Source organism: Ipomoea nil, unplaced genomic scaffold, assembly GCF_001879475.1.
Source record: "Ipomoea nil cultivar Tokyo-kokei standard unplaced genomic scaffold, Asagao_1.1 scaffold0298, whole genome shotgun sequence".
Taxonomy (NCBI): domain Eukaryota; kingdom Viridiplantae; phylum Streptophyta; class Magnoliopsida; order Solanales; family Convolvulaceae; genus Ipomoea; species Ipomoea nil.
In genome coordinates this window covers 930,004-1,002,092 of record NW_017616726.1, presented here as the reverse complement: position 1 = coordinate 1,002,092, position 72,089 = coordinate 930,004, and the positions used below count along the sequence as shown (strand labels likewise).

Genomic DNA, 72,089 nt, shown 5'->3' with positions numbered 1-72,089 from the left:
AGGATTCAGGCTTGGCCAGACTAATTGTAGGCTCAGGCTTGAGCCTAACAAAAACCTACATACAGGCTCAGACCCAGGCACATGCCTTAGATTTTCGTAACAGATCCAGGCCTAATTTTCTAAAACTCGGCTCGCCTTGACCTATTTTCACCCCTACTTGTGGCAGCAATTAAAATGTTAACTACACTGGGTAATGTTAAAACCTTTTCAAGGGATCAATTTAAGCTTTAGCAAAGGGAGGCTTCAAACTTGCTTGAAGAGTCTTATTGTTGACGCTAATTGCCCAACTCTAAAAGAGTTGCTTAGTCTAAATTTATATAATTTTATCTTATTCATATGCTTTTCATTTTAGTCATATAAGCGGACAACAAAAATTGAACATTTACTTCTGTGCATGCGTAATAAATAAATTGGAAAAATGTCAAATAGCCCCCAATTATGTTCCTAAACGTTTAAAAGGTGCAATTAAGTTCATCAACATGTTATTTTAAAATATCAAAGTCCAAAAACTGGTTAGTATTACAGGTCACTATGATTCTAGCGACACTTTGGCCAACTTCAATAATCCTCCAAGGACTAACATTGACGACCGACGACTATCGAGTGGTTGCATTTGAAGAAGGTGGCCTGTAAAAGGCGACCCATGCTAGATGGTTTTCTTCTAATGGAGAAGGCGACCGACGACCTTTCCATAGCCTTCGGTCGCCGGTGTTAGTCTTTAGAGCATCGTCGGAGTTGGCTGGAGTGTCGCCGGAATCCTAGTGACCTACTATTAAAAGTCACTAACCGTTTCTTGAGTTCCGATGCACCTGATGTAGTAAATAAATGGTTTCTACTACTCTATACAGTACTAGGGTCGGTTCCGGTTACAGTCCCTATACCTAGTCTGCTTATTGGTTTAAGTCTTTGAGCTCGGATGACTTGATAGTGGATCAGAGGTTCCCGGGCTAAAGGTTAGTGTGTAGAGATTGCCAAAAGTCCCCCTTCCTCGCATTTAATGCGGTACTTATAGGAAGTGTCAGGGAACAAGTACCGGTCTCTTAGCATGCACAGCACATGAAACGCATGCAAAGGTCAAGGCCGACGGTCTAGGCTGATCCGCCCACGTGCTCGCAGACTCTTGTCATTGTAGGATTCACTATCGTGGTGTTTAGCTGATGTTCTAAGTATCGAAGCAATGCCATAAGTGCTGCTCTCCAGTTCATTAGCAAGGCCCTCTCAGTTTAGGATCCGAGTCGGGAAGGCACGAAATCAGGTCGGCGTCGATCGGACCCGGCTATACAAACATAATGGGTTCAATACCAGTCTAATGTTGTATATGGTATGGTCAAGGAATAATCCCTATCAAATAGCCCCCTTAGCCTGTGGCCTGACGATGGTTCACGTCAGAAGGGTTCGGGCTAAAAATCTGAGCACAAACCCTCAATGTGTAAATCATTTTGTAAGTGCACATCTTTGACCTCCAATTCAGGGCTCAGCTATATTAATACAAAATGCAAAATACTTCCCCACATAATGCATATCTTTTCTACTAGCAATGCACAACTTTTACGCTGGGAATGCACAAAGTTGTACAACATTTTTTAAGTGCACATCTTTGACCTCCTATTCAAGGCCTATGATGCACAAATCAATGGCCTATGATGCACCCCCTTCTTAAAATCACAAATTCATAAACAAATCTAATCAAAAGCATACTAAAAAAAAAAAAAAAAAAAAAAAAAAAAAAAAAAACATGAAACCATACCGAGTAGACACGCTATCTCATTTGATCCATTTCCAAAAACACACACAAAAATATAAAATTTGAATCAAATGATAGCAAGACTTCTTGTGAAAATTGTGGACTATTATGAACTATTCATCGTGGATTATCATTGGCCAGAAAATAATGGGAAACAATGACGAGTTCAATTTTATAAATATTACAAATTTTGAAAGATTGTAATATTTTTTTAATTTCCTCGTCTTTTTTCCTTTTATTCTTTATTTTTGTTTATTTTTTAAATATTAAATTTACTAGATCAATGGTTCGTATTTCTCTCAACTTCTTACATGAAGACTTGTTCTCATGCGAGCTAGACCCCGCTAGGGAGAGAGAGAAAAGGGTTCAAGTGAAAACAAGTTCCTATGTATAGTAAGAAGTGAGTACTAATATAATCTATTCATTTAGGTAAATCAATGGTTAAGCATTGTTGAAAAATAAGTGAAACAATGGATAAGGTCAATTTTATAAATATTGTAAACTTTAAAGTTTTCAATAATTATAAAATTGACCTCATAATTTATTTATTTTTTAGTAAAACCTTCAAAACCATTAATGAAATTAAATCTGATAGGTAGCTGTAATCAAGTCTTCTTTTTTGTTTTAGATTTTGGGGTTTATTTAGAAATGCATTAGATATTGTTATAAATTGCACTCTATACTATTAAAATTGCAATTTTGAAATTATTGGAGAAAACTAACTAGAATGCCACAGCAATATTTTCTTTTTTTAAATTGCATTAGATCCATTTGATTTTTTTAGATAGAGGGATGAGATTGACCAAATGAGAACATGATACTCTTGTAAAAAGTGAAGATTGTTCTTAGCTGTTTATTAGGGTTAATTAATTGTTGAAAGTTTTAGTAAAAAGAAAAATATTGGATCAATTTTATAATTATTAAAAATTTTAAGGGCGATATTCATTTTATAATTACTACAAACTTAAAAGTTAATAATCTATACTATCTATACTGTATATAAAAACAAAATCCTAAAATTTTAACTTCCCGCACAATTCCTAAAAGATCTCACATCCTAATAAAAGATATTGATTTCTACTTTTCTATTCGTACAATAATTCTGGGTTAAAATTCTATTCTAATATTATAAAATAGTGTAATCCAATTCCTATTGTAATCTATACTATATATAAAAACAAAATCCTGAAATTTTAACTTCCTGCTCAATTCCTAGAAAATCTATCTTCTTAATAAAATATATTGATTTCTACTTTTCCATTCGTACAATAATTCTGGGTTAAAATTCTATTCTAATATTATAAAATAGTGTAATACAATTCCTATTGTAATCTACACTATATATAAAAATAAAATCCTGAAATTTTAACTTCCCGTCCAATTCCTAAAAATCTCTCTTCCTAATAAAATATATTGATTTCTACTTTTCCATTCGTATAATAATTCTGTGTTAAAATTCTATTCTAATATTATAAAATAGTGTAATACAATTTCTATTGTAATCTATACTATATATGAAAACAAAATCCTGAACTTTTAACTTCCCGCCCAATTCCTAAAAAATCTCTCTTCCTAATAAAATATATTGATTTCTACAATAATTCTGGGTTAAAATTCTATTATAATATTATAAAATTGTGTAATACTATTCCTATTCTATCTATACTATATATAAGTGTTGCTAAAATCGCGCCGTTGGCCGCGGCGAGGAAGGCCGGAATCGGCCTCCTCCGCGGCCGCCTCGCCGGCTGAACCAGCTATTAATTTTTTTTTTTTAAGTTGTAAAGTGTCAAAAGTTCGGCAAGGCATAAATTTTGACTCGGTTGTCCGTTTTGGACAAATGTTTTTTTTGAAATCGCGTATTTTTTTGAGATCTATCCACCGCAAACTGCTGTAGGCGGTTTGGCCCACCAATTTCTAAAAAAAATGCTTTATTAAATAGTTTCTAAGATAAAACTATGAGAACCTTATGTTTTATTAATGAATTTTTAAATTTTTTAATTAAAAAATTGTCCCTGCATTATTTAATAATCTCTTTTATAATTGGTCAAATTATTTAATTATGGTAAATTAGGGAATAATTAATGATGGTAATAGAAATCCTAGAAGAATATAGAATTGAAGAATATTTAATTATTGTTATATTATTATTGTGACTCACGGAATACAATACAAGAATATTTAATTATGGTTATATTATTATTGTGCCTCACGGCTATTATATACTAACAGAACTTGAAAAGGAACTAATAATAATAATAATAATAATAATAATAATAATAATAATAATAATAATAATATAAATGGTAAAAATAATACTAAAAGTAATTAAGTGTTAATAATAATAGTAAGAATATTAACGTAAGAATTAGAACATAGAATAAATCGTAATAATTAATAACTATAATCTATGATTAAATTTGGAATTGTCAGGAAAGATAAACGACCTCTGGTAAAATTAATTCTTAAATAATTATATATTGATTTAAATATTCTTAATATATTACAACAATTTCATTTTGTGCATCGCACGGGTGAAAATACTAGTGATAATAATATCATAACCTTTAATTTCTTAAGATGGAAGCCTCCCCCATATGTGTGTGTATGTATATATATATATATATATATATATATATATATATATATATATATATATATATATATATATATATATATATATATATATATAGGGTCCGGATCAAGTGAGGACCTAATCTTAGGTGAGGACGTGAGGACTAATCTAGACCATTAAATCAGAATGATGTATGATTGAGATTAAAAGAAACAAATCACATGGATGAAGAAAACAAATCCCTTTAAAATATTAAAATATATAAATTTATGGTAAATCAGTCTTATTAAAAGATGTGCATTCCTATACAAAATATTGTGCATTCCTATACTGAGTGTTGTGCATTAATAACTTCATTGTTGTGCATTCAAACCCCGCCAAAAAATCATACAGTGAACATCCAATGTTCTACGATGCATTGAACTATGTGCTATAATGCACAACTCCCTAGCCTATAGTGCAGAGCTTACAACACTAGGTTGCACAATCAGCACACACGAATGCACAATCGTACTACCCAGGCATTTATACATATACACGACAATCCAAATATAGACAATATTATACTCAAAAGAACAAGCGAAAAAAAATAAAAAATACTGATTAGTTTGCATGGGCGAATACTCAATCAATGATGAAGAAATCGCGGCTCCAAATTGCAACGGTGATGATCCAAGAAAATAGGAAACAATTTGGCCAAGGATTATACATGCGCTCACACTTAAAAAATAGAAAAAGACACTATTATCCCACTTTAACAAAAAAGATCAATCCATGTCATCTCAAGAACTCAAATCTGGACCATCCAAATAAAAAAACAAACGCACAAGATTAGTCCTCACGTCCTCACCTAAGATTAGGTCCTCACCTGATCCGGACCATATATATATATATATATATATATATATATATATATATATATATATATATATATATATATATATATATATATATATATATATATAACGGATCAGATGTGATGGGGTCTCCAGGTAATAAATAGTGTAAAATCTCATTCATTGATTAAATTCAGATCAACTACTCAGAATGAAGGAAAATTTTAAAAATACATGGTGGCAATTTGGTAATTTATGTAAGTGCATAATTTTGGTCTTTGGATGCATTGTTGTGCCTTGTAGTGTACATTCTTCCAAACTTTCACCTCTATGACCAGTTGAGCTACCCATGTGGGTGCCTTGTATTGTACATTGTTGTACCTTCTAGTGCACATTTTTAACAAGCTGATTCAACAGACCCGTTGCTAAGTGCATATTTTTTTTTATCTTTGGGTGTATTATTTTTGCCTTCAAGTGCACAGTATTGTGACTTGGAGTGCACATTGTTGTGTCATCCAGTGCACATTATTAACATGCCCAACACACCCGTTGGCCGTTGCTAAGTCCCATGAAAGAGGGAAGGAAACGGGTTCAAGAAACGGCTTCAATAATCCCGTGAAGACTAATAAACATTTTGTGCCTTACAGTGCACAATTTTATGCTTTCCAGAGCTCATTGTTGAACCTTCCTTGGCATATTGTTGTATCATCGAAGTGCATATTGTTTTGCCTTGGAGCGCACATTGTTGAGCTTTGCAGAGCATAGTGGTGTGCTTTCCAGTTACACTATTGTGCCTTCCAAGAGATAATTTTGTGTCTTCCATGATTTGAACAGAATACAAAGACAGTAAATCAGATATGGTTTATTGGAGTAGATGACATCGTGTAGATTAGAAGCACTATTTTTTTTATTTTAAAAGTAGTTGATCTAGACGGATCAAAGGCTCAGATTTCTTCTCACTTTCGCACTCCATCTTCACACCAGTTGATTTTCAACAATTCAATCAATTGGAGTGTTGTTCATTCAAACACACCATGACTGGTAGACTTCTCATAATTTAGAACCAAGCTGGTTCTTCTCCAACCAATTCACAATCCAAGTCTAGCTACCCTACTTGCCTACACAACTCTGCGTATCTTTAGGCTCTGTTCAAAGTACTCCATGATCTTAGAAAGCTGGATAATATTCCAAAGAATGCTAAAGTCTCTGCATCACATATTCATTCATAATCATAAAAGTATTAAAATAAAAGGCTTATGATGTTACGGATGAGCCAGATGACTCGAAGTATCCACTTTTCCGTTGGGTAATACCTGAATGGCTGAATCATTCTATATTTACTCTTTAATATCATATATATATATATATATATATATATATATATATATATATATATATATATATATATATATATATATATATATATATATAATTTAATTATGACCAAATGAGAACTAGACTTGTTGAGAGAAGTGATGACAAATTTAGTCGTCAATTTAGAATGATAATGATTAGAAAATAAAAGATAGAACCAATCAGATTACATAAATATTACAAACATTCAAAGTTTGTATTATGTATGAAATTGACTCAATTTTTTCTTATATTTTCTTTATTTTTCAACCGTTAGATCTATTATATCAATGGCTAGCATTTGTCCACGTTCTAAAAGGAAGTCTTTTTCTCATTTTGAGTGGAAAATTAGAAAAACTTAGTGAAAATGGCATATATGTTGTTGGAAAACTAGCTCATTGTACTGTTCTCATATGTTGTTGGAAATTTAGTAAAAAATTGACATGTAAAGTGATTATTTTGAGACAAAATTTTGAGTAGGATCGACTTCCGAAAATAAGCTCCAAAAAGTTGGATTTATTTACACCCATGACCCAATCGCTCCAAAAATCGGCAGCCTAGACAAGCTAAAATTTTGAATTTCTTTTTTCTCAACAAAGAGTTTGAATTGTGTACCTTTTCGAGAGTGGGGATGCAAATCACGATCTCAAAATGAACTCCACCCACAATTTGGATGCGCCAAACATTCATCCAAAAATTGACTGTCCAAACAAGCTAAGATTTGGAATCTAAACTAAGATCTGTTAGTGGGATCAAGATCTGCCAGCATACTAGGAATCCAATGAATTGCCTAAACATCTACCGACTAACCAAGGGATCTAGTTTGACCAAAGACCGTTCAGTTGGCCAACGATCTTCTGTTTGACCAAGGATCTTCCCGTTAAGACTTGCTTTCGTTCTAAAGTTGCGATCTTTCAGAATAGTAGTCTTTAACCTCTTTCTTCGTTTATGATATGTTGAAATTAAGTGAGGATATATGGTTGTCTAATGTAATGTCCCACCTAAGCTACCAGATTGTGATAAGCTAGCTATGACTATCTCCAATATAATTCAACTCAGGGTTTTCTTCTCTCTTCAATAACAACACCAACTTCCCCCTAGACAGTTGGTACACCAGGCCAACTGATGAGCAGAAGAGCTTACAATGTCTTTTTGGTATAGTAGCTGCAGCTTCATTAATTACAACATAACTCTTCCTGTTCTATGTTTGGTAGGGTAGGGGTCTTCTTCTTCCTGTTCCTCTCAGGACTTGGGCCAATATAATGGCACCTAGGAAGTAGGAACCACAATATACTTAGGAGTTGTCATTTCATTAAGTCCAATACTCACTGACTCACTACTGTTGTATGCCTATTTTAGGGTTTTGATGAAGTTTCATTTTTGAGGTTTCAGTACCACTCTTGTTTCTCCTTTCGGAATATTACTGTATCCTAATTCAAGGATGCAATATTGACACGATGCTCTTGCTCTACCATGTTTCTTTTTTTCATTTTTTTTTTTAAATATATCTAGGGTTTCCACTGTTGGACACAGTAACTAATCCCCTCAGCTGGATTGTAGGCACCTCGAGATAGCTGGTCTGGAGATTTAAGCCTGCTTCATATCCAAAACCAAAGATCAAATTAAACCCTTGACATTTGGTTAGGAACACCCCATGGATTTACATGCATCAAGACTTTTCAAGATAACGTATTTGCTAACATCATCTTACATCAAGAGTTGAAAGGAATTAATACCGGTTACTCAATGTAGTAGAACTTCAAAGATAATGCATTTAATTGCTTACGTCAACAGCATACACTATAGGTTGAGTAGCAATGCAACTTGCACACAGTAGCAAAGCTTTAAACACCAAGACTCTTTGTAGCACTAAAACTCTGGAGTAGCAAAGTATACTACTAGGCAGTATAGTTTTTTTTTTTTTTTCTTTTTTTTTTAAATTAACACAAAGTGTTTCAAAACAGCATGACTGGACCAATTGTAGAGGTTCTTACTAGCAATAGAATTTTTTTTGACAGGGACAATCAATATATTCTTTGTTTAAGCAACATATGAGGTATCAGGCCGGGATTATCCCAGCCAATATTGGCTTTGCAAGCTGATGTGGCAAAGCCACATATACATTTTTTATTTTTTTTTAATGAAATAGGTTTGCAAATTTGCACTACAAGCAAATTTGTAAACCCTGAAAAAGCTGCCGCGGTTGTACTGCCGCGGCAGCTTTTGTATATATTTTTTTTAAATTTTATTTGATTTTTGTACTTTTTAGTATTTTAATATTATTAATAATGTTATTTTAATATGTTGGGCCCACTTTTGAAGGTTGATTGGATTTGCAGGGTTGTAGTGTGAATAGTAGATGATTTGCAAATGGGATGATGTGGAAGTGGGACCCATTTTTGAGAGTGGGAGATGTTTGCAGGGATAAGGACAGCCTCATTACTGCTAAAAGTACATGTTGGCACCGTACCGATGAAAGAGGAGGCCATATACTTTCATGATAAGTAAAGTTTCTTAGGGAAGATTAAAAATCAGATCTTATGGACAAATTACACACAACAATTAAATAAAAGTTCACACTTGTCAAATACAAACAGATTAATTTATTACAAGTTAATTTGTAATGGTTTTGGTGATTATAAAAATGCTAATTACTCATAATTTTACCACTCACAAATTAATCACTCCATGATGTGGCAAAAATCCTAGGCATCAGTTTTCCTTTTAAATTTAAATTTTAATTTTACTAATAATGTCTAGGATTTTGTCACATCATGGAGGGGTTGGTTTGTGAGTGCTAAAATTAAAAGTTTGTAACACGATTGTTGTGATCAAAACATGCATAAGTTTTTTTCACTTGTAACTTGTTGGGTGAACAAAGTTACTAGTAAAATCCCAAGAAAAATAGTGGAGTAGAGGAATTATTGCATCCTCAGACCACTATAAAAACTCTCTATCTCATTTACTTTAAGAATTTCAATTTCTTATATATTATACTTATTTATTTAACATTTTCAAACTTATTTAAGTGCTAAGTGTGCTAACAATGCATTAACTTTGACCAAAGTTTTTCTTGGTTAATTAGTTAATATTTCAACATAGCTTTCCACATAGTGTTGAGAAATTAACGATGAAGTCAACCTATGAAGGTTTGATTAACTTTATTTCAAAAAAAAATTAAAATTAAAATCTCAATAAGTCTATTCAACCCCTTCCCACACCTTTCTAGACTTACTCAATTCAGTTGAGACCATCAAAAATGATAAAACCATTTTTGTTAGTCTATTTGAACTCAAGAACTGCCCCTTTAAGTATCAAAAGCCAAAAAAATTATGGCAACATATATCTAATAAATAGTAATATATATATATATATATATATATATATATATATATATATATATATATATATATATAAGTAATAAATCTTGGGCACTCACCAATTTGTGGTGAAAATTAATCCATGAGCAATTACTTAAAAAATAATAATAATAATAATAATAATAATAATAATAATAATAATAATAATAATAATAATAATAATAATAATAATAATCAATGAGTCAATATTTGTTTGTTTTAATTGATTATTAGCATTTTTATTTTTTTTGTAACACATGTTGTGTTTGCTATAGCTGCTTGTGACATTTTTTAATATGTTGCGATGAATTAATTAACCTCAATTGCAAGGTGATGAAACAGAGAAATATGATGATAATTGCATCTAATTAAGACCATAACATACAGAAACATGAAATGAGAAGAGACACTATAGAAATTGAGGATAATGACAACCGTATAAGCTGCCGTGAGCGGTGAGCGAGCCAACATCTATGATCTAACAAACACAAAAGCGAAATGTGTTTGGCGTATATTTCTACAAACGCATTTCCCTTTTGCGTTTAACTTTTAAAAAATAAAAAAAATAATAATCATAATTGACAACACAAGTAAAAATGTGGATGGCTTATTAGGCCGTCTCCAACGAAGACGGCAAAGATTTGGCACAAATTTTTTTCCAACGAGACGTTAAATCTTACGTCATTTTAGTGTTTGTCTATAATATGGCACTGCACTGTAGATGAACATTATTTTAGTGTAGAAGACTTAATTCCTTTTGGGTCCTTGGTCTTTTTTGTCAATTCTGATGGTATCGCTATTTTATTTTAATGTATTTACATATATTGTTAAATACTTTAACATAAAAATAATTAAAAATAAATTATACTACCTCCGTCCCATTTTATGTGTCTGGTTCGATTAATGAGGCTTGACTGGAGTTATTTTTAATTAATTTTTCATAATATTAAGTTTATTATTAGTATACAAAATTTATATATTTAGAAACTATACTGAAAGTACTATTAAACACAAAAATCAAATTCAAAAATAAGTTAAAAATACTAAAGAAAATAAACAAAGAAGAAATAATTAGTTTGACCAATGAATAGTAAATAGGACAGATAAAATGGGACAGAGAGTGTACCATTTAAAAGATCTCATCAAGACGATGAAAACAAGACTAATATTATATATAGATTAATTAAAAACTAAAGTACATAAAATATAATTTTCACTTCGTAAAAGATAAAGAAGCGCATTATGCGCTTCGTAATGTGATTGAGCATTTGTGGGAACGATATGTTAATTTTGAAAATTAAATGTAATAGTTGTTATATCTTATATTATTGTGGAATAAAAATATTATTTGCATTACAATTAAATTTTATATTAAAAAAATTAAAGTTTTAATTTATTAGAAATAAATTATTTTAATGTAGAAATAAAATTTGGTTTAATGGGTTGGAGATGAATAAAATTTGGTGTAAAAATATGATGAGAATATTCTTTGGCAATTTATATCCTGCACCACGGCGCGCGTTGCATTGTGCGCCAAGATGCAAAACTACGTCGTTTCAATTTTTTTTTTTTTTTTAATTTCGCTACACAGTCTTTGGCAGTTAATTTTCCTTATAAAAAAAATCTCATGTTCAAAAATGTACATAATGTTATACTAGAATACACATAATTGTATAAATGAATGTACATAATTATATAACAAAATGCACATACTCGTTTTTAAAAGATAACACACATAATCTAACATAATACATAATAAACATAAACTTTTAACATAATACACATAAACTCTTAACATAATACACAAAAATTTCCTAATTCGGATGTATATAATTATATAAAAAAATGTACATAATAAAAAATATACATAATCATGTCAACTTCCTACTGCGCCTCCCAAAACGACGTCGTTTTGGGAGGCGCGGGGCGCACAGTGCGCCGTAGTGCAGGGTACAACAATTGATATTCTTTTTGGTGTAAAATTTAGTGTTTGTTTTGGGAGGCGCGGGGCGCACAGTGACCGTAGTGCAGGGTACAACAATTGATATTCTTTTTGGTGTAAAATTTAGTGTTTTGGATTGGAGATGGCCTAAATACGTCACATGCACTTCTGACTTTTAAAAAAATAGTTTGGGTTATAAGGTTTTTTTTTTTTTTTTTTTTAATTACACTAATATAAAAATAGAAAAGCTTTTTAGAAATATGTGTTTAGTTCGGTCAGTATAAAAACGCATTTCCAAAAAACTTACTCCTAATTTCCTAAGGTCCCCCAAAAATCAAAAGTTCGCTATTTTTGTCCACAAAGTTTCAAATTCATCCTACTTCAGTCATTAAACCCCCTCTTTTGAAAAGGTTTCAACAAATTTCCATCCAGATTTTCACATTTTTTGCAATTTGCATTTAAGACATTAAGACATGAAGACTGCTTTGCTCACAAACCTGACTAAATGGAATTTCAACAAAATTTTGTTTTCTTCAAGTTAAAAATAATAATTAATACATTTATAGTAGTATGTGTTTTTCAAGCAAGAACAGTTGTAACATCTGCTGCTGCTGCCGCATCATCAGATTCATCAACCATGAGCTCATCACGAATAGCAGTTGTAACATTTGCATCAAAGGATTCGTCAACCGCGAGGTCATCACGAAATAGGAGCTTAAGGTATGGAAGGACTCTTGGAAGCATAGGCAGATCTGCTGCATTTATACTCATCATATCAAAAGCAATGCAGGTTTTGTGCATGTGGGATTCATCAAAAACTGGGATTTTAGGGTATCTTTGGCTGAAGTGAGTAAGGATGATACGATATGCTCCAGCGCTATCCCCCACTTCAATAGCTTCCTTTGTTGTGCTGTGATTTCTTGCTATTGCCTCGTCCACCATGCCATCTTCAAATGTAGCCTGCAGTGAAAGCAAATTCAATACAAGCTAGCTGAGGAGAAAAGCATCGAAATTTACATTGAATATCTCCATTAAGGCGTAAGTGGCCGTGCCCTCTCATCCGAGAGCTCGGGAGTTCAAATGCCCTCCCATATAGAAAAATCAATCTGGCTAGCACTTTGCCCCTTAATTGGTGCGGGCCGGGCCGGTGCGAATGAGGATTAGTCTGAGTATGGTACATTGGTGCGGGCTTAAAGGTGCCTCCTACAATTAGGGTCTGCTCAGGAGCCTCATGGTATAACCGAAAAAGAAAAAGAAAAAAAAAAAACAAAAAACAAAAAAAAACTGATAAAAGCATGATAAGAAAATGGCTTGCCTCGTGTATGAGAACTGTTGCTCCACGAGAAGCTTCAACCAGATCTGGACAGGGCCTAGTATCACCAGAGTAAACAATCTTCCATCCCGGTATCCTTTTCCCAGCACTATTAGTTCTATCAGCAGCTTTTAGTGCTACTCCATAAGCTTGTGGACAATGAATAACAGGGAAACTTATCAATGCTTCTAATCCTGCTTCGTTTAATACACCCTTCAGGTTCTTCAAAATTGGGAAGAACACAGATGAGTCAACTGGACTGCCTGGCCTCTTCCAATAGCTCTGCATGCGATCCCCTTTCACAAATAGACTAGAATCAGTCTGTTGGTCCTTTAGCCCAGGTGCTTTCCCTCTTTCCACATCGTTGTCTTCATGTGACTCAAAAGCCTTCAATGAAGATTCTGTGGTATTCCTACAATCAAGGAATTGCATATCTAGATCCTCAAGTCGTTGATACGCATCAAGATATCTCTTAAGCTGTCTAGGGCCAACAACAATCAAAGGCTCATGAGCCACATCTTTGAGTAATTCACGTCTAAGCGCAAGTATTCTTGCAAGACCAGTATGATGATCAGCATGTATATGAGAAATCCAGATACACCTCAAACCTCTAACAGCTTCGTCAGCACCTTCAATGCCAAACCTGTTCCAAATAAATTGCGGAGTCAATGTGTTGAGATGAAAAATAAATTCGTTAAAGAGAAAATTTACAAGTTTCTGAAGTACCTTCTTTTAAGCTGTCCCAGTGTCCCTTCACCACAATCTAAGAGAATACTTCCCTTTGAGAATAGATTAATGAAGATAGAACTAACATTCCGATATTTTGAAGGCTGGGATGACCCAGTCCCAAGAAGAACAATCTCCATATCATCTCTTGTTATGCCTTCCAAACAACTAGGTAGTCCATTTTCATGCAACCATGGCTCTTCATACATAAGTTCTGTATCTCGCACATATGTCCCATTGGTTTCTCCATTCCCGTGCCACAACTGGGTAATGCGTTGAGAAGCATCTTCAATCTCTGGAATTCCTGAGATTAAATCACTGATTATTTCTGGGGAAGACATCATATTTGGAGTACAAGATTTGTCTAGTCCAAGCTGTGCGTATGGTCGAAGATGGAACTGTTCCACAAGAAATAGTAAATCAGCCTCAAGTCTTAATAAATTTTTAGGATTTCGATTATGTTGGGGAAAGTGGATCTATTGATCTCATTAAATTAATACGGAGTAATTGCTTTAAAATATTAATTTTTGAAACTTTATATTATAAGAAAAAAACATTTTTCAAAATAGTTTTTGTGTGCATTTGTCAGTCTTGGTACTACACAGCCATTATCAGATTGTGAAAAATGGAATGTAGTGAAACAACTTAACTCATTCCATAGCAGCCAATTCATACCTTGAGGAGATTCTCAGCAGAAATGCCTCCAAAAATCTGTGGCAGAGATCCCTGTAAAGAGTAGAAACAAACAAGTTCTGAATCCACCAAAAGTACCCAAAAATTCAGGCATTTCAGTCGCTCTGATCATTAGCATTTTAATTACTACACCCTAGATGCAATTTCAACTTACTGTACCTCGCTTGCAAACTCTGAGGCTGATGGCAACTTTTTCATCTGTTGAAGAGACCAAAAACCAGGGGCAGGAAATAACTGTGGACACAAGTAATTGAGTCGAGTTGCAGCTCTTGCACTAGATCTTAGAATTGGAATCTCAATATTCTTCCTGCAGAGTGTACAAGAATGAACTCCAATAAAACTTAAGCAGGAATCACCACTCAAAAGGTATCTGGATTTGAAAGAAAAATATACAAAGTAACTCACAGCTCATGCCCAGCCATGATATGCTGAGCCCCACCAAATCTTGACATCCACTGCTGATACATGGCTGTATTTGTTACTGTTGAAGGACTAAGGTGAATTACACAATTTACAAGTTTACAGTTTTCAGAAGCATTTGATGATATATTTGAATAATATGGGGCAAGAGATTCCAAAGCAAACAACTCCTCTAAATGAGACATGGTTGGGCAGTCAACAAGGAACACAATAGGACCAGGAATAGAAGGGCCCAGAACATCACTTGGGTGAATCTGCATTATAGAATCAATGCATGTTGAAAATGATGACAAAAAAAATTAAAATTCAATAAAAGATTTTTAAAAATACAAATAAAAATTTTACCATTTTGTCTTGTGTATCTGACAACACTGATTTTCCATGTTGCAATTCACGATATTTTGGTCCAGGACTCAATCCAAGATCAGCAGCCTTTTTGGGGTCAAATTTCCCCTTAATTTCTGGCAATTCACATACATAAACAACAGAAAGATCACCAGGCTTCAAAGAAAGCTCAGTTCTTGAACTAATACTGGGTTCTGAAAAAACCTTTGTTCTCTCCTCAACACTAGCTGTTAAAGCATTAACCTCCAAGGACCCTTTTGAGTGTCTGGGTCGCAACAGAACAGATGATATTTTAACAACTTCGTTGTCAATATGAACGATGGGATTGTCAAACTTCTCTGGTGCAGGTATAGTGGCATTATCACCAGGTAGCGGCCCAAAGCTTTTTGTATGGACCATTGCAGCATTTGGGATAAATGATTTCATGGCCTCAACAAGATATTTAAGATCTGAAGGACCCCAAACATTGACCTTTAAAGAAAACACTAAAAATCAGTATCTTTGTGACAAATAGTGTAGAGCAGGTCAGACAAGCTGCAGAGCACTTACAGACAAACCTTCTTCTCCTATGCCTGCTAGAGTTAATAAAAGGCCTGCAATTGAAATACATAGTTAACTGTTCTGGAAGTTCTTTTACAATGCCTCAATGATGAAACCCTTAAATCCATCAGTGGAAGCAAGAAATCTGCACACAAAAAGTTATAGCCAACCTGGAAGTCCACCAGCAGTTTCTGAGCATACACGCGAGAGAAATATGTGATCAATCTACAAAGAAAAGGGCTATAAGTATCACCCCTACACAAAAAGTAAGATAATAGAAAGTGAAAATCCAATATATATATATATATATATATATATATATATATATATATATATATATATATATATATATAATAGACTATAAGAGACTAGCTAACCTTGGACAACTTAATTTTATGCTCTGTACAAAATCGTTGCAATCCCTGGATGTAGTATTAACCACCAAGAGGTCAGTCTAGAAGCTTAGAGTTTATTCAATATATGAAAGCTAACAATTACAGCATACTATTTAAATGCATGAGAATAGGAAGTAGTTAGGTTAACAAATTTCACACACCTCGTAAGTGTCATGCAATGAAATTAAAGTTACTTCTATACTCCTGGTAAGGTGGAGAACATAATAAAGTCCCATATATAGAAATTAAATTAGTTTCCTTGAATCTCCTTTTATAAACACAAAAGTGACAATCAACTTTGTATGTAGCTTTTTTTGGTTAATCACTAAACCACTATCGCATTACACATCACTACATCAGTGGTTAGTTTGTTCCATTATCCCATTTCTACAACTTTCTATGTTAGTGGTTAGATTAAATCCTTAAATCACACTCTGTAAATAGTAAGAGTTGTTAGCCTTGAAAGGGCGTGACAGTGAGAAACTTTGCATTATTGGTGTATCAGGGCTTTTTGAGGATTGAGTGACTTTATTGCCCATTTTGTAGCCCTCAATCTAGTGAAATATAGCATCACTGATCACCATATTTGCCTGTGGAGCATGCATGTAACATCCAAAGAACCAAAACACAGTAAATTCTTGATCTCCAATTTTTAGTTTTATTATTTTGTAACTCCAGTTTTTGTTCATCTATGCTGGGTGTTTTTTTCACAGCAGATGACTTAGTTATGCACACTGTTACCACTAAACCAGTTCAAGGTATAACCACTACATTGATTTTGCTCAGTTGTGAATACTTACTTCTCCAGCATTAAATATAAATCTCTGCTTATCAAAGAATAGGAGGACCGATGGTGATGTATCTTGCGTGTCCATACCAGTCCCAAGAATCTGCAATATAGAGTTACAGAGAAAACAGAGCTTAAGTCAAATTTCAAATTCATGAAGTCATAACTACTCTAAATTAGGTCAACAGATTAAAACAACCAAAAAAAAAAAAAAAAAAAAAAAAAAAAAAAAAAAAAAGAAGAAGCAAACAAGCACACGCAACTTCGGATTAAGCATGAATTATCTAGAATAAGACATTGCTATTTATCACATCTCAATCACACTACTACGAAGACAACCATAAAACGCAGAAGCTCAATCCAGTTTCGTGCAGAAGCACCAATTCAATTACATTAGAACAAACTCATAGCAAGAATTATATTACCCAAAATGCATGAAAATATTTATTTAATAAATAAAAGCCAGGATTCAAAATTGATAGACACAAAAGGAGTGATGGATATTTACCTGAACATAAGAAATTGTATTTGCAGGATCAAGTTTGCGGACTTTGCGCTGAAGATTCTTTTTTGGCTTATCACTACCATCTTTACCTTCCGCCCTTCGTTTATTGAACCCAATATGCTCCGACCCACTGTTACTGCCGCCTTCCATTTTTTCAACCTTGGAACTGCTATGCCTACGGCCACTGCTCAATGAATTGGGATTGTTCTTGCTGTTGCCGTACCTTTGTTTAAGTGAATATGAAGAGAATGAAGCGAAGAGAGGAGGGGGTTTAAGGGAGGTTTTTGGAGGTCTGAGCCTGAAGAGACGAGAGAGCGAGGGCGAAGCGGAGAGAAGGTGATGGTTGGCGGTAGAGAAGAAGAGGCGAAGACTAGTGATTTCGTGCATTTTGCGCCTTTTTGTAATTTGAGCCCCCACTCCTCTCGCCTTCGAGCGAGGGTTTTAGCTTGACTTCATCGGCCCATGTCAGGGTTAGGGGCATTGCAATTCTGTAATTTTGTCTCTGCCGCATTCGGGTCGGGTTCCTATACAGATTTCAGTAGTTTATAGTTTATACCCCTTTATTTTTATTTTGAAAAAATTACACTTTTCATCTATAAATTATAGGGTAATGGTAGAATTCATCCTTGAATGTTAGTCATGCTCACTTTTCATCCCTAAGTTATTATTAGCGTTGCACTTTTCGTCCTTGAATTATAGAGTAATTGTAGAATTCGTCCCTGAGTGTTGGTCATGCTCACTTTTCGTCCCTAAGTTATCATTGACGTTGCACTTTTCGTCTCTAAGTTATACTAAAATTGTAAATTTCGTCTCTAATCACTACTACATAAATGGTATACTACGTCACTTAATAGACGGAGGTTTTTTAAATAACCACCGTCTAATATATTTTGTTATACTACGTCACTTAATAGACAATGATTTTTTAAATAACCGTCGTATATATCTTAATTAATTCTTTTTACGTCATACACTTTAAATAACCACCGGCAGTTTTTTTACACATACACGGCGGTTTTTGAAGTGTCGCGCGTGTAAGTGACTATTATTAATTGTTTGACTTGGTTAAAAACTCAATATAAGTGTTTGGTTAATTAGCTCTTTGTAACTCCAAAATACTAAAATTTAAAAAGCAACTCAAAGTAACATTTTCAATTAGTTTTTTTAGAAAAGAAATTATACCAAACAGATATCAGCTAACAGCTAATTTATCAAATACATTTTTACAATCAGCTAATATTATCAACTAGTTATACCGCTAACAGCTATCAGCTAACAACCATTTACTAAATAGAGTCATATATTTTTTATTAACGAAAAAACTTGTGTTGCTGGACTACCTGGACATGTGCTTTGGCATCCTAGCTTGCAAAGGAACTAAATTAGCTTAAGTTAACTATAATTGACCGGCTAAAAGGCCAATAGACAGCTTTTTGTACGTGTGTGTCAAACTTAAAACTTTGTGATTACTAAATCCGTATCTAGTCAACTTGGATGGTTTCGTTGCGAACAACTATATACCAACAATATGTGTAAGTTTGGTAAATGTAAATAATACGGAGTAATATATATACCTGAATCCAAGTACAGATGCAGGGCATATCCTAAGAAAACAGATGTCAAACCAAAAGAAGGCAATTTAGCCTTTGAATTCATAAGTTTGTAAGTCAAACAAGAGAATGTAAACTAAACAAAACTAGCACCGGTATAGAATCACTAACTATGATAAAGACCATTTCCAACAAGCTGGTGAGAAATGCTTGTTCATCTTTGGGGCAGCAAAAGGGAGAAAGATGGGGAACATGATCTCCAAACCTAAATCGCCAAAAGGAAAGAAAGAACTGCACGAACGAGGAAAAGAAAGATGCTCATCCTACTAAACGGAAAGACAGCTGGGCACATATGAATGGGAGCCCAAAAAGTAGTTAAAAACAACTATACGGGGCATATTCCGGAATAGATAAGAGCAAAAAGAGGGAACCAAATGCAAGGGATAGGTAGGGGGTACGGAAGGACCCAAAAACGAACAACTACACGGGGTAAGGGGGCATACCCCGGGAGAAAAAGAAATAGATAAAATATAAAAATAAAAATAAAAGAAAGGAAGGAAATCTTTCAAAGGGGGAACAAATACAGGGGCATACCCCGAATCAAAAAGATCAACCCAAGGAACAAAAAGAGGGTAGGTCATCTCCTGCATGCTCTCTTTTCTTCTCCAGCTATTAAGTCTTCCACTAATCATGGCTTCACAGATCATAACCCTACCATTATGGTGCGAAGCTTTCGTGCATTTTGCGCCTTTTTGTAGTTCGAGCCGCCACTCCACTTCTTCAGGCCCTTTCACCTGCGAGCGAGGGTTTTAGACTTGTAGTTTTACTTCATCGGCCCATGTCAGGGTTAGGCAATCGTTATGCCATGCATGGAACCGTGTTCACCATTCATGGTGAACACGGTCCCAACGGTAACAACACCGTTATCTTTTTTTTTCTCTCTCTTTTAATTAACCGTGCGACTTTTCTTCTTCATTTTCACATTTCGCGGTTTGCAAGCTTCTTCAACACTCATAAATTATGAATATGCAGGCATGGATTTATAAATGTGCAGTTATGAAATTATGAATATTCTTTTATGAGATTATAAATTTGCTGTTATGAAATTATGAATTTTCTGTTATGAGATTATGAATTTACAGAAAATTCATAATTACATACTGTAAATTAATAATCTCATAATAGAAAATTCGTAATTTAATAAATGTAAATTCATAATCTGAACATAAAATGCAAAACGCCGTTAACAGCACATTAACTAATTTTTTTTTCTTTTTCCGTAAAAACGACGCCGTTTGGGTCCGTGTTCACCATTCATGATGAACACATTTCCATGGCATAATTTGCGAGGGTCAGGGGCATAGCAATTATGTACTTTTGTCTCTGCTGCATCCGGGTCGGACTCCTTCCTATACAAATTTCAATTTCGAAAATGTTGTAGTTTATGCATTTACAAATATGTCAATTATTAATATCACCTTTGAATTATTAGTGATATATAAATATTTCTTCTCAATTTTTAAAATTTGACATATATTGCGCCTCCTCTAATAGAAAGGAGGAGAAACATTGTTATCGGCGGAAGGAGAACAAACGAAGAAAGAGAAATGGAAGAAAAAAATGTGGTCTTTAAATCAAGAAAACAGCGGATAACTACATTTATACCGCTAATAATTTATGAAAAAAGACAATATATGTCACGTTTTGAAAATTGAGGACAATACACCACTAATAATTTAAAATTAACATTGATAATTGACATATTTGTGAAGAACATATATTACAACTTTTCATTTTAGTATTTTATAGTTTATACCCCTTTATTTTTTTTTTGTTTTTCTTTTTCCTAGTAATTTTCTTCTTCTTTTTTCTTCTAATTTCCATTCTCATCCATATTTATAATTTGTTTTCTTTTGCCAAAAGTGATAGAAGTATTTATTATCTAAAAACATAATAAGTTTCAATCTAGGTTATACCCTTAATTTATATCTTTTTTTTTTTAAAAAAAATGTACCTTATGCTATAAAAGTTATATTACATAATTTTTTGGACAAAAATATCCCTACAATTATAACTTCTGTTATCTTCCCACATTATTATTATCATGTACATGCATACATATTATTTTTTCTTACATCCTTCAATGGTAAGTTTGAATTCATTTAGATTTTAATTAAATTTTACCATAGTTATATTTAGTAATTTATCATTTCTATAATTCTTACCTCAATAATATTAATATGAATTATGCAATTATACAATATATATACACACACACACACACACACACACTATTATTTAAAAAAAAATTAATATAACTAAAATTTTAATATTTAATATTAATATTGGACATATATTTTTTGTGCACCGCGCATATAAAATACTAGTTGTGGTAATATGTATCATCAAAATTATTACCCAGATAGGACCATGGGACAAGAGAAAGAAGAAATGTTTGTGGACTCGAAAGTAGGAAGGCGCAAAAAATGGAGCTGCAACCAAAAAATGTTTGAACTTGTGACTTGTTGAATAATTACACAGCCTAATTAAGCCACTTCACATCTTATATATCAAAGGGAATTAGGTCATACTTATTAGTAATGAGAAAGGGCAATGTGGTAAATAGTGGGGATGAAGATGGGAAACGTGCATGGCCAATAAGAGAGAGCAAATGAGAGCAAGGCCGTGCACTTGGCAGCAAAAGAGGGGGGTCTTGGCACTACAAAAGGGACCTCATGTCTCCCTTCTAAATTAAACATCATCCCTTAATTAACTACATCATAGCTAGATTGGTAGTGTTTGGCCCCAAGTTCAATTCCTTATGAGTCCACATTATTTCGAGCGGCAAAGTATGCTGTGGAAACGTGTCCATCGTACATGGTGGACACGTTCCCAAAACGAAAACGACGTTGTTCTAATTTTTTTTTTTTTAAAAAAAAATTTGAAGAGTCGTTAACGACATTATTTATTCGTTACATGAGGATATGTTCATAATTTTATAACTATACAGTTTAGAAATTATGAATCTACAGTATAGAAATTATGAATCTACTGTATTTAAATTATGAATCTACAGTTTAGAAATTATGAATCTACAATATTTAAAGAGCTTTTTCTCAAAATGGTCCCTCGACTATTGCTCATTCTCAATTTTACATTTCGACTTTCAATTGCACCAAATCTGGTTCCTCGACTTTCAAAAACTCACCCAATTTAGTCCTCCGTTAAGTTTTCCGCCAACTCAGTGTTAAATGGAGGGCATTTTCATCCGTGTACCTATTGCACACCTAATATACACTAAGAAATAGTGGAGGGACCATTTTGGGAATAGTCGAGAGACTATTTTGAGAAAAACTTGTTTTATCTTTTTTATTTCATTGTGTTTATTTTTATTTTTAGACTCTATCAAATTAGAATTTTTGTATATTTTTCACAAATATAAATAGTTAAAATCCCACAATCCAACATCAAAAATTTTAACTTTCTCTATAGACTTTTTTTTTTTTTTTTTTAATGTCTAAACATACACATTTTTCCACTATTCTTATCAAGTTTTACAATAAGTTTCATAAATTTCATAAATACTCATATATGTTTTATTTTTATCTTTTTAATTATGTGTTATATATATATATATATATATATATATATATATATATATATATATATATATATATATATATATATATATATATATATATATATATATATATATATATATATAATCATACACTCATACTAAAAGTTCAATAGACAATCAATCATTATGTATCACATTAAATATTACTTTTATCATTGAAAATAACATTTTTATTTTTTGTACATACCTTGGTAATAAAGTTTCGCTTTCAAATTTAAGTTTATTAATATTCATATATAAAATACAAACAAACTTCAAAATGACAATAATTTGTAATTTTGGTAAAGGATGAAGCTTTACAGGGACGGACTCAGAAATTTTTTCCAGTGAAGACGAAACATTAAAACAAAAGAAATAATTTGAAAAAAAAAATTACTTAAGAAATATAGGTATAAATATTATTGGATATGAGCAAAAAATCAAACACATCGAAAATTTATAAAAAAAATGTGTGTGCGCGCGTATTAAATATAAAAAAAAATATATTAAAAACGTGACTTGTTAAAGTCATAGGGAAGGAGGCCAATAAAAGATTCAAACCCCTGACCTTCATTATAACAAAACACATGCTTTGCCAACTAATCTAACTCACTTTTCATTAACATTCATCTGTTTTTTATACTAATACTAAAACTTGTACTATATATACATATATACATACAAAGGTTATATACTGAGTGGGGGTAGGGGAAGGGGGGCAGCTCCCCCCCCCCCCCCCCCCTTTAGCTCCGTCTATGAGGCTTTAGGTTTAGGATTGTCTGTTTTGTGCTAATTATTTTTACATTTGATTTGTTGTACTTGTCTTTTAACACATATAAAGTTGGTAGCCGTAGTGGTAAACTCGCTTTTGCATGATGTACTGCTTGGTAGTTAGGAATTTGGAAATGATAGTTATGGTTTGTACTAATTATGGTATGGAGCTAATATAATGGTCTTGCGGCAAAATTAAGCCAACTTTTCAAAAAATATTTTTCAATATTTTGTCATTGACAATGACCGAGAAGTGAAGCGTACTTCTTAGCTCTGTGAAGTGTCAAAAGCATCTCTCTAACTGAAGAGTGCGCCATCGGCCTTGTGACCAAAAAGTACACTTACCTTCAGGTCACAAACAATAAATACTTACTTTCCGGTCCAACATTTTTCCTACATTTTACACTCTTTAGGTCTCTAATAATAATGTTATGTTCAATAATACAAATAATATTTAATATGATACATAATGATTTTATATATATATATATATATATATATATATATATATATATATATATATATATATATATATATATGAACATAAAAAGATAAAAATAAAACGTATATGAGTATTTATGAAATTTACGGAACGTATTGTAAAATTTGATAAGAATAGAGGAAAAGTTTGTATGTTTAGATAGAAGAAAGAAGTCTATAGAGAAAGTTAAAAAATTTGAGGTTGGATTGTGGGATTTTAACTATTTATATTTGTGAAAAAAATCTACAAAAATTATAATTTGATAGAGTCTAAAAAATGAAAATAAACACAATGAATTTTTTTTTTAAAAAAAAAAGAGTTTTTCCCAAAATGGTCCCTCGACCATTTCTCAGTGTATATTAAGTGTACAATAGGTAAACGGACGAAAATGCCCTCCATTTTAACACTGAGTTGATGGAAAACTTAACAAAGGACTAAATTGTGTGAGTTTTTGAAAGTCGAGGGACCAAATTTGGTGCAATTAAAAGTCAAAATGCAAAATTGAGAATGAACAATAGTCGATGGACATTTTGGGATAAAACTCATATTTAAATTATAAATCTACAGTATAGAAATTATAAATCTACAGTCAGGAGTGTAGCTACAATGGGGGCAGCTGCCCCCCCCCCCTCCCCCTCCCCCTCCCCCCACCCACATCCTATATATAAACCTTGTATGTATATATGTATATATAGTACAAGTTTTAATATAAGTATAACAAAATAGATAAAAGTTAACAAGATATATTATTAGATTAGGTGGCAAAGCACTCTTCTTATCTTTGTAGAGGGTAGGGTTTAAATCCTTAATAAATGATTTTGGCACATCTCTTTTTAAGAGGGTGCTGACACAATTTATTTATGACTTTTAAATATTAATTAATGGTGAGATTTACACACACACATATATAACCTTTTTTTTTTTTTTTTGAAAATTATATAACCTTCTTTTTATATTAATAATGAGATGTGTTTTTTGTCAGAATTATTTTATCGAAATAATTATATTATATTTTGTTATGAATTTTTTTATAAAGTTTTGATGTGATTTATTTTTCGTCCACATCTAACAATATTTAAGGCTATACTTTTAAAGTTTTAAGTGTTTTTTTATATCAAACTATCTATTTTGTTTTAATGCGTTTCGCCCCCACTGAAAAAGTTTTCTGGATCCGCCACTATCTATAGTATTAGACTATTAAGGTTTGTGAACATGTGATAGAGATATATGTTCATAATTTTATAAATATATGTTCATAATTATAGAAATATATGTTCATAAATTTCGATGTTCATATTCCCAATTGTTGAACTCTGTATTCACAAATCACAGAACTATATGTTCATTATTTGATAACTATACAATTTAGAAATTATGAATCTACAGTACAAATATTATGAATCTGCAGTATAAAAATTATGAATCTACTGTATATAAATTATGAATCTAGTGTATTTAAATTATGAATCTATAGTTTAGAAATTATGAATCTACAATATAGTCTTATGAATCTATAGTATAGAAATTATGAATCTACAGTATAGAAATTACGGAAGATAACGGTGCCACTAACGGCACCGTTACTCAACCACATGAAAACGACGTCGTTTGGAACCGTGCCCACCTTGCATGGTGCGCATAGTTCCACAGCATAACGCCCCATTCCGAGCTTAATAATTGGGCTCCTTTGTTATTTCTTTCTTTCTTTCTTTCTTTTTTTTTGGGTATAATATTTTTCGCAAATTATATCGTGCACCGCGGTGCATGATCGATCATGCACCGTGCATCAAAACGACGTCGTTTTGTTTAATAAAAAGAAACAACATCCGTTTCCCGCCATTCCGCACCCTTCCGCAAAAAATAACTCTGTTATTCAGTTTCATTTTGTACACACTGCAGTGTTAGTTCAACACAACTACAATTTCACTTCGATATAACTACAGTTTCATTCGATATTTATAGACTCAAATATGTGAAAATGTTATTTAACTTTATTTTATATATACTATAGTTTTATTAAAACACAACTACATGATCATTTTGATATAATTACAGCTTCATTGTACAATATACACTCAATATGTGAAATGTTATTCAGTTTCATTTTATATACACTGCAAATTCACTTCACCCCAACTACAGTATCATTTTGATATAACTGCAGTTTCATTTGTCGTGAGGCAGTGTCGGTTTAAATATACTTGAGTGGATAATAGGGCTGGCACCCGACCCGGATTACAAATTGGCATTGACTCAGCATCACATGGGAACCCAACGGGCAGAACTCCAATGGTCAGGAATTCCAACAGGTGCCACTTTACTACCATTGAAGCCAGCATTGAAGTCCCCATTGATGAGAGAGAGTTAAATGCTAGGCTCCCCATTTATATCCCATGTTGTTACCGTTAGGACTCTAAGTATAAATAGAACTCCCCTCAGTTAGCAAGGGAGAGGACACTGTACTTTCCATACTGAAACTGAGGCAATACAACTATTGTCACTTTCTTATTCGTTACTTTATAATATATTTCCGGTAACATATTTACCGTCATTGGTGCTTTCATTGAGAGCCTGAGTCCAATACTCAAGCAGGCTACGACACACACAACTCATTCCTTCTTCAACAACAAGCTTGAAAGACTGGTGTCCCGCAGCTCCCACGGTTCCCGCAACGTGAACAATGGCAATGCCTCAGGTGACCTCCGGGACCAACTCACCAACAATCGCGGAGGGGACCTCCGAGAACAGCTCAACAACGGGAGGCCCGGGGACCTTCGAGACCAACTCAACAATGGAGGAAACCTTCAAGACCAACTCAACAATGGAGGGGACCTCCGAGACCAGCTCCACAATGGAGGGGCGCACCAAGTCGTGAACCTCCAGGCGACCATCCAGCAAGCGATGGCAGCGGCACTAAACCAAGTGGCGGTGGGACTACAAGGCCAAGTGCCCCCGCCGCGGCCTTAGGAAATAGAAGTAGAATCTCCACGAAGGGTGGATGCCCAGGACGCAACTCGTGCCGCGAGGGTCGCAGGGCGACGCACTAGGACCGGGGGTCCAGGAGAGGGCACCCAGAGAAGCGGACCGGCCGGACGACAACCTAGGCCCTCCCGCTCTGCCTTAGAATGGATGGGACAAGGGGCGCCCGCTCGGCAGGGGCCGGAGTCGTGTGCCGAGGGGTCCTCCGCTAGAGGCCCTCGCCGACACGAGGAAAGAGAAGCGGAGAGATCGCCCATAGAAAGGATGGGCGAGTCTCGTGGGCCGGCTCCGCGCCGCTACGGTGATGAGTCGGCCCCGCGTCGACACTCGGAAGAGCGACACTTCGATGAACCGGCCCCGCGTCGGCACTCGGCGGAGCGACGCGTCGATGAGCCGGCTCCGCGTTGGCACTCAGCGGGCGAACGACGCGTTGTTGAGCGGGTTCCACATCGACACTTGGATGGACGAAACGTCGAGGAACCAGCTCCGTGTCGACACTCAGATGGACGACACGAACTAGCCCCACACATGGAAGAGCGGCAGCCGGCCCCGCTCTGGCACTCTGACGAATCAGCCCTGGTCGAAAGGCTACAGAGAAAGATCGAGGAGTTAGCAAGAAGGGTCGAGGCTAGGGGTGTAAACAAATCAAATAAAAAAAATTCGATTCGTGATTCGAATTCGAATACGTTGATTCGAATTCGAATATTTCGAATACGAATCCGAATTCGAATATTTCGAATACGAATCCGAATTCGAATACTTTTTTCGATTCGAATATTTTTCGAATACGAATACGAATTAAAGTGTATTCGATTCGAATAGTATTCGAATATTTTATGCTATTTAAATATAAATTTTTATTACATTTTAACTTAATTTATTGAAAAATTTTGTAAAAAAATAAGTTAGGCATTTTGAATTCGAATATTCGAGTTGAATCGAATATATTCGAATAAACTGATCGAATCGAATACGAATCAAATTTGAGATTCGAAAATTAAACGAATACGAATACGAATATTCGAATATATAGTCGAATTCGAATCGAATACTGAGATATTTGGCTCGATTCGATTCGTTTACACCCCTAGTCGAGGCACGGGAGCAGTCGCCGGAACCCGAGGTACGAATGGCAGCACCGTTCTCCCCAAGCATCATGGACGTACCTCTGCCGAGGGACTTCAGGTTACCCGCCATCAAGGCATACCCAGAGCCACTGACCCATGTGTCCACATGACTAGGTACAAGGCTGCTATGGTGATGACTGGGGCAGGGGACGCCATCATGTGCCGAGCGTTCTTGTCCACCCTGGATGGAACGGCTCAAGATTGGTTCAACACCATCCCGGACGGGTCGATCCAAAATTTTGGAGAGTTGTCCAAAAGCTTCCTGACATACTTCTCCGGTAACATACAGCGTAAGAAACCGTTCTCTCACCTCTGTGTAGTAAAGCAAGATAGAGGCGAGAGCCTCAAGGACTTCCTGATCAAGTGGAAAAAGGAAGTCAATAATGTCTACGACTTCGACTCCAAGGCGGCGATCCCGATATTCATCCACGCCTTGAGATCGGGGTATTTTCACAAGCAGCTGAACGCCCACCACCCCCGTTCTTACGAAGATTTAATGAGGACGGCTAGCCGCTATGCCGAAGCAGAGGACGTCGACAGGAAAAAGAAAGATGAGGAGGACGGCAGAAAAAACGGGAAACCTAGGAAAGCTGGTCAGTCCAGCCAGGCACCACGTTCGAACCACCCGGCCGCAGGGAAGGGCCGGGACCATGAACGGCCTCGCCTGGTTCCCCTGCGTAACCTAACTCCTCTTACCCATCCCGTCAGCGTCATCCTAAAACAGGCTGAGGAGATAGGAATAGTGGAGTTCCCACCAGAGTGCATGAAGGTCTCCCCAAAAGGAGACCAAGCAAAGTACTGCAGGTTCCATAGGCAACCCGGACACGACACGGATGAATGTAACGTACTGAAGAGACAAATAGAAGAACTCATCCAGCAGGGCTACTTCCGGCATTTTGTCAAGCGATCCAAGCAGCAACAGCCGCAGCGCGATCCATCAAAAAATCCACCAAAAAATGTCTGGAGGAAGGAGGATGGCGCCGACTCGTCCACCTCGAACGCCAAGAAAAGAGAACATGACCAGATATCTGAGCAGGATGACAGCGAGAAGGAAACTGAGGTGGCGCCCAGACGACAAAAGAAACACACCATACACTTTATCTATGGTGGACCTGCGGGGGGCGACACACCCACAGAGAGGAAAAAGTGGAGCAGACAGCTGTACGTGGGAGAAGTGGTAAGCCTTCCCAAAGGAAAGAAGCAGAGGCGGGAGGCCATCACTTTCTCTGACGAGGACCTCCCTGAGGGCCCCTTACCCCATCGTGACGCACTTGTGATCAAGATGGATATCAATGATACGGTCGTACATCGCATCTTGGTCGACACGGGAAGCTCGGTTAATGTGATGTACTACGACGCTTTCACCAAGTTAGGGCTACCTAGAGGCCAGCTCAAAGAGGTACGAACTCCACTCTCTGGGTTTACTGGGGATTCGGTGGAAACAGAAGGGTCGGTGACCCTGCCCGTGGAAATAGGCACGAGCCCCAACATTCGCAAGCTGGACATGGAATTCATCGTGGTAAGATTCACCTGTGCGCACAACATCATACTCGGGAGGCTGGCACTAGAGGACCTCAAGGCCATAGTGTCGGTGGAACACTTGTGTATGAAGTTCCATACTCCGAATGGGATAGGGGTCGTCAGAGGAGACCAGCGAGCAGCCCGCAGTTGTTACGTAAAAGCATGCAAAAGGATATGCAGAAAGGATCTACAAGTCCACACCATCTGTAAGGACGATCGGTCGGGTATGGAGCTCAGAACGTTTAGTTAGATATTATTAGTAATACTTTGTAGTCGTGGTCCGCCCAGACCTGTAAACAATATTTTGTAATCATGGTCTGCCCAGGTTACTTTGCTCAAATAAAAGGTTCTCAACACCACCTTCGATCAACCAAAAGCTGGCCGACGCCGCATTGAAAAAAAAAATAAAATAAAAAATAGAGAACCGAGTCCCCGGCCACAGGTTGGCCGAGGCATGCGCCTCGGCCAAAACAAAAAAAAAAAAAAAAAAAAAAAAAACAAAAAAAAACAAAAGAAAAGGGGTCGGGCAGCGCCTCAGCCACAGGGCGAGGCGCACGTCTCGGCCTCCTGGTCGAGGCGACGCCTCGGCCACAAGCCGAGGCACCGCGCCTCGATCCAAAAAAAAAAAAACAAAAAGGGCCTGACAGCGCCTCAGCCACAGGCCGAGGCGCACGTCTCGGCCTTCTGGTCGAGGCGACGCCTCGGCCACAAGCCGTGGCGCCGCGCCTCGATCCAAAAAAAAAAAAAAAAACCGCCAGGCGCACGACTCGGCCAGGCCGAGGCACGCCGCAGCACCTCAGCCTAGGGCCTAAGGCACACGCCTCGGCCACCAGCTGAGGCAGCGCCTCGCCCACCGACTGAGGCAGTACCTTGGCCGGGGGCCTGAGGCGGACGCCTCGGCCAGGCCGAGGCCCGCGTCTCGGCCACTGGCCGGGGTGGCGCCTCATCCTGGCCGTAAAAAAAAAAAAAAAAAAAAAAATCCAGAGCTCGCCTCGGCCACGATCAGTCGAGGCGACGCTTCGACCAAGATCGGCCAAGGCGCATGCCTCGGCCACGGTCGGTCGAGGCGACGCCTCAACCACGATCGGCCAAGGCGATGCCTCGGCCACAGTCGACCGAGCCGCACGCCTCGGCCACGGTCGACCGAGCCGCACGCCTCGGCCACGAGCGGTCGAGGCGACGCCTCGACCACGAACGATCGGCCGGGGTGCATGCCTCGGCCACGATCGGTCGAGGCGACGCCTCGGCCGTGATCGACCGGAGGCACGCACCTCGGCCAGCCTAAGCCGCAGCTCGTCTCAGCCAGCATAAAAAAAAAATTTCATGTGTGATTTGGAAAATAAAATCACATACTCGGGATCAACCGGGATTCTGCACGATATCTAGCAAATTCAGTCTTACTCCCAAGTCAACTCAAACACATCCGTAGACTCAGGAGTAGGGGGGACTGGTGATAGGATAATGGTGCTGGCACCCGACCCGGATCATAAGCAGCACCTGACCCGACACCATATTTAACCTGACATCGTGTGAAATTCCAACAGGCAGAACTCCAACGGGTGGAAACATTATGGCCATTCATTGCATTGAAGGGAGAGAATTAAAGTTGAGCGCCTCATTCATGATTCTTCATGCTATTGCCGTTAGCCTCAGCTCCCCAATTATGACTCTTCATGTTGTTACCGTTAGGACTTAGCATAAATAGAACTCCCCTCAGCTAGCAAGGGAGAGGACACTGTACTTTCCATACTGAAACTGAGGCAATACAACTATTGTCACTTTCTTATTCGTTACTTTATAATATATTTCCGGTAACATATTTACCGTCATTGGTGCTTTCATTGAGAGTCTGAGTCCAATACTCAAGCAGGCTACGACACACACAACTCATTCCTTCTTCAACAGCAAGCTTGAAAGAATGGTGTCCCGCAGCTCCCACGGTTCCCGCAACGTGAACAATGGCAATGCCTCAGGTGACCTCCGGGACCAACTCACCAACAATCGCGGAGGGGACCTCCGAGAACAGCTCAACAACGGGAGGCCCGGGGACCTTCGAGACCAACTCAACAATGGAGGAAACCTCCGAGACCAACTCAACAATGGAGGGGACCTCCGAGACCAGCTCCACAATGGAGGGGCGAACCAAGTCGTGAACCTCCACGCGACCATCCAGCAAGCGGTGGCAGCGGCACTAAACCAAGTGGCGGTGGGACTACAAGGCCAAGTGCCCCCGCTGCGGCCTCAGGAAATAGAAATAGAATCTCCACGAAGGGTGGATGCCCAGGACGCAACTCGTGCCCCGAGGGTCGCAGGGCGACGCACTAGGACCGGGGGTCCGGGAGAGGGCACCCAGAGAAGCGGACCGGCCGGACGACAACCTAGGCCCTCCCGCCCTGCCTTAGAACGGTTGGGACACGGGGCGCCCGCTCGGCAGGGGCCGGAGTCGCGTGCCGAGGGGTCCTCCGCTAGAGGCCCTCGCCGACACGAGGAAAGAGAAGCGGAGAGAGATCGCCCATAGAAAGGATGGGCGAGTCTCGTGGGCCGGCCCCGCGCCGCCACGGTGATGAGTCTGCCCCGCGTCGACACTCGGAAGAGCGACGCTTCGATGAACCGGCCCCGCGTCGGCACTCGGCGGAGCGACGTGTCGATGAGCCGGCTCCGCGTCGGCACTTAGCGGGCGAACGGCGCGTTGGTGAGCGGGTTCCACATCGACACTTGGATGGACGAAACGTCGAGGAACCAGCTCCACGTCGACACTCAGATGGACGACACGAACTAGCCCCACACATGGAGGAGCGGCAGTCGGCCCCGCTCCGGCACCCTGACGAATTAGCCCTGGTCGAAAGGCTGCAGAGAAAGATCGAGGAGTTAGCAAGAAGGGTCGAGGCACGGGAGCAGTCGCCGGAACCCGAGGTACGAATGGCAGCACCGTTCTCCCCAAGCATCATGGACGTACCTCGGCCCCGATCAAAAAAAAAAAAAAAAAAGTGGGGGGAGCAAGTATATTCATACATACTTAAATACGTTGTAAAATAAATTGCAAAATAATAATGACAGCGGAGACTTACAGAACTGTGGCAGAAAGTTGTTGAAGAAGTGCTCTCAAATTGCTCAGAGAGACAGGGGTTTATATTGGAGAGGAGCTTGAGATAAAAAAGTTAAGTGAAGCAGGAAAGGATTGGGAAAACACAAATCAGGGATTTGGAAGGCAAGTTAGGGATTTGTAAAACAAAACCAAATATCCTAAATTAAGCAGAATTCTACACAGGATCAAATAAAATATCCTAAATCAAGAGAATTATACACAAGATCAAAATAGATTTAGCTTTACTCCCAAGTCAACTCAAACACATCCGTTGACTCATGAGTAGGGGGGACTGGTGACAGGATAATAGGGCTGGCACCCGACCCGGATCACAAATGGGCATTGACTCAGCATCACATGGGAACCCAACGGGCAGAACTCCAACGGTCAGGAATTCCAACAGGTGCCACTTTACTACCATTGAAGCCATCATTGAAGTCCCCATTGATGAGAGAGAGTTAAAGGTTAGGCTCCCCATTTATATCCCATGTTGTTACCGTTAGGACTCTAAGTATAAATGGGGCTCCCCTCAGATAGCAATGGACACACTGTACTTTCTATACTGAGACAAAAGGCAATACAACTATTGTTACTCTCTTATAGTATTATTATATTATTACCGGTAACGTTATTACCGTCAATACTGTAGTGTCAGTTGGTGTTTAATACACCAAATATACAGACTCCATTAACTGTAACGGCGGACCATTTCTTTACTTAAAGAAACGGCACCGTTTTTTACTGCGGTGCATGTGCACTGCGATCTACGATATAACAACTGAATATTTTTCTAGCCCATTTCGTATATTTATGTACATAGTTTATGATGGACCAGAATCTCATAAAATTATAATATCCAATGAATTATGTTACACGATGAATAACTCAAGAATTATAAACTTGCAGATAGAGTAATGGAATAAATCAAAATTTGCTAACAGAGTAATAGGATAAATTAAGACATTCGAGGGAACACATTAAAAAGTGTGAACCAAAATTGCTAGCGAATCTTTACCAAATGCCCATGAGATAAGTTAAGACGTTAAGTACGTGCTCGTGAATCAACATTTAATTTCATTTTTTATCTTTTAAAATATAGTGATTTTTCTATTTTCAATTTTCAATTTTAAAACCAATCATTTTGCTAAGGATGGTCTAGTGGCACCAAGTTGTTCTCCCATATAGGAGGTTGTGAGTTCGAGTTTCAGTGGAAGTGGTATTGACTCTTTATGCAGTAAAGAAAAAAAAATGGACTCTTTATGCTTCAGTAAAGAAAGAGGAGTCGACCGCAGAAGGTTCTCAACATTGTACAAGTACGCATGACCGCTGAAAGTTCTCAACATTTCTCAATATTGTACAAGTACGGATAAGACTATTTTAATGTCTTGTAGTAACATATTGGGTCTCTGCATCAGAGACTTATTGTGAAAAATGTTCTCCAATTCAATGACAGAGTTACATTTGATGCAAAAATATTGATATGATCTTGATCAACTTAAAAATCAATATAGTCATGACTACATGACATTTAATACATTTTTTAGGTAAGCAAAGATACAATAAATTTTATAAGTTTTTAATTAGAGATTACACTTTGAAGAATTGCAATTCATGCATATTTGCAATCTCACGTGATAAGTTTAGTGATTTTTTAAATAATTCAAACTATATGATCATTGAAGACTATGATATCCCTAACCAAATTTGAGAACATTAAAAAGTTTCTCTTAACGCAAGATGAGCGACCAATTAGGTGGACTAGTCATGCAGGCTAAGTGACCAGTTAGGTGGACTGGTCATGCAGGATGGGTGACTGGTCAGATGAATTGGTCAAGTAGATTAGGTGACCGATCACTTGGACTGGTCATGTAGGTTGGGCAATCAACCAGGTGAACTGATCAGGTAGGAGAAATGAACTGGGCAATAGGAATACATGGAGGAAAAAGGGGCCGATGCGAAAACATTAAAGCAATAATAAACAAAAAAAAAAGAATTAAAAAAAAGAAAAAAAAAAAGAGAAAAGAATTAAAAAAAAAAAAGAAGAAAATAAACGAGGGAGTCAAACTGGTTGGTCAGTCAACCAATCAGTCAATCAACCAACCAGTCAACTTGGCAAGCCAACTGGGCAGTCGAGTGACCAGCTGGCCAGATAGTCTAGTCGGTCGGTCCGGCTGACCGGTTAGCCAATCGGCTTGCCAAAAATAAAAAAATCCTTGAGTCCTCCAATTAACTTTTCCTCATGAATTTACACACCATGACTATGATGTTTACAAAATATAATCTCATATATTTTTCTGTCTTTAATGAATCTACGGACTAATCTACTTTCATAAGACATTGACTTCGCGAAATCTCAAGAAAGTGGGGGACTGGATGATGGATGGTATACTAGGCCGACTAAATGGACCAACCAAAAAAAGTAACTAGATCAAGAAGGCCCAAAAAGAATACCGAGTATGGAGCAACTTAAGAGTTTAATAAGGATTGAACTTATTATTCCTCATGTAACAAGGACTCTTAATATTAGACCGTCTAGAATTTCTATTCATAAATGTGTATAAATAGACACTTGTACATATGAAAAATGAAAAATCAATATTCAACAATACAATACTTATTCTCTCAAAATCCCTTTTTGTTCTTTCTAAAATATCATACACGCGTTATTTAAATAAATCATTAACGTGCCATCAATTTATTTATAAACATATAATTTATTAACTAAATACATAATTTTTAGACTAGAGTTGACCAGATAAACCTTGGTGTATGCTATAGGAATCACAAATTATTTACCTATAAAGTGAAACCTAGGCAAAAAGTGATAGCCTTTGGTTTGATGGGGAAAATGAGGCTAAAATACTACCAAAGCCCTGGGCAGCTTTCCTTTGCATGCTAAAGCAAGCACTGATATCCATACATTTTGCGTTCTGTTTTCCTTCGGCTTCCACTTCCAGGCTCCAGCCCTAATAAAACACGCCTCCGCCTTCTCCTCCTCCCTCTTTCATCCATCACCGCCGCCCCAATCCTCCACTACATAATGCCAAACAAAATCAAACCTTGAAATACACAATTGTCTTGAACAATATTATTTCTTTTTCTTTTTTCTTTCTGACCCACCCTCCCTCTGCTCGCCTTATCTCAAGTCTCAACCACAAAAATCGAAGATACGCATAACCCCAAATATCCTTGCTCACTTTCCCTCCCTTGTGTTTCTTATTGTTCTTCAATTTCCCCATTTCATTTCCTATTTATACCCCTTTCTTCATATCTGGGTTCATCTCGCTTTTCATCTCCATACCCTATAATACTATAATCTTTCCTTTCTAGCCCTAGCCCCTTGCAATAAAACAAACTTTATCCTGAAAACCCCATTCTTTTCTTTCGTTTAAAGCTATTCTTTTTTTAATTTTTTATTTAGAAATGGCAATCGCGTACCGGCAGGTTTTGGGTTCGGAAAAGCTGGAGAACAAGGAGCCTCTCCCGTCTTCTTCTTCTTGCTCTCCTGTTATTCTCACTCAAGATGAGCTGAAGAAACTTGCCGCTTACAAGGCCGTGGAGTATGTGGAGTCCGGCATGGTGGTGGGTCTGGGCACCGGCTCCACCGCCAAGCACGCGGTGGACCGCATTGGGGAGCTGCTGCGGCAAGGGAAGCTGAAGAATATTGTGGGGATACCAACTTCCAAGATGACCCACGAGCAAGCCGTTTCCTTGGGGATTCCCTTGTCGGATTTGAATGCCCACCCGATTGTGGATCTGGCGATTGACGGGGCGGATGAAGTGGACCCGTACATGAACCTGGTTAAGGGCCGTGGCGGGTCTTTGCTCCGGGAGAAGATGGTGGAGGCCGCGTCCAAGAAGTTTATCGTGATTGTGGACGAGTCAAAGCTGGTGGGGCATTTGGGAGGGAGTGGCCTGGCCATGCCTGTTGAAATAGTCCCATTCTGCTGGGAATTCACCTTGAAGAGGCTTGAGATGTTGTTTATGGAAGCCGGGTGTGTGGGGAAGCTCAGGACAGGCCCCAGGGATACCACTCACCCCTTTGTTACTGACAATGGGAATTACATTATTGATTTGTATTTCAAGAAAGATATGGGTGACCTTAAGGCTGCAAGTGATGCAATTTTGAGGCTTGCAGGTGTGGTTGAGCATGGGATGTTTCTTGATATGGCCACCACTTTGATTGTGGCTGGGAAGCTGGGGATCACTGTTGCCAATAAGTAGTAGTCATTAGTCAAGGATTCAAATTGTCTTTCTTTCTTTATTAGGAGCCTTTGTGTCAACTCACATTTCTGATTACTTGAGGAATTTGCCTCAAATTTTTCTATCAGAATCAAAATTAACATTACAGTTTCAAAACTCTTTAAAGTTTCAATTCCTTCTTTTGCCTTACTCCTTCCAGGTTTCCTTGCATGCATACAAAGATGTTATCTTTTTCTTCAACATTTGGTGCAGTATGTTCTCTTCTTGGATAGTTAACACATTACAGTGCTTTATTATGACAATTCCAAGAAAGAATTATTTTAATGTGTGATGAACAAAAGTTCCATCTTGTTGAATGGTAAGAGTACTTTCTTCTTGCAATTTGTTGAATTTAGCATTTTCCTGCTATATGCTGTGTATATCAATGTGTAGTCTGTACTATAAAAAGAATTGGTTAGTATACCTACTAGCTTCTGTTTTCCTGTAATGAATTGCTTCATTCTGGACAAAATCTCATTTTGGGTGATTATATAATCACCCAAAATGAGAAACTTCCAGTTTCATGACAGAAACACAGTGATGCTTCTATGCATAAGAAAGCTAACTCTTTAGTCTATTGTCTTGAAAGTCCTCTGCAAATATACTAAATGGACCAATGAGCCTTGTTGAAGCACTAGATATTGGAAGATCAGTGATCTTTTGTATTGGTTTACTGCTCTTCTAATGTTTGTGCTTCCAGCTACATGCTGATGATCTGAAATCGAGTACTGTACTGTTATCTGTGCACCAGCTTCCGAGATAGGTTTGTTCGAGGTATGCTGTTCTTTTGTTGCTTGCAAGTTGCAACCAGTGTTGCAGATTTGATGATTAGTTGACCTCTACTGTAATAGATATGGAGATTTTAATAAGTTAGCATCTGAAGAAATGTTAGCTAAGAAGATCATTCATTTTGGTTTGCAGAGACGAGATGATGAGCTTCCAAATTTAGCAGGCATCTTGGTACAATGATATAATCCTTGTTTGTTCTTGCTTAGTTCCCTAGATTTGATGGTTTGTATACAATTTGGAAAAGTTGCATCTGGGAATTGGTATGCAATTTGGATATCTGTTGTGTCATCTGTGTGTAGAATCTAGACATTGTGTGTCTCAATTTCTTGTTGGATATTCTTGATGGATGAAAGGAAAATGCTTTAATGTGTGTCTGATGTCTTGAAATCTGGGTGTAATATTTGTTCATTTCTTGAAATTGTCTTCTCTATGTTTCGGATCATTCTGTTCTTAGAACAAAGGGAATTTGATGAATACAACGTTTTTCCATAAAATGGCTGCTTCTCCTCGGATTGGATTGGATTGGATATTACATTTTTGAATAGGACTCGGTCCCACTTATTGGGTGGTTTTGTTACTTTGAGTTGTTGACTATAAAAATGTAGTTTTGTCACTTTTAGTTCTTGACTAAAAAATTGTAATTTTGTCACTTTTTCGTTCTTGACTATAAAAATGAACACTTGTAGTTTCACGTTATTCAATTTTAAACAATTATGATCCTCTGTGCAAAACTTTGACATTTCTCTGATTTGAGTGAGGAATTTCACATTTGCCTTCTCACATATATTCAAAAATAGTGTGTTCAAGATTAAATAATGTCATAATACAACGGTCTATTTTTAGATTTAGGACTAAAAGTGACAAATCGTCAAAAATAGGTTGAGGACTAGAAGTGACAAGATTACCGAAAAGACAAACCAAACGTGAAATTAATCTTTCTCTCATATATTCAAAAATAAAGTGTCTAAGACTAAATAATGTTAGGCTATAACTCTCTATTTTTAAGGTTAAGGACTAGATGTAACAAAATTACGAAAATATAGAACCAAATATGAAATTAATCCTTTTTGTATTACATGGATGGTGAAAAGGTACTAGGCTCATAGGCAAAAAGTGACAATTAATATGATTAATACACAGTTGAGGTTGCTAAAAAAAAAAAGCAAAAAGTGACAATTAATATGATTAATACACAGTTGAGGTTGCTAAAAAAAATAAGGAAAAACGGGTGGTAGGTCAATTTTATAAATATTATATATTTGAAAGTTTTTAGTAATTATAAAATTGATCTTATTTTTTTATTTTACTAAAATATTTAACTATTGATGAACACCGATGCTTATTTCCTAGCAGACCACCCATCATGTGACTGTTATAAGTCAAACACGTTTAACTATATAGTTCTTTGACTATTCGGTTGTCATATCGTACTTAAAATCAATTGATGATAAGTAGGTGAACATTAATCATTTAACCATATCCCTCCACGGTAAGCCATAGTGTTACGTCTCTAATCGAGCAAGGGCTGAACTCAGCCAACACCCAAGAATCCACCTCCTAGCACTTGCCTCAACCTTTGATCACAAAGCCCAACAACATGCGTGACTCGATCCATAACCTCCGAGCCCACTAATCCTCCTCCCGGGACTAGACTTGGCCCGACCTGCACCCACATCCCATACATGACTAAACTCAGCTACCGCCTTGCCACCAATTCGAACCCATGACCTTGTCTTTAATACTGCTTTCCTTGCGATCGTACGATTTTGCACCACTATGTATGCACAAATGCACCATCACGTGCTTAGAAATGCACCAGGGTGTGGTGTGTTTTATAAACTGAGTGGTGCTGAGAAATGCAACACACCCTAGTGCATGACTTCAACTTCAGTCGACATTGTTGGATGCGAAATTTCTCCTAAGAACATACATAAGGAATACAATAAAGGTTAGAGTGGTGCGCACTTGTGAGATTCCATAGAGAAGAGGTGCTGAAACAGTGAAGTCTATAGATTGTGTATTCCATAATGAATAGGTATTGTATTTGTACTATCGTTTGAATATTTTTTAATTCAAAAGGATTTGTTTATGCATATTATTTTTTACTATATTTTTTTCGTAACACTTCAATTTCAAGGAACTTTTCTTCATGCACATATTCCTAAAGATTATGTTCAGAAGTATTCGAAGAGATTTAAAGAAGACCGAGTTTTTTGTATAAAGAATTTTTTGGTAATTACTAATTTGTATAGATACAAAACAACGAGTCACAAGTATATGTTTGAAGTTCTATTCTAACACAGTTGTGAGAGAATTCAAAGATGCAGTTCCCTACACGCATATTTATCACAAAGAAGATGATACTTTCTTTGATTTTGAGGTGCAGTATTGTTTACATTTGTGGTTACTTATTTGTCACTAACATTAGTTCTCGTATCTCTATATCGTTGATTGTCCGAGAGAAATTTATTTATGAAGAAAATAGAAAATTTATTAATGATGAATGTATGCATTGAAGATGACGTTAAGGGAGAGAATAAAATTTTAACGGTGGAGAATAATTGAAAAATATAAGGCTTATTAATAAAATTTACAATTATATAACTTCAAGGACTAAATGTGACATAATAAACAATTGAAGGACTAAGTTTATTCAAATCAATTGATATGGACCAAATTTACAAAAGCAAAATAAATTTAGGGACAAAAAGTATTGTTTTTCCTATATATATATATACTAGTATTTGTCCCGTGCGATGCACGATATAAAATTAAGTATTTTTATTGTTGATAAAATTCAACATCAATCATTAAAATTAATTATGAAATGTTACTCTTTATATATATATATATATATATATATATATATATATATATATATATATATATATATATATATATATAATACTAAATTTTATTTAAATGTAAAATTTTAAAATATCATGTGATATCTAATAACACAATGCTTTATAATATATACTAATAGTATGTTGTGATGTTTTAATATAACAACCAATTTAGTATTATATATATATATATATATATATATATATATATATATATATATAAACATAATTTAAAATTAATAAATTAAACTATATACAATAAATAAATGATTCTTTATTTTTTCTTAAGACATTTAAAACTCATTGTGATTGATAATTCAACCATCCACAATTAATCTACAATTAATCTAGCAATTAAGGTTGTACCATGGAATGATGCCATTTCATTTAGGCGGGAAAATGACATGGCAAAAACATTTTGCTATTATATAGAGTAAGATGCCTTTTAGGGACAAAAAGTATTGTTTTTCCTATATATATATACTAGTTTTTTTACGCGCTTTGCGTGAATGGGATAATGCCCAATAATTATTTTTAAATAAGTATTTCAAATTATATCAATGCAATATTATATAGGAGATGTTCATGCATAGGTAAATAAATGTTGAATTTGTTTATTCAAATCGGTAAATTAAAGTATATAAATGCAAGATAATATATGAGAGATTGATTATAATTGTCACTAAAATAAATATTTGCACTTTGTAATAACATTAGTCTAAATACTTAGTCTTAAAGCGATAGTCTAAATAAATACTAATTTTGGTTTAAATTTCTCTAATTCTTCTTAATTCTCTTTTGGGTAGCATTGTTATTGTTTTCATCTTCATCAGTACATGTCCTTTTTATTTTATTGGTAATGTGTCATGTGCAATTAGGTTACTGGTAGCAGCATAAAGGGATTCATCATGCAATGAGATTATGGTGTAGGAAGTTTTAGATTTGCCTTGCTGTGTATATGACTGAGATTTTAGTTGTAATATGAACTTTTTAGCGTACAAACACCTATTGATATTTAGTAGTGGTAGTTTTTTTCCTACATGTTTCATGTGTTGTGAGATGTGTGTCGTAGGTTATCATGTGAAAGTATTGAACAAAATATTAATATTTATTATATTTGTATAAAATACTTGGTAAATATATATATATATATATATATATATATATATATATATATATATATATATATATAACATGTTTTGTATTATAACTTTAATATTTAATTACAAGATAATGTAAAAAAAGAAGACAATGCACAATGTAGTGAATATAATAAATTAATAAATTTGAAGGTAAGGAATCTTTGAATTGTAGAAAATAAAGATAACATAACTAATGACATTATATTTCTTTTAATTTTTTTTTATAATGAATAATTTTTTTTTAGATTTAATCAACGATTTGGTCCCTCAATTATTAGCGAACTGTCAATGTAGTCCCTTAATCGTTTATTATCAATTTAGTTCCTGAAAACAATTGTTTTTAGTCGATTTAGTCCCTCCGGCCATCAATTTGGTCCCCGAAAATAATTATTTTTAGTAGATTTAGTCCTCCGTCCATCGACGGAAGACAGCCTGAGGGACTAAATCGACTAAAAATAATTATTTTCGGGGACCAAATCTATGAATAAGCAATATAATTAAAGGGCTACATTGACAGTTCACTAATAATTGAGGGACCAGATTGTTCATTAACTTTTTTTTTTTTTTTAAATAAAGCATTATAGACATCTAATTCTAAAGTAATTAAATGCATATGTATTATTTTTTGTTGTAGCTATTAATTTATTTAATTAATAAGAGTAATAAAGTTTCATACATACTTTTCTTCAACAATAATGAAATCAATGATTTTTTTTTAAATTTCCATTTCTTGTTGAGACAAATTGTTTTGAGAGTTTGTCTATGACAATTGCTGTCAATAGAGGATGATAATAAATAATTCGAAATATATGGTTACAATAGATATTAATATAAAGATATAGTAAAAATTAACTTACAAATTTCTTTAGAAGTTTTCATGCATTGATAAAATTTTGATATGTAAACTTGTTCAATTGGAGCTAGTAGGATGTTAACATTGTCAATTATTTGAAAAATGATCCTACCGTTTTAGAGTCCATGTGTAATTGTATTTATGAACAACAACTTTGTAGTTAGGCCGCACAGGTCTCACAATGATGTAAGAACAATTTTGTCTGATAAAAAAAATAATAGTATAATATTTATAAAGTAATGTACAATTGTACTATTATAAAAAAAATACAAAACCAAGTGGCTTGTAGTCCATTGGTATCGAGTTGCTCCCTTAAGTGGGATGTGTAAGGTTCGAATCTTAGTTGAGGCAATAGTGTGTATATGTAGGGTATCCCCTTCCTTATAATAAAAAAAATAAAATAAAAAAAAATACAAAAAATATTAATACCATAATGGCATACATCATTCCAATAATACAAAAGCATAATTGAAATATTAAGTTTTGTTCTAAATAATTAGAAGAAGATTAATTAAACAAAAAAAAAAAAAAAAAAACTTAACCTAAATTTGTTTTTTTTTTTAAATAAAAAATTCAAGAAAATCAAATGATTTTAAAGTAGTTCATGATTTATAATCTTTGATGCTCAACTTTGAATGCTATGTATTTAGTCGAGCTAATTATTTGACAAAAGTTTATGTTAAATTTTATATTATATATATATATATATATATATATATATATATATATTAATACATTTTAACATATTCATAATATATGTTTCACAATTATGCTATACTTGGGATGAGGTTCGAACCTAAGACCTTATATAAATTAAGAGTATGTTAAGAATAATAAATAGTTAACGAAATATTCCGTTACTAAAGTTTAAACTAACGGAATTTAGGGTTATTTAAAGGAAGAAAATAATATAATAGAGGGTAAATAAGGAAAATCATTAAAAGATACTAAAATCAAAATAATATGAACCATTCATTTTAAGAAACAATTAGTACCGATATTTTTTTTGTTCCAGTTAAGGGCCTAACATTATTCGCTTTTATTAGATTTGTAGATATGCCACTCAAGGCTTTCGTTTGAGAGTGGGGTGTGATTTGGCGAATAAACTATCGTATCTATAAAATAGTTCTAATTTTAGTGTCAATAGGTTGAGATGGCCGAATTGGTCTAAGGTGCCAGATTAAGGTTCTGGTCCCGAAAGGGCGTGGGTTCAAATCCCAGCTGCTACATTCCTGTAATACAGATCAAACGTCGAAAAAGAAATTTGTTTGGTGACTTTGGTCATCTCACTCTCCATATTATTGTTTGTTTTATACATATTCCCAACTTTATTCCTGTAATAATTTTGTAAATTAAATTTGTTAGGTCCATGATTCCATGAATAATATATACTACTATGCCATGTACTAATTTTGTAAAATAAATTTGTTTGGTCCATGAATAATATATATTACTATGTCATTTAAAATGGAGAAGAGAAAGCATGTATCAACTAGTAATATTTTAACTTTTTCTTGGATGATGGTTTATTTGACTAGATTCATTATGAAATTGGGTTGTCAATTTGTTTGGATAAAATTAAACAAATACGATGATAGGTCGCAAGTCCTATTTCAGTCTGTAATGAAAAATATTGAAAAGTATGCACAATGAAAAAGCTTAAGATACTAGTCAAGGCCCAATAAAGGGTTTATTACAATTTTAGACGAATTAGGCAAGTTGCTTCATAAAAAGTAGACAATGAACTAAGGAAGTCAAGTCTCCGCTAAGTGATAATAATGTTTGAAGGGGAAAACCGTTAATTTATACAGTAGTATTTTTGGAGTTGAAAATAGTGAGAGATGAGTGAACAACAATCTCTAGGAATTTCAGACCACACATGCATCCCGTGACATCCAATCACCCACCTCTCTATTCACATACCCCTTGAGCCTAATTGTCTGTTGGTAATAACTGACAGCCAACTACACCAACTGGCCACACTTTGCCATCCCCCATCACACTCTTAGCCAAGCGCGAGGGTGCTGACTGGCATCTCTACCGTCAAGAGAGGGGCAAAAAGGTGTCCCTACTGTTCGCCCCTCCTTTCTTCCCCCTTACACCCTCTTTTTTTCATTATTTGCCAAACAACTATCTAACCCATCTTCCTAGTCTTTACGCCATGGGATCGCCACCCTTTAGCCCCAAACTTTTCCCTTTTCACTTTACACCATTTCTTAAGTCTTTGAGCTCCCAACCCCTTAATTTCCCTCCTTAGCTCAATTCACGCCGTAACTCTCTCCCCTTCTTCTATAGATCCCCAAAACCATGCACACGAGTTCCAATCATACAAGTTGAACTAATTATACATCTTCATATACCTAACAACTTTTCCTGAATCAAATTACCAATTTGATCTCCCTGCTCATCCCTTTTTCCAATCCATGGTGCAATTTAATTCGAATTTAAGGCCAAGTATCAAATTCCACATAGATTGTTACTTCCTTTGCTTAATTTTCATCTCTATGGCTTCCCTCCTTGTTACTATTTTTAATGGGCTTTTGGTGGAAGTGCAGAGAATTGCAAATTTGCAATTCCTTTCTTCTAATATGAAATTTTAGGGCCATAATTGGAATTCCAAACCCTCTAGAATTTTCAATTCCATGAATGTTAGGAAAAGAATTAGAGTTGTCAAGACAAAATAGTGGAATTGAATTCCTATTTTATTTCTCTCCTGTACAATTCTACCAAACCCGTTAACTTTCATCTATCAACTTATCTCCTCGTTACTACCATGAAATTACTTGGGTCAAGAGTTTTTCATTCTTCGTCTTATGGCATGGATTGAAACTAATTTTTTTAAAAGGAAAATGCTCTTTTCCCCTCTAGATTTTCCCCCATGATGTGACGTGCATTCATTGGGTGCCAATGAATTAACTTACCCCACCACAAATTAAAAAATAAATTTAACTATCAATAAGATGATGTCACATCAGGAGGAGTTTATAGCATTGTTCCTTTAAAAAAAAAAATAAAGCCTTCATCTGAACTACTTACCATATACAGGGCATGGAAGAAAGGAAATCAGAGAGGGAAAGAAATTAATTTAAGGCATTGCAGTGCAACCAATTTAAAGCATTAAGTATGAAGCATTGTGGGGAAGAAGAAACAAGTCAACATGAAACTCTTTCACATAAAATGGCAATACAAAAGCACTACTGTACCCCAACAACGTTTTCCAAAAGGATTTATCTCAATTCTACTAAGAAGCATTTTTCTATACCAAATGCTAAGCAAAGGAGAATAACAAAAACCTGCACAAGGACCATTGAATATTTGTCTAGCGAAAGAGTCGTGGGGCAGATCTTCTTGGAACCTTTCCCTCAAGTTTTAGTCGTCTATATGCTTCTCTAACGTGACATGGTCTAATAGGTCCGCTATCATTTCTCTCAGACATCACCATTCTAGCTGCATATAGGGTTTATACATGAGTGCCACATGCATGCGATGAATATATGGGAAGCTATGCAACAGAAGACTGCATACCTGTTTCAATGAGTTCACCAACAAACATTTTTGCAATACCAGACATCACAATCGTCATAGGCACAGAGATTTTCTGACTTCCTGTGATACTTACTAATAACTGCAGAAACAACATACACAACAAAAATGGTATAATAGATATCAGATGGTGCACAATTTATGATGTAACGAGTAAAATTATGATTACTCAGCAAAAAGTATACCAGGTCTGTATGTCCAACGTATTCATTCTAGTTTTATGCCGTTTTTAACATTTCACAGCTAGTGAAAACATACATGAACTAGCAAGAAAAGGAATAGCCATATGTAAAAGGGGGCACAACATACCCGCTTCATGTTAGACTTCTGAAATCCAGATCTTCGAAAAGATTCATACCTACTCATTTGTTCTCCAGTAAATTGAGATAAAATGGTCCTGAATAAAGATGCAAAAATGAATGAAGTATTACAATTAGAAATTAAAAAACAGCACAAGCACAACAAACGCATTTGTATATACATACATTTATAATTAGAGTGAGAAGAAGAGAGCTATTTGGTGCCATGCAACTCAATAAAATTATTTAATTTTTTGTTTTTGGGATGTGTAACCGATTTCAATTTCATAAATATATATTTCGCTTTGAGTGAGTTTCTTCTTCCCTTTTGTGTTCTAAAATCACATTCTTCATATCTGCCATAAGCACGGAGTTAGTAAAGCTTGAGTGGAACAAGTTCACTGCCAAACAGACTCAAATTAGCAGGAAGCACCTTTCGGATAAATTAAGATAGTCCAATTTGCCAAGCGTGGAAGTAGCACTTATGGTTTGACAGATAAAGTAAAATACAAGCTATCAAGTTATCATAACTTACTGCATTTTAGCCATCTTATCGGGGTCAGAACTAGATGCAAGCTTTCCTAGTTGCACCTCCATGTGCTCTTCCTCTTCCTCTTCATCATCTTCTTTGGGCTTGCCAGCAGTCCCAGTGGGAACTGTGGCAGCAACGGATGTTGAAGGGTTTTCAGGATGATTAATGGAAACAAATTCATCAGTTCCATGGTCATTGACAGTAATAGCAGCTTCATTTTGGGTTTCATTCTCCTCGGCAACTATAGGGGAATCAGGGGGTGATTCCTCTTGCTCCTCAAAAGCAGCTTCAAAAGGATCCTTGGATTGCTTCATTGAAGTATCTGTTTAACAATTATTATGACAGCAGAGCAAATGCACCATTCAGAAATGCCTATAACTCTATAAAGCTTGGAAAACACAAAGTCAACAGTGGAAAGCCAGTCTGCCAGTGTTGAAACTGATGGCATAAACTGTTCGCAACCAAATAAATAAATAAATAATACAGAATTCAAATACTAGAATAGTTCTAATTCAATTATTGAAGTTACCTAATATCTTATTAAATATTCATAAATTCTTCATAAATCTCATAATATAGCCTAAGCTCTAATTCCCATTTTAAGCTTGAATCTCTCAAGAAATGATTAGTGCAAGAAACTGAAAATAGAGGAAATTACATACAATTATTGGCACTTGCAAGAAATTGGAAATGGGAAGTACAATAAATTTATATGAATTTATTGTTAGTAAAAAGCTGAAATTGATAAAGACTTACTAAATACCCAACAGTCCAAAATGCAAAAGAGGACCTTTAAGATCTCTCTTATATACCTCAAATCCAAGGTGCCAAAAAGTGCTATCTGTTTGCCCAAATATTGAGAGATTAGGTTTCTATTTTCTAGAATGAATTACAATATCTTAGATGAGTTACATCCTACCAGGTATAATTGGGTAATTATAACGTGTGTTGCTAGAGTTTGGAATACACAGCCCTAAATTGTGACATTTTCCATTAAGACATGCATATAATTGTGGTGCAAGTTATTATGGATCTTAAGTGGTGACATTAAGGTTGCAACGAAAATAACAGTTTTTGTTAAAAAGCCTATATTGATGGCATATAAGGCTATATAAGTGTAGGTCCTGCCACTGCTTAGCTACTCTGGTTATCTGAAATACACAATCTATACTGAACAAGAGATTGAGTGGGAGACACATTATTCTCTAAAGCTCTACATTGATTTTGGCATCAACTCAGGCAACTACGGTCTACAACAGCAAACCCTGCCATAATTCAAAGGCAATACTAAGACACAACTACGACTGGAGGTTAGATCATGCAATTCTAAGCACACAATTATGGCTGAAGGTTAAATCCTAATTGTATACATATAGATTTTTGTATGAATATTGTATGTTTTTTGTATTTTGCAAACATAAATTTCACCAGAAAACATCACCCACCAAAATGTATGTCAAAGTACTCGGGAGGCGTAAGTATACTCCAACCTCTAGGATGTGGTGCAAGTTGTTATGGCTCTTAAGTGGTGACATTAAGGTTGTAACAAAAATAACAGTTTTTGTTACAAGCCTATACTGATGGCATGTAAGGCTATATAAGTGTAGGTCCTGCCACTGCTTAGCTACTCTGGTTATCTGAAATACACAATCTATACTGAACAAGAGATTGAGTGGGAGACACATTATTCTCTAAAGCTCTACATTGATTTTGGCATCAACTCAGGCAACTACGGTCTACAACAGCAAACCCTGCCATAATTCAAAGGCAATACTAAGACACAACTACGACTGGAGGTTAGATCATGCAATTCTAAGCACACAATTATGGCTGAAGGTTAAATCCTAATTGTATACATATAGATTTTTGTATGAATATTGTATGTTTTTTGTATTTTGCAAACATAAATTTCACCAGAAAACATCACCCACCAAAATGTATGTCAAAGTACTCGGGAGGCGTAAGTATACTCCAACCTCTAGGATGTGGTGCAAGTTGTTATGGCTCTTAAGTGGTGACATTAAGGTTGTAACAAAAATAACAGTTTTTGTTACAAGCCTATACTGATGGCATGTAAGGCTATATAAGTGTAGGTCCTGCCACTGCTTAGCTACTCTGGTTATCTGAAATACACAATCTATACTGAACAAGAGATTGAGTGGGAGACACATTATTCTCTAAAGCTCTACATTGATTTTGGCATCAACTCAGGCAACTACGGTCTACAACAGCAAACCCTGCCATAATTCAAAGGCAATACTAAGACACAACTACGACTGGAGGTTAGATCATGCAATTCTAAGCACACAATTATGGCTGAAGGTTAAATCCTAATTGTATACATATAGATTTTTGTATGAATATTGTATGTTTTTTGTATTTTGCAAACATAAATTTCACCAGAAAACATCACCCACCAAAATGTATGTCAAAGTACTCGGGAGGCGTAAGTATACTCCAACCTCTAGGATGTGGTGCAAGTTGTTATGGCTCTTAAGTGGTGACATTAAGGTTGTAACAAAAATAACAGTTTTTGTTACAAGCCTATACTGATGGCATGTAAGGCTATATAAGTGTAGGTCCTGCCACTGCTTAGCTACTCTGGTTATCTGAAATACACAATCTATACTGAACAAGAGATTGAGTGGGAGACACATTATTCTCTAAAGCTCTACATTGATTTTGGCATCAACTCAGGCAACTACGGTCTACAACAGCAAACCCTGCCATAATTCAAAGGCAATACTAAGACACAACTACGACTGGAGGTTAGATCATGCAATTCTAAGCACACAATTATGGCTGAAGGTTAAATCCTAATTGTATACATATAGATTTTTGTATGAATATTGTATGTTTTTTGTATTTTGCAAACATAAATTTCACCAGAAAACATCACCCACCAAAATGTATGTCAAAGTACTCGGGAGGCGTAAGTATACTCCAACCTCTAGGATGTGGTGCAAGTTGTTATGGCTCTTAAGTGGTGACATTAAGGTTGTAACAAAAATAACAGTTTTTGTTACAAGCCTATACTGATGGCATGTAAGGCTATATAAGTGTAGGTCCTGGCGTCCTGTCACTGCTCTGGTTACCTGAAATACACCGTTTATACTGAACCGGAGATTGAGTGGGAGATACATTATTCTCTAAAGCTCTACATTGATTTTGGCATCAATTCAGGCAACTACGGTCTACAACAGCAAACTCTGCCGTAATCCAAAGGCAATACTAAGACACAACTACAGCTGGAAGTTAGATCATACAATTAACAATTCTAAGCACACAATTATGGCTGGAGGTTAAATCCTAATTGTATACATATAGATTTTTGTATGAATATTGTATGTCTTTTTGTATTCTGCAAACATAAATTTCACCAAAAAACCTCACCCACCAAAATGGATGTTGAAGTACTCGGGAGGCGTAAATACACTCCAACCTCTAGGATATTTCTCAGCTTATTCAATTATTCTAATTTGACCCTCAGATTTCAAATCTCAACAAACAATTTCCATGGGCACCATTTAGAGACTTGAACGCTGAAATGAGGGAAAATAAAATCAAACCTATAAATTGAGATGCTGTAAAATCATCTACATGAATATAGAAACAGTGAAACACTACAAATTAGTAAAGTTTGATACCTTAATATGGAGATACTTTCTGATGGCTCGAGCTCGAGCGTTAAAATTGAAGCTTGAGCTCAGCTCATCAAATTTTTATATAGCTCGAGCTCTCCTAGATCAGCTCGATTGGCTCAAGTGTTCGAGCTCGAGCTTGAACTCGACTCGAGCTTGAGTTGGAGATCAACTCGATTGGCTCAAATTGAGCTCGAGTTTGAATCATATTGCTCGAACGTCCAAGCTCAAGTTCGAGCTCGAGTTCGACCTATTTAACTTCATGCTTCAATTAATAATATAAATTGTTGTATCCACTATCCACACAATATGCAGCCTGTGCGTTTGGGGAAAGGGGAGGGATTACTAGATTTAAGCAGTGATGCTAGAGGAAAATGTCATACTAAGATGTATTTTCCAAGTATTCAAAGAACTGAAACTTTATATAGAAGATTTGGGTAAATAGCATCATCAATTGCATTAACAAATTCATGAATACAACGCTAAATATATGAAATATGCAACAGAGATCAGATGGTAGTGCATGTTCTGAAACATCACTGAAACATACAGATTTAGGTGGATAAGAATCATCTCACCTCCTTGCATATCTGTGCATAAGTTTCTAACTAGAAGTAATTCAATGTCAAAAAGCAACTGAAAACAGGCAAAATTGAATCAGAAACGACATGCCAATCACCATGTTGAATCAATGGAGGCAACTAAGACTGGGGCGACAAACAACAATCATCATCTTACTTGTTTGCACCAGTTAACAAAATCTAAAGTGTGAAAAAAAAAATGTGGATTGAAGATCTTCGTTTCATTCATATGCATCTACATATGAAATCACATACATACACCACCACCAGATGGATCTTAGGCCAATTAATTAGCAGCTCTCTTCTCACTTTCTCAGTACTCACACCATATTTGCGGCTCGTGAATTGGGGTTCACAGTCATGGACACTAAACTCTTTTCCAAATCTTCGAAGAACACAAAGAACGGAAAACAAGTACATTAGACCTGGATTCAATCGAGAAGACATACCCAGTACAGCAGATTCGCAGGGGAGGGCGGGAGGCGGCGGCGGCGGCGTCGTCGACTTCTAGCTTCGTCGTCGGCCTTGGCTTCTGCTTGCTTCGTCGTCTGTTGTCGTCTTCGTCGCAGATTCGCAGGGAGGGCGGGAGGCGGCGTTTTGGGCCTTGGGGCTTGACTTCGTCGTCGACCGTCGAATTCGCAGGGAATCGTCGACCGTCGTAGCAGAGTTTGGAGGAGCGACAGACGGACAGAGAATACTAGAATAGGCAGAGATACAGTGTTCGCAGGGATTTGAGCTCGAGTTTGCTTGATTAGTAGTTTATTTTAGTTGTGGGTTTTGAATAGTTTTTGTAAGTTTAATTAGAAAAGAAATAAAAAATGTGGGTGAAAAAGAAAAAATAAAATAAAATCTGACATTTAAAATAAAATACAGTAAAAAGTAGTGCGAAAGTCATAGTGGTCGCCAGCTTACCCCTCCCCCACCCCCCATTGACGCCCCCCACGCGCCCACTATGGATGTGAATTGCGCCTAACGAGCATTCAAAGCGTTTCTTTTTTTTTTTCCCTGCTATAAACTTGGTCTTTGCAAGGAAATTGTTTTTCTTAAAACCAATGCCTACCATCAGTTGAGCTCCACAATACTGTTCCAAAAATTGCTTATGAACCGTTGGTGGTGATGCTCTTAGGAAACGAGTCGGTTCAAGTTTAAAATTAACTGAATTTGAGTCAAGTTTTTATTGAGCAGCTCGCGAACGGTTCGACTCATTTGCACTCATACTCCAAAATTAAAATTCACCCCCTTTATATAATTATATATAAGGGCATGATACTTGATACACTAGTCCGATGGACAAAACTCATTTTAGCAGCTCTACTCTTCATCTTTGAATTATTTTTACAGACATTTTTTACTCTTAAATCATTACTAAGGTAGCTCTTTTCAACCGCAACGAAATTAAATTATTAAAGAGTTTTACAAACCATAAAATAAGAGTGACAATCTTATTACTTTACAATTCTAACTTTTTAGGAGGCGTTTAGGTAATCTTAGATTACATAGGTAATGTGAGCATGGTAATATTAGATTATCTTGTTTGGTTCAAGTTCTGAAATTGCCGGGTAATGTTATATTACCACAATGCTAACGTGGCTTAATATTTCAAGGTAATCTAATTACCTCCATTTTTTTAAGTAATCTAAGATTACCTTGAAATATTTCAAGTTTGCCATTGTTAACTAATCTTATTATAATAATAATCATAATTGATAACAACAACAACAACAACATATATAAAATAAATGTATGTTTATATAATCTAAGGGCATCCTCAATAGTGGGGTTTTTGTTGTTGTTTTTAAGAGTTTTTGTAAGTGTCGTTAGGAAAGAAAAAATGTAATGTAAGAGAAAAAAGAAAGAAAAAAAAAAACAATAAAGCTGATTAAAAAAAAAAATCAAAGTGGACCTTACATTTTTACAACGAGAAAATTTCAATTTTGGTCATATGACTATAGAGGCTTTGTTAATTTTAGCACATGATTTTCAAAAGTGTCAATTTAGTACCTTGACTATGCAATCTTTATCAATTTTGGTCACTCCGGTCAAATTGCCAATCAAATTTCGCCGGAAAAATTTAACAGTTAAAATAATGAGGGTATTTTAGTCATTTCACGTCTCTTCTTTCTTCTTCGGTGAATCCGTCGCAGCAGCACACCTTCCGATTTGACTCATGCATCTTTTTGATTGGCAATCCGTGTCATCTTCAGCCCCTTCCTTTTTATTATCATGATAATGATGGCGAAAATGAACATTGTTGCGCTTTTGACTAGGGAAAAAGTGTTTCGGTAAAGCTCGATAAAGGAGGAAAATATGTCCCCTTGACGTCGAATCTTAATTTTGGTACTAGCATTTGTCAATGGGCGAGAAAGCGAAACAACGAAAGAAAGAAAGTGTAAGCTATCTTCTTTATCCCCACGTTTCATGTACTGTGTTTTGAGCAAGATTGTTTTTTTTTTCTTTTTTTTTTTTTTTTCTGTATTTAAGGTTGTTGGGGGCTGAGTTTTGGGCAGAAAACGCGTATGAATCAGGGGGAAGGTGTGTCACAGGTTTTGGACCTGGAAACTGCGCTCAAAGATGGGATTTTGGGCGGTGGCGGTGGAGTGGTTTCCGCCGGGAAGAAGCTTAGTCTGGGAAAATGATTGAAGAGATGTGAATGACTAAAATACCCTCATTATTTTAACTGTTAAAATTTTTCGGCGATATTTGACAGGCAATTTGACCGGAGTGACCAAAATTGATAAAAATTACATAGTCAAGGTACTAAATTGACACTTTTGAAAGTCAGGTGTTGAAATTAACAAAGCTCCTATAGTCATATGATCAAATTTGAAATATTCTCTTTTTACAACACACAAGAAAGAGAGTGAGAGAGACAAGCAAAGGTGGACACCACATTTATGAAAAAACTCCATTTTAGCAGGAAGAGCTTGGCTTCTCCCTCTCTTCACTATCTCTCTTCCATGGTGTCAGTTTTTTCTTAAAAATTGTGAACAAACCCCTTAATGGGGATGCTCTAATATATATATATATATATATATATATATATATATATATATATATATATATATATATATATATATATATATATATATATATATATATATATATATATACACACACACACACACACACGCACACATCAATAATTTCATCTTTCGGTAGAATTGCATCCACCGAAAGGTGAAGATTTCAGGAGCATCCACTGAAAGGTGGAATTATTAATTTGACTTGCCGGTGGAAATGCATCCACGTGCCAAAAGGTAGAAAATTCACTTTTCGGTGGATGCAATTCCACCGGAAGGTGGAATTTTTAAATCCACCATTCGATGGGGATGCATCCACCGAATAGTGAATTTTACCACTTTTCGGTGACTATATATATATATATATATATATATATATATATATATATATATATATATATATGGGTGATCACATGTGGCCATGTTGTTAGGTGTGGTCATATGGCCAATTACAGGCCATTAGATTATATAGATCCAATGAATCACATTAATCAAGATTCTTCTAGTATTTTCGCGCACATTCTCCTACCCAACGAACTGTAAGGGTAAACTCGTCATAAGGCACCGGAATAGGGAAAATCACATTGTTGTGTGTTTTATTTGTGTAATTGCTGCATTATTAGCCTTACTCTAGTGTATTTGTAGATTCCCATTGGTGTCAAGTTCAAGTGCGACACCTTCCCGTGTGGTTAGTGCGGCCGCACCAATTGTTATACAAATATACGTAATCCATGTTAAGAAATGCACAACAAAAAACATACACAAATTAGGTACGCATCACCAAAAACGCGCCATTAGATATGAATAAATACACCATACAGTGTTCGGGAATACACTATTGGTGTATTTCACTATGGTGTGTTTTATTACACTATTGGTGCATGTTGTCAACACTGTTGGTGTATTTTGGAACCCGATCGCTATAAATGGCCACTGTAATTACCATAACACCCCCACGCTCGAAAATCATCAAATCCTCAAAATTAGCCACTACCATTAGATTAAACTGATTCAACGACACAGATACGACTAGACCGCCACACCTAATGACATGACCACATATGAGCGTTCTTCTCTCTCTCTCTCTCTCTCTCTATATATATATATATATATATATATATATATATAGGGGTGATCACATGTGGCCATGTTGTTAGGTGTGGTCATATGGTCAATTACAGGCCATTAGATTAGATAAATCCAATAAATCACATTAATTAAGATTCTTCTAGTATTTTCGCGCACATTCTCCTACCCAGCGAACTGCAAGGGTAAACTCGTCATAAGGCATCGGAATAGGGAAAATCACATTCTTGTGTGTTTTATTTGTGTAATTGGTGCATTATTAGCCTTACTCTGGTGTATTTGTAGATTCCATTGGTGCCAAGTTCACGTGCGGCAACGCCTTCCTGTGTGGTCAGTGTGGGCGCACCAATTGTTATGCAAATATACACAATCCATGTTATGAAATGCACAACAAAAAATATACACAAATTAGATACGCATCACCAAAAAACGCGCCATTAGATATGAATAAATACACCATACAGTGTTCGGAAATACACTATTAGTGTGTTTCACCGTGGTGTGTTTTATTACACTATTGGTGCATGTTGTCAACACTGTTGGTGTATTCTGGAACCCGACCGCTATAAATGGCCACTGTAATTACCATAACACCCCCACGCGCGAAAATCCTCATAATTAGCCACTGTCGTTAGATTAAACTAATTCAACGACACCGATACGACCAGACCGCCACACCTAATGACATAACCACATATGAGCGCTCTTATATATACATATATATATATATATATATATATATATATATGTATATATATATATATATATATGTATATATATATATATGTATATATGTATATGTATATATATATATATATATGTATATATATATATATATATATATGTATATATATATATATATATATATATATATATATATATATATATATGTATATATATATATATATATATATATATATATATATATATATATATATATATATATATATATATATATATATATATATATATATATATATATATATATATATATATATATATATATATATATATATATATATATATATATATATATATATATGGGAAAATGACACTTTTTCCCCTTGAATTATTCATGTAAGCACATTAGCCCCCTCAATTATTTTAAAAGTGGCGGTTTTTTCCCCTAATATATTTTATTGACATTTCTACCCTTAAAGTAAACATTTTATTTATTTTTCATTTTCAATAAATTATTGCGTATACATAGGGACGACCACGGTTCGATTCGAATTGAACCAGACACTATAGCAATCGAATTAAAAGTTTCCGGTTATGATTCAGATTCAGAACCCAATATTTTAATTTCAATTCATTAAAATTATGAATCAAAAAAACTGGATCCTGAACCGTGAACCGGCGGTTCTAGATCCGGTTAGCGATTTTGAACCGTCTTTATTTTTAAAATTTTAATTTTTTATTTTAAAATAGTCTAAATTCAACAATAAATGTATTTTATTTTTTTCAGTTTGGACCATGAACCGGTCGTCCCGGTTCACGATTTTAATAAAATCTAAATATCGGGTTTCGATTCTAAATTGTAATTAGAATATTTCAGTTTGATTTATATAGTGTCTGTTTGGTTTGAACCAACTTGTGGTCATAATTTGTTAGAGAAAAAAAATAAATGAAATATTTATTTTAAGGGTAAATATGTCCATTTAACATTTCAGGGGGAAAAACAGCCACTTGAATAATTCAGGGGGGAAAAGTGCTATATGTATATAACTTAGGGGGAAAAAGTGCCATTTTCCCTATATATATATATATATATATATATATATATATATATATATATATATATATATGTATATATATATATATATATATATATATATATATATATGTATATATATATACATATATATATATATATATATATATATATATATATATATATATATATATATAAATATATATATATTTATATATATATATATATATATATATATATATATATATATATATATATATATATATATATATGTATACATATACATATATATATATACATACATATATATATATATATATGATACATATATGTATGTATATATATATACCATATACATATATGTATATACATATATACATATACATATACATATGTATATATATATATATATATATATATGTATATATATATATATATATATATATATATATATACATATATATATATATATATATATATATATATATATATATATATATATATATATATATATATATATATATATATATATATATATATATATATATATGTATACATATATATATGTATATATATATATATATATAAATATATATATATATATATATATATATATATATATATAGGCTGCGAATCTTGTGCACCCCCTATATTAGATGAGGCCATGAGCCCCTTGTAATGTCCATTGATCTTATTATAATGGATGGCTAAGATTGTAGTTAATTTAGGTGGTAATTAAATCTATTCCACAATCACAGGGATATAAGGGTAATTGGATGATTGTTAATAATTAATGCACCATTTATGATCGCTAGCTGAATCATCCCACGCATTGGGTTCTCCAACCAAATGTAATTGCATATCAGCTTTACAATGGCTGATGCACGTTCCCTGGCGTTACCAAGCTCTGAGTGGAAGAACTAAGGACGGTAAGTGCATAGTGAACACCAACGATCTCCGGTGACCCCTTTGCAGGTATGTGCGTTCCTCATGTGTTGCGTGTGCGTATTCTCCCCCGCTCATTGTCCACGGTCTAAAAATAAGGGTGTGTGGCCCGCGCAATGTAGGGGTGCATGGTGATCGTTGGGGTGGGGTGTTGTCGTTAGATGGTAGCAGTATAAGTTGTGTGCTGTTTAGTGCGCGTAGGAGTTATTGTATGTGCATATTGTGGGTAATGATGGCTGACCGTGGGGGAATAAGGTACAATCCGGTTGGTGCGTAGACCACTCACTGCTGAATGAGTTGAGGGGTTGGGGGGGTGGGATGGAGGATGATCGTACAGAGGACTCTATCATCTTAAGGTTGGTGCATAACACAAAGTCAGAGCTGGATTTATATGGTTGGTGCGTATACAGCTCAGAGCTAGTGCGTGCAGACTGGCAACATTTCGATTTGTACATTTTTGTCTGAATTTTTTTTTTATCCGTATTATGTATAGTTATATTGTATAGCGTTAATAAATGTGGCACGTGTGGCATGTGCTCTAGGTATGGAACAGGCGGTTGATGCGGATCATTGTGTCATGGGGGCGTCGCCGAATGGGACACAGTTTTGGTTACCGGAATGCGACCAAACCCTGAAACCGGTAGTAGGGCAGTTGTTTGCGTCTTTGGAAGAAGGGGTTTCCTTCTAAAACAACTATGCCTCTGTGAGTGGCTTTGATGTGCGACGAAGTTCAGACAAAAGGAACGCCCGTGGTGCGATAACGAAGAAAAAACTTGTCTGTAACCATGAAGGTTACAAACAGCTGAGACCATCAGTGAGCACTAGCCCGGGACCAGTGTCCAAACCCACCCGCCGACGTCCGTCGAACCGAGTAGGATGCATGGCTAGGATTGTGTTCAAGAGGAATGCTGCCGGCAATTATGCGGTGAGGACCTTCGAAGAGAGGCACGCACACTGCTTGTGCGTTGAGGGCTACAAACCATTCCTGAAGGTCAACAGGAAGCTTGATATTGGTCACCAACAGTTCATAACTAACTGCGCCAAGGTCAACGTCGGAGCAAGTAAGAGTTTCGACATATACGCGGAGCTAGTTGGGGGAGTAGAGAACGTGGGAGCTACACAGTTGGATTTCAAGAACTACCGGAGGGATGTGTTGGCATACATGCACTTAGGGGATTGTCAGATGGTCCTGTCCAAATACCTAGATATTTAGGGCGATTACAGTGACATGTACTTCGAATACGAGGCGAACGAAGCGGACCAACTGACACGAATTTTCTGGGCGGATGGGTACGCACGTAGACAATACAGTGCGTTTGGGGACGTCGTTTCGTTTGATGCGACCTACAAAACTAATAGGTACGTCATTGGACATACGTTAATACCGTGACAGTTTATATTAATTTCGCGATGTGACTCATCCCAATTTAATAGATTGCATACAGCAATGTAGTTGCGTCGTTGGTTTATGCATTTGTTTGGTGTTGTGTGTGCGTAACGTTCTGTGTGTATGGTCTGTGCATCTGGGAGTATGTGACATGTGCTTCGCGCGACTGGTATTTGGCGTGTGCATACGCCTGGGCTGATTTGCTTTTCCGGTCTGAACTCATCCACTAATTACTGTCTGTTTTTTGTGTCCCCCTCTTGGCAGGTACAACCTCGTCTTTGTCCCGTTCACCGGCGTCGACAACCACAAGAAATGTGTTACATTCGCAGCAGCCCTCATCTCTCGGGAGGACGTGGACTCCTACTGTTGGGCATTAAGACACTTCAAGACCGCTATGGGCGGTGCGCCACCTATCGCAATGACGAATCAAGACCCTGCAATGAAGGTCGCGGTCGCGAAGGAATTCCCGGATACTCGCCACCGATATTGTATGTGGCATATAATGACGAAGGTGGGGGACAAAGTAAGCCATGACTTGGCCCGGAACGAGGAGTTCCGAAAGGAGCTGAATGCCGTCGTTTGGAATGACATCGCGACAGCTGAATATTTCGAGGAGGCATGGTGCAGTGTTATTGAGAAATATGGGCTGACTGACAATGCGTGGTTCAAGCGTATGTACGATGAGCGCGCATCCTGGGTTCCTGCATGCTTCGAAGGTGTTTTTATGGGGGGGCTGCTTCGTACTACATCCCGCTCCGAGGCCGAGAACAGAATTTTCAGAAGCAACACTAACAAGCACATATGTCTCACTGAATTTTTCATCAGGTTTGAGAGTACGGTCAGAAAGCAGCGGATAACCCAAAAGGAGCTTACAGGCGCAAGCGATGCACAGACCCCCCCCCCCCCCCCCCCCCCCCCCCCCGTTTAAGACACCACTGCCGATCGAACGAAGGGCAGCATCACTTTACACTTTAACTGTGTTCTACAATGTCCAACATGAGATCGTGGCAGGGTGTTTTGATTATCGAATGCGGTCATGTGCCGACGGTGGCGCCGTCACCACCTATGTGGTAGAGGATGAACACGCGACGCGGTACACGTTGACTTTTGAGAATGCCACCCATACGACCCACTGCCAATGTCGACTATACACAAGGATAGGCCTATTGTGCAGGCATGTGTTTGCCGTCTTGATGTATGAGCGTATAGAGAACATACCTCCTCAGCATGTCACCCCGCGGTGGACACGCACTGCCGTACAACATGCACCAACCGATGGTGGGCAGCCAGTGTCGGAACGCTTGGCATCGTCGTCACGTGGGGATTCAGCAGAGAGTAACGTGGTAAACACGTTTTATAAATGCTTAGGGCTGGCACAAGGTGACCACCAGAAATTGCATCACCTCGGTGAGGTTCTCGCGTCACTAGAAACTCAGTTGTGCGAAAATAGCAACGAACAGGCTGCTGTTGCGAGGGGAAAACGGGCGATAATGGAGTCCTACTGTGGCGCACTAGCCCCTGAATCAGTGTCCGTGCACCCGCCCCCTGTGGTTAGCAACAAGGGGTCAGGCAAACGACTAAGGTCTGCTAGAGAGATTGCCATGAAGGAGCTGAGCAAAAAAAAAACGCACATGCAAAACATGTGGTTTTGCGACTGGACACAATAGCCGAAGCTGCCCACAGAAATGACTACCGTGATACCATTTATAATATCTTAACGGGGCGTTACACACCCGTATTTGATGTCCAAACTTTTGCGAATTAATTTATGAACTCCTTTGATCTGGACTTAATTTAGTGAAAATGTCAGTTGTTTGGAATGAACTTGATATTACCATATGATGCATTTACCGCCCCCACCCCGCTATACAAGATAATTATGCCATAAAATGAAATCTGATTATTAATATGTTTTGGTCACTGCCTGTGCGTAGTCCGTATGCGACTGTGCATGACCGGAAACTGCATGGTTGTGGTTGCATCAGATTTCATTTTATGGTGCCTGACCTATCCATATGTAATTGTTCGTTCATTATTTTACATATAAACTAATGATGCTGGTTCGTTGCATTTTATATACTAACCGCTCGCTTGCCGGCATGTGCGTGGGATGTATGTGGCATGTGCACGTATGTAAACAATGGCGCATCAGTGCAACTGCATGATAGGCCACGCTGGTCTGTGAGATGATGGTGTGTGCTCGGGGCACATGAGGCGTGTGCGCATATGTGCACAGGGGTGGGCGCTGCGTTTGCGTGTTAGGCAAACGCTTGGTCTGTGCGCTGTATCCATGTGCGTGAGGTATATGTGGCATGTGCACATATGTACATAATGCCGCATCAGTGCGTGTGCATGATAGGCTACGCTGGTCTGAGCGATGTTGATATGTGCGTGGGGTGTATGTGGTATGTGCACATATGCGCACACGCCTCATAAGGGTGGGCGATGCGTGTGCGTTTTAGGCAAACGCTTGGTCTGTGCGCTGTATCCATGTGCGTGAGGTGTATGTAGCATGTGCATATATGTACCTAATGCCGCATCAGTGTGTGTGCATGTTAGGATACGCTGGTCTGTGCGATGTTGATATGTGCGTGGGGTGTATGTTGCATGTGCGCATATGTGCACTAAGGGTGGGACACTGCGTGTGCGTATTAGGCAACGACTGGTCTGTGCGATGCTGGTAGGTGCGTTGGGTGTATGTGGCATGTGCACATATGTACAGAAATGGGTGTAAGAGTTCGTGTGCATGATAGGCACTGGCCATGCTGTGCATTGACGGACTACGTAAATGCGCGGGCAGGGTAGCTTGTGCTTGAAAATCCTTAGGATATACATGTGCGTGTACATACATCGTTTGTGCGTAATACATGCCTGCCTGTGCGTGGATCATGCATTATGGAACAAAATAGTATAACCGACCAGTCATAGCACCTTAGTGTTCGTCAACAAAAAGATAACCGATAAGTTATAAAATACCTAGAATCACAAACATGGCATAACACAAAAAAAGTCCGCTATTTTAACGTTATAAAATTCTTGCGAAAAAAGTCATTCATTAACGGAAATAAATCAAGGAGCATCACCAACCGGGCTGGAGACACGTGCGATAATCGATTTCCGATGGGCGTTGCTATGGAACATCAGAATATCCGCCATGAATCGAACGCGTAGAGCGCTTAATGCGCGTGCGTCTCCCCTACGGAGACCGCAATCCCATGACGCATACAGCTGTCCCACGTGACTCTCCATATGTCGCATCGCAAACACGCTACAGTCTATTTTGTTGGTAGAATCGCGCCATGGTAGTCGGATCCTCCGCGGGATCAGCTGGGTGACCTTCATAAACAGCGCGCCTACTCCAGCATCCTCGAAGAAGACGGACAGCAGCTCATGCTATAAAAATGATACCCCGTCAGCCAAAACAGAGACATTTTAACTAACAACACACTCATATGTAAATACGCCCCCCACATACCACAGCGCCAGGGGTGTATCCATATTTCGCTAGTGAGAGATCCCCTGCCGATGAATTATCAATGACGTCCAGCCGCATGCGCCGGAAGTCCACTGAAATGGCGTAATAGTGCCAAGCGTGGAGTATCAGAAAAAGAATCTGCATATCATTTGAATAATTATTGCACCGGACGCACTAAGGGGGTAAAAGGGGCGCAACTACCGGATCAGCGCTCAATATGTGCATGGGGAGCATCACTTACAATGTCAATGTCGTCCCACGCGCTGTAAAGAGAGCCCTTCAACTCGTCCACCATGCTCTCCGTGAACCATTCCAGTCGCCGATCCCATGAAGCCGACACATCAACCGCGGTGTACAACTAATACAAATATAAAACACGTCACTTTATTATACCGTTATCCAACCCGCTGCCTTTGGGTGAAAATAGGTACTGGTATCTTTACCATTGCGGTTGCAGACACAAATAATCTGGACGGTGCGTGCGCGGCCTTGAATCTCTCCCTGGCATTCAACACGCACGACCAAACGTTTATTACGCCAACCAGCACATCGTTGCCCTCCAACAGTGATACAAATTCAGCCCGGCGTGCAGACCGTCCCCGAAAATAAAACAACTCCTCATCTCTGCGCGGATCAAGAATACAAATGTGTGTGACCCCCACCCCAGTTACGTTAGAACAATATACACAACAACGCTATTGTTACTTTCATGTCACGGTCGGCGGATATAGCTAGCCAGTCATACACTGCTTGCGCATCAGGCCTGGAGTTGGGGATGGACAGCGCAGCCCGTGCGCGTGTCCGATGGTTATATGAGTTCAGATCTAGTGTCCTAAGTGCGTGTACGTTAGGAAAATTCTGCCGGGGCTGTTTCGTTGGAGCATGACATTGTGGAGGACTGGAAATCGCGGCAGACAGCTTGGTGTTCGGTAAACGTCGCTGCGAGGCAAAGAAAATATACAACAGATTAAGTATTAATATTATTAAGCTAATCATACCAAACTGAACATACTGAACATACCAATAGCGGGGTATAATGGTTTTCTGCATTATCAATGGCAACCTCATGCCGGCCCCGTTTTGATACTCCCCGGTGAGTGCCATCATGGCCAACTGTGGCAGGGGCGCGGGGAGTAGATAGCTTAGTCGGTTTTGCGCCTACCTACAATACAAAGTAAAACGAAATAAATACGGGTGATGGGGAAAGGAGAAAACACTCTGATCATGCACATGGCCACTGTGTCCCCCCTGCGCACTCACATTTACCCTATCACGCACTGGGCACTATGCGTGCGTGCATAGACGCACGATACACCTGTCCACCACCACCCCACATTCTGACTCGACTCATTGGCCGAGTCTCCAATGGACGCACAGACCCCCCTCTTTCACTAGTCGGTGCACACGCCGTTGGCTACCCGCGCATATATACATGCATCATGCTTGATATGCACACGCTGGCATGCACGCATCTACCAGAGCGGCAACGCACAGGCCTGCCCGTTATCTTATTTTGCACATGCATTGGCCCCGTTACCAGCGTGTGTGCCTCCATGCACATGCCCCCCCTCCCTCGCACACACCAGCACCAACAAAGCGAAGTGTGCCCGCTATTTTGCGCGCGAGTGGCACGATTATGAACGCGCGGGTCCAGCAGTTGTGCTTATATAGACACTTGGAGTTGCGCTAGCTTGTGTCATTTGTATCACTCCTCGAGTGAGCGCGATCGCGTGTGCGGCAACCGTTATATACTTATATTATTTTAAAGAAATGGGGCAGATGAACACCCGCGCAGCATGATATTCGGAGAACGCGCGGCATACTCTCGGACAATTGCATCCACCACCTCCCAACATTGGGTGGGTAGATCCTGCGACAGCCCAAATCCCACCGAAGATACTCCCTGTGTCAACCCAAGACTGAAAGATGGAATACCTGCTTCATCCTATTCAACAAAACACAGCATGCAACCACATATAAAACCACACATTCAAAAAAAAAAATAATCGTACGAACATAGTATAACATCATAACGCCCTAACTGGGCGTACACCATTAATGCACAAAAAAAGTTCCTGTCCTCGCACCATGAAAATATTACTAAAAACCCCCCCCCCCTGTGCATACCACCATACACAACAAAAAATAATATCAGTTATAGGGATGGGGGTAAAAAAAAGTACAAACCACATATACACGTTATAGACATGCCAGAATATTTAAAACCTAATAACGCCTAGCTTTTCTGCGCCGGCGTACCACCTTACTTACAGCATTCTTACTACCAGCTGCAGCCCCCCCGTCCTGCGGTTCACTAACATCCGCTGCTGCGCACTGACCAACCGCCGCAGACTGACCCTCCGCTGCAGGCTCGGTGGAGTTATGCTGTGCCTCCCCGTCAACCTCGGGCGGCCGTACTTCTTCAGCACCTTTATTCTGTTAAGCAGCGATAACAACCGCATCAACCGCATCTAAATTCGCCGGGTTCGTCCACATCTCATCATCGCTCAGCAGTCCGGTGCCTCGCACTTCAACAGGAATTATCACACCGGAGGATCCACCCTCGTCCGTCAATCGCATGAAGGCCCGGGCACCAGCCAGAAGCCTAGCAAAGCCTTCCGTGGGCCGGGGGAGGTCGTTGTGCTGTTCCATGAAATGAACCATGTCCTCTAAAGCATCAGTTAACATGTTGGTCTTCTCAACATATATTTCAGCATCGGTCTGCAGAGATGAAACTCATTTCAGTAGCGCATATATGTCACTTACTACTGCGTACTGTTATGGCCCCGTATGCACATACTACTGCCCCTGTAAACACAGACCACATCTACCAATACCCCTCCCACATATATACGACGCACAGATGCAGTAACCATCCACATAGTATACACCAACCCCCTACCCCCCCACCACATGCAAAATCCTATAAAAATCTATATGCACTTACTATGACCCCCCATTTTTGGAAACACCTAACAATTTACCTTTGCAGGAGCATCGACCATGGGTGGATTAATCTCCCCCTATGCATCCAACCCCTAAGGTGCATTTTATACGAAAACAACAAAATTAGAGAATATCGCAAAACAACATAATAGTGGAATGTGACCACCAAGGTACATATTTTTGCCAATACCTCCGGGATATACGGGCCAACAACCTCGCCGAGTCTAAATCCACCAGCCCTAAACTCAGCAAGCTCTCTCTCCTTCAACAACTTTGTAGACCACCCCCTCAAAGCTGGCATCGCCCGGGGCATAGTCCTCTCCGCGTGTGCCAACCTATCAACATAAAGTAGCTGGGTGTGTGGGATCTGTTAGTGACTACCACCAAAAACACGCTAACCAACAACAAAAAATAAATCACATATGCACTAACAACATAACCATACCAGTAGAAATATATAGGGCCCGGAGAATGGTTGGTTAGGTTTCCCATTCCATGTACGATGCTTTTCTACCAGACATTCAATGACGAATCTGCACTAGTTCAAGTTTTTTATCTCCTCAACGTCTTTGAAGTGGTGGTACACCAGTTTATTCGCGTATCCGTTCATCATTGGCGTGGCCAGGGTACTGATCGCCAACATCGCAAAGTGCCGCTTAAACCAAACTCCCCCCTCCACATTGCCTTTTATCTTCTTTGCAATCATGGCCAGTGTGATGGTGTGGTTGGTCTTCTCGAATTTGGAACGCCACAGCTTCAAGCTATTACTTATGTCGTCCTTCTGCCTTTTGATGATGACAACCTCGCCACGCGGCAACCCCAGCACATATTGCACATCAGCCTCGGTAACTGAAATGGTCGCGCCGTTCTCAACCCGCAATACCATGTCCACCGGGTCGAAGTTAGTAAGCAGCCACCTGGCCAACGGCTTCGGGATGTCCTTCACTTGGAGGTGTAGAATCTCCCCCAACCCGATCTCACCAACAGCTCTACGCTGGCAGCCAGAAAAATGCTTGATGGGTTTCACCAGATGCTGCGGAGACACACGGATCTTAAGAGGGGGGAAAATTGCATGATCAACTGCGTCGGGCTGCGTACCATCTTCGCGCTCGTTGTGCTGCACATCGTCTTCGTCCTTATCATGCTGCACATCGTCTTCGGCCTCATCGTCTGCATCCTCTGCAGGCTGCCCCCCCCCCCCCCTCTACCCCCTCGTCCGGCTGGGCATCATCTACTTGATTGTCGGGCTGCGCATCTTCTCCATCTCTAGCCGGTTGCGCGTCCTCTAACTCAGTATCCAGAGCCGGATTGGCAGGACCTTCTACTTCCAGTTCGGGCACATCTGCGGGGGCATCACCTGCATCTGCTGGCTGCCCAACCACTTCTACTGCGAATAATGACAACTTAACAAAAATGGAAACAAACAAAACGACACAACAAAGATAGCAACAATTTAACACATTTAGCATCTGAGCACACTTCCACCTCTATACAAATAAAGCAATTTATACATCTGTGCATAAACATACCCCTACCGCTCACAATGTAACATCTCTGTAAATAAAATACACAACGAAACTTACAACACACAGCTTCAATGCACATACCAACTGCATATTTGCACAGACCTAACCCAACCCTTACCTTACAACCCACACAACTGCATACAATCAACAAACCAAATTCCCACATGCACAATGCTAACCGGTATGTACACCCCCACAAAAAAAACCTATTTAAAAGACACACTTGACAAAATCAAAAAAATCCATAGGTCTGTGCACATATCACCACCCCCCCCCCCCCCCCAAAAAAAAACCCCTAACAAAAACTAATTAATATACACACCTAACGAACACACCCCATATTATACCACCAACGCACATGCCACTCATAGCACTGCACAACACCACGTATGCATACTTGCACAGACCTGCCCAAAACCTAACCTTGCAACCAACACAACTGCATACAACACACATGCCTCTCATAGCACTGCACAAACCCCCCGTATGCTCAACAGCCATTACAGCTTAGACAAAAACAAAAATAAATGCTTCGAAAATAATTGCACCGTCACACTCACCCCATGCACCACCCCCCGGACGACCACTAAATTGCACCGCCTACCTAAAAATTTTGACTGTTGGTTACCCAAAAACAAAACCCCAATGCTTCGAAAAAAAAATGAACAGAAGCCCTAGAAATACGAAACCCTACATCGGATTGGAAGTCCGACAGCGTCGACTGGCCGGAGACCACCGTGGAAGACTACTCCGTCGCGGCACATCATCTGACACCAGAGATACACTAACCCCCGGTCCCCCACAACGCCCCCTACCTCACCCACATCGCAATATGACACCAAACCCATCCATACGAACACCGCCCCCTCGATTCGGGTCAACCCTGATAACAGAAAACCCACATAATAACGACCAATGCAACTAAGAGATGATGGAATACCTGGCGCATGCACTGACGAGTTGCTCCGGAGACGCTTGGACTGACGGAAGCGCAGACCAGCCATGGCGAAGACAACGGACGGCGAACTCTGAGAAGGGAGACTGACAGGAGGCGAAAGGACTCTCACTTGATGTCTACTCTGCTATGCGATAATGACAGCCAGTGTGTTTACCAAGAGTGACCATATACCAACGCACAAAGCCCGGCGCATCTCATAATTAAACACCTCGTCAAATGACAAGAATATCCCTAAATACTCGAGCACAGACACGCGTGTTTAAGTCTAATCTAGACCATCCATAAAATAAATCAACGATTCTAAAGTGGGTCTCACGGTCTCACCTAGCAAGGGGGGTGCACCGGATTCGAAATCTATATATATATATATATATATATATATATATATATATATATATATATATATATATATATATATATATATATATATATATATATATATATATCTAAAAACATAATAAGTGTCAATACAAGTTATGTCCTTGATTATTGTCCCTTTTTTATATGCTAATAAATATATACATTTTGCTTTAATTGTTGTACATTCATTTGCATTGGACAAAATCACCCTTACATCGTTATAACACCGTTAGTTTTTAATATATCTACCAATCTTACCATACACCTACATCTATCATATCTTTTTCCTATTTTTAATTATCATTTTATTAAAATTATCATATAACAATTAATTTAATTATAAATTATATTCTAATTAAATATTTATATGAATGTTAAATTATATATGTTTGTGTGTGTGTGTGTGTGTGTATATATATATATATATATATATATATATATATATATATATATATATATATATATATATATATATATAAATATATATATATATATTGACGGTAATAATGTTACCGGTAGTAATAATATTAGAGTAACGCAATGTAAAAGAAAGTAACAATAGTTGTATTGCCTTAGTTTCAGTATAGAAAGTACAGTGTCTTTGTCCAGAGTATTGAACGTCGCACTCCAAGCTGAGGGGAGCCCCTACTTATACAAAAGCTGCTAACGGTAACAACATGAAGCATAAATGGGGAGCTAAGCCTTTAATTCTCTCTCATCAATGGTGACATCAATGGTGGCTTCAATGGCAGTAAAGGTGACAGCCGTTGGAATTCTGCCCGTTGGAGTTTTGCCCGGTGGGTTTCCATGTGGTGTCGGGTCAGATGCTGCTTATGAACCGGGTCGGGTGCCAGCACCACTCCATGTGGTGTCGGGTCAAATGCTGCTTATGATCCGGGTCGGGTGCCAGCACCAGTATCCTGTCACCAGTCCCCCTACTCCTGAGTCTACGGATGTGTTTGAGTTGACTAGGGAGTAAGACTGAATTTGCTTGATATCGTGCAGAATCCCGGTTGATCCCGAGTATGTGATTTTATTTTCCAAATCACACATGAATTTTTTTTTTATGCTGGCCGAGGTGCGTGCCTCTGCCGATCACGGCCGAGGCGTGCACCCCGGCCGATCGTTCGTGGCCGAGGCGTCACCATGGTCGATCGTGGTCGAGGCGTCGCCTTGGTCGATCGTGGTTGAGGCGTCGCCTCGACCAACCGTGGCCGAGGCGTGCGCCCTGATCGTAGCCGAGGCGTGCGCCTTGGCCGATCGTGGCCGAGGGAGCTCCGGCCCTTTTTTTTTTTTTTTTTTTTTTTTTTTTTTATGGACAGGCTGAAGCGCCGCCTCGGCCAGTGGCAGAGACGCGGGCCTCGGCCTGCCCGAGGCGTGCGCCTGGCATTTTTTTTTTTTTTTTCGGCAGAGGCGTCGCCTTAGCCGGGTATGGCCGAGGCGTCGCCTCAGCCGTGAGCACTGGCCGAGACGCGTGCCTCGGCCAGTGACCGAGGCGCCACCTCAGTCGTGCCTTGGGCCGAGGCGTCGCCTCAACCCGCGTTGGGCCGAGGCGTGTACCTGGCGGTATTTTTTTTTTTTTTTTTTTTTCTTTTTTTTACGGCTGAGGCGTCGCCTTAGCCGGGTTTGGCCGAGGCGTCACCTCAGCCGTGAGCGCTAGCCGAAACGCGTGCCTTGGCCAGTGACCGAGGCGCGCGCCTTAGGCCTTTTTGCGGCACGGCTTGAGGCGCTGCCTCAGTCGTGCCTTGGGCCGAGGCGTCGCCTCAGCCCGCGCTGGGCCGAGGCGTGCGTCTCGACCCATGGCCGAGGCATGTGCCTCAGGCCCTCGGCCGAGGCGTGCGCCTGGCGGTTTTTTTTTTTTTTTTTTCCGGCTGAGGCGTCGCCTTAGCCGGGTTTGGCCGAGGCGTCACCTCAGCCGTGAGCGCTGGCCGAGACGCGTGCCTCGGCCAGTGACCGAGACGCGCGCCTTAGGCCTTTTTGCGGCTCGGCTTGAGGCGCCGCCTTAGTTGTGCCTTGGGCCGAGGCGTCGCCTCAACCCGCGCTGGGCCAAGGCGTGCGCCTGGCGTTTTTTTTTTTTTTTTTTTTTTTTTCTGGCTGAGGCGTCGCCTTAGCCGGGTTTGGCCGAGGCGTCACCTCAGCCGTGAGCGCTGGCCGAGACGCGTGCCTCGGCCATTGACCGAGGCGCGCGCCTTAGGCCTTTTTGCGGCACGGCTTGAGGCGCCGCCTCAGTCGTGCCTTGGGCCGAGGCATCGCCTCAGCCCGCGCTGGGCCGAGGCGTGCGTCTCGACCCTTGGCCGAGGCGTGCGCCTGGCAGTTTTTTTTTTTTTTTTTTCGGCTGAGGCGTTGCCTTAGCCGGGTTTGGCTGAGGCGTCACCTCAGCCGTGAGCGCTGGCCGAGACGCGTGCCTCGGCCAGTGACCGAGGGGCGCGCCTCAGGCCTTTTTGCGGCTTGGCTTGAGGCGCCGCCTCAGTCGTGCCTTGGGCCGAGGCGTCGCCTCAGTCCGCGCTGGGCCGAGGCGTGCGCCTCAGCGTTTTTATTTTATTTTTTATTTTTTTTATTTTTTTATTTTTTGCAATGCGGCGTTGGCCGGCTTTTGGTTGATCGAAGGTGGTGCTGAGAACCTTTTATTTGAGCAAAGTAACCTGGGCAGACCATGATTACAAAATATTGTTTACAGGTCTGGGCGGATCACGACTACCAAATATTACTCTAATTAAATGTTCTGAGTTCCATACCTGATCGATCATCCTTTCAGAATGTGTGGACTTGTAGGTCCTTTCCGCCAATCTTTTTGGATGCTTTTACGTAACAACTGCGTGCTGCTCGCTGGTCTCCTCTAACGACTCCTATCCCACTCGGAGTAGGGAACTTCATACACAAGTGTTCCACCGACACTATGGCGTTGAGGTCCTCCAATGCCGGTCTCCCCAAAATGATGTTGTGCACACAAGTGAGTCTTACCACGATAAATTCCACGTCAAGTTTGCGAATGTTAGGGCTTGTGCCTATCTCCTATGGTAAGACCACTAACCCCTCCGTCTCCACTGAATCACCCGTAAATCTAGAGAGTGGGGTACGTACTTCTTTGAGCTGGTTCCTAGGTATCCCTAACTTGGTGAAGGCATCGTAATACATCACATTGACTGAGCTTCCCGTGTCGACTGAGATGCGACGGACAATGACATTGTTGACGTCCATCTCAATCACCAGGGCGTCATGATGGGGTAAAAGGCCCTCTGGGAGGTCATCATTAGAGAATGTGATGGCCTCCTGTCTCTGTTTCTCTTCTCTAGGAAGACTCACCACTTCTCCCACATATAGCTGCCGGCTCCACTTCTTTCTTTCCGCAGGCGTGTCATCCCCTGCGGGTCCACCATAGATAAAGTGTATGGTGTGCTTCTTTTGTCGTCTGGGCGCTACCTCGATTTCTTTCTCGCTTTCATTCTGCTCAGATATTTGGTCGTGTTCTCTTTTTTTGGCGTTCGAGGTGGATGGCTCTGTGCCATCCTCATTCCTCCAGACATTTTTTGGTGGATTGT

At 38.1% G+C, this 72,089-nt stretch overlaps 3 protein-coding genes and 2 long non-coding RNA genes across 8 annotated transcripts in view; 2 read left to right on the top strand and 3 right to left on the bottom strand.

Moving 5' to 3' along the window:
* Positions 1-8,690, top strand: part of LOC109157588 — a 13,739-nt gene extending 5,049 nt beyond the window's left edge. The window contains exons 2-3 of the long non-coding RNA XR_002050253.1: positions 2,143-2,148; positions 8,680-8,690. This is a non-coding gene — a long non-coding RNA (uncharacterized LOC109157588). The remainder of the gene's footprint in view (positions 1-2,142; positions 2,149-8,679) is intronic.
* Positions 8,691-12,230: 3,540 nt separating this feature from the next.
* LOC109157695 (zinc phosphodiesterase ELAC protein 2-like) lies at positions 12,231-18,026 on the bottom strand. Of its 3 annotated transcripts, none has more exons than XM_019305547.1 (13): positions 17,536-18,026; positions 17,041-17,130; positions 16,223-16,267; positions 16,016-16,070; positions 15,855-15,898; positions 15,306-15,776; positions 14,946-15,214; positions 14,700-14,847; positions 14,523-14,573; positions 13,848-14,245; positions 13,125-13,764; positions 12,701-12,769; positions 12,231-12,655 (listed from the first exon to the last, which is right to left on the bottom strand). In XM_019305547.1, the coding sequence occupies exons 1-13, from the start codon at positions 17,917-17,919 to the stop codon at positions 12,389-12,391; spliced, it is 2,931 nt and encodes a 976-aa protein (XP_019161092.1). In that variant the 5' UTR covers positions 17,920-18,026; the 3' UTR covers positions 12,231-12,388. The 3 variants fall into 3 exon arrangements, with proteins under 3 accessions (XP_019161092.1, XP_019161087.1, XP_019161100.1); XM_019305555.1 differs by having other exon boundaries at positions 12,501-12,581; positions 12,751-12,769; XM_019305542.1 differs by having other exon boundaries at positions 12,231-12,769.
* Positions 18,027-35,541: 17,515 nt separating this feature from the next.
* On the top strand, positions 35,542-37,050 carry LOC109157052 (probable ribose-5-phosphate isomerase 2). Its single transcript, XM_019304935.1, has one exon. It carries the CDS (start codon positions 36,089-36,091, stop codon positions 36,887-36,889), a length of 801 nt encoding a protein of 266 aa, XP_019160480.1. The 5' UTR covers positions 35,542-36,088; the 3' UTR covers positions 36,890-37,050.
* Positions 37,051-43,680: 6,630 nt separating this feature from the next.
* LOC109157778 lies at positions 43,681-65,548 on the bottom strand. The gene is made up of 4 exons (XR_002050286.1): positions 65,537-65,548; positions 59,243-59,250; positions 44,813-44,815; positions 43,681-43,758 (listed from the first exon to the last, which is right to left on the bottom strand). It is a non-coding gene; the product is annotated as an uncharacterized LOC109157778 (long non-coding RNA).
* On the bottom strand, positions 45,646-51,882 carry LOC109157768 (transcription initiation factor TFIID subunit 11). Of its 2 annotated transcripts, none has more exons than XM_019305615.1 (5): positions 51,583-51,882; positions 46,915-47,233; positions 46,390-46,477; positions 46,063-46,162; positions 45,646-45,984 (listed from the first exon to the last, which is right to left on the bottom strand). In XM_019305615.1, the coding sequence occupies exons 2-5, from the start codon at positions 47,223-47,225 to the stop codon at positions 45,857-45,859; spliced, it is 627 nt and encodes a 208-aa protein (XP_019161160.1). In that variant the 5' UTR covers positions 47,226-47,233; positions 51,583-51,882; the 3' UTR covers positions 45,646-45,856. The 2 variants fall into 2 exon arrangements, with proteins under 2 accessions (XP_019161160.1, XP_019161155.1); XM_019305610.1 differs by lacking the exon at positions 51,583-51,882 and adding an exon at positions 51,460-51,576.
* Positions 65,549-72,089: the final 6,541 nt, after the last annotated feature.

Coding starts and splice junctions, on each gene's coding strand:
- LOC109157052 (XM_019304935.1), top strand. CDS start 36,089: ATGGCAATCGCGTACCGGCAGGTTTTGGGTTCGGAAAAGCTGGAGAAC.
- LOC109157695 (XM_019305542.1), bottom strand. CDS start 17,919: ATGCACGAAATCACTAGTCTTCGCCTCTTCTTCTCTACCGCCAACCAT. Junction 16,268..17,040: donor TTATATTTAATGCTGGAGAA/GTAAGTATTCAC, acceptor TACTACATCCAG/GGATTGCAACGATTTTGTAC. Junction 14,848..14,945: donor ATCATGGCTGGGCATGAGCT/GTGAGTTACTTT, acceptor TACACTCTGCAG/GAAGAATATTGAGATTCCAA.
- LOC109157768 (XM_019305610.1), bottom strand. CDS start 51,553: ATGTACTTGTTTTCCGTTCTTTGTGTTCTTCGAAGATTTGGAAAAGAG. Junction 47,234..51,459: donor ATTCACGAGCCGCAAATATG/GTGTGAGTACTG, acceptor ATTGTTAAACAG/ATACTTCAATGAAGCAATCC. Junction 45,985..46,062: donor TGGTGAACTCATTGAAACAG/GTATGCAGTCTT, acceptor CCCTATATGCAG/CTAGAATGGTGATGTCTGAG.